We start from the raw sequence: 72,089 nt of genomic DNA on the forward strand, positions 1-72,089 counted from the left end.
AGCTAAGGAAATACTTTACATTGTATCGGTTCCCTTTTACTTAAGGTCTTTACTAGCTTGTGAATTAATTGATTCTAGAAACTAGTAAATCCTTCATAGCCATAAATTTCCAGCCCTGAATTTTTCGTCAAAAGTAAATTGTCAAGGGAAATAGAAGCCAAGGTTGATAGTGTTAGAAATTCCATAGTAGCTTAGATATGTTGAAATTGTCGATTACTTATTAAAAGAGAAACAAATTTCGTTGATTTTGTCCCAATTGTGATGTTAGAATTCGACATAATCCTTTGGATGGACTAGATGCTCTCCTAACACACTCTACTAGAAGATTGTGAAAAAAAAATTGTTATCCAATTGAAAGAGGATTTGCAGTTATAGAGTGAGGAAGAACCAAATCATTTGTTGCTCATTGGCAAAGGCAAGAATCCGTATTCCAGTGGTGAGAGACTTCTTCGATTTGTTCTCTATCAATATCCTAGGCATTCAAACGAGAGAGAGAGAGAGGGGGGGAGGGAGGGGGGATATAGTTTAAGATCAACTTAATTCTTAGAGCTTATCCGATGGCTAAGACTCCATATTATTTGACACTAATGGATATGAAGGAATTAATATCATAACTTCAAGAGTTGTTAGGTAAGGGATTTTTATGCCCAGGTGTGTCCATGAAAGCCGCACACGTCCTATTTATTAAGAAGAAAGACAATAGTATGCAACTTTGTACAACTACCGAGAGTTCAACAAGATGACCATCAAGAATAAGTATTCTTCAACTAGAACTGATGATCTATTCGACTAATTTCAAGGATCTGGTTGACTTTTGAAAATCGACTTGAGATTATGGCACCATCAATTAAAGGTGCAAGAATAGAATTTTCCTAAGACGCCTTTTCGAACTCGCTAGAGACATTACGAGTTTGTGATAGTGCGTTTTGACATGACCAATGCCCTAGTTTTCTTCGTGGACCTCATGAATCGAGTGTGTCGACCAACATTGTATAGATTTTTCATTGTCTCTATCAATGAATTCTGATCTATTTACCAACACGAAGGAGCATGTTTAACGTCTTAAGTAAATTATTATTATTGCATTGAAAAAAATATATATATATACGTTATTTTTTATTATTTTTTCCAAATGTGCAATTGTATTTAGGAAACATAAATTTTAGGCCATGTTGTGAAAGTAAAAGGCATTTCAAACATTGAATGGAAGATTGACAAAGACTAGTTCTAGCATCACCTGAAGGAGCATAAGAATTTGTGGTTTATTTTGATGCTTCAAGACTTGGGTTAGGAAGTCTCTTAAACAAAAGAGAATGGCAGCAACCTATACCGTGTGTCATCTAAAAAGATATAAAATGAACTGTTAAACCATGACCTAAAGTTAATCTCGACATCTTCACACTAAAGAATCTAAACACAAGATGATAATAAAACAAGTTCTATTATTGAACTAGAATGACTAAGGAATTAAGAATTACGCTCGATAGACATGGATTTTAAGGACTCGTGAAGTCAAGAAAATGGTTCTTGACGAGACACCCAAGTCAAAGTATTTAGTGTACGTGGGAGATGAAAATGCGTGTCATGACCTATAGAATAATTAATTGTGGTATTTCATGAAGAGAGAGACCACAAAGTATGTGAAAAATGTCATACATGCCTAGAAGTAAAAGCAAAACTTCAAGGACCCTGTACTAAGTTACAACCATTTTAGGTGATCGTATGAAAATAGGAAAACGTAACCATGTACTTAGTAGCAAAAGTAACAAGGACCAAAAAAAAAAGAAATAATACCAGATGGGTCATAGCTAATAGGCTGGAAAAAAAATAGTGTCATTTTTAGCCGTTAAGGAAAAGTGTACCTTAAAGGAAAGGGATGAGCTATTTATGAACGAGTTTGTCTCAAAACACATAATGCATGCGTCTATTAAATCAAACTAATAAAGTCACCTCAAGATTCTACAGGAAGTTTCAAGAAAAATTAGACATTAAGTTGTTAGACGGTATAACTTATCATCCACAGCCTGGTGATCAAAATAATAGAGCGACTCAAACTCTCGCACATACTAAGGTCATGTATTATTGACTCAGGAAGTAGCATTCTTATTTGCCCCGGTAGAATTTTCATATAACAATGCCAGCATTAGAATGCCACCAAATGAAATTTTGTATAGACAGAAATATAAAACACCCATATGTTGTGATGGGATTGGTTCGAAAGAACTTGATAGTAACAAGATTGATAAAGTTACTATAGAAAATATCAAGCAAACAAGGGCTCCAATAGAACAAATCGGATGAATAAAAAGTACTGCACTAATAAAAGAAGAAAACCGGTCAAATTTCAAGTATCACCATAAAAAGACATAATTAGATTCCGGAAGCAAGAACTCATGATTCACTGACCCGTTCTAAGAACATTGCACGAGTAGTAAATGTAGCATATTGTTAGACCTACTAGATGAATTAAAGTTTCATAAGCCAAAAAAAAATGGTATGGAAGGACTAGATAGGAGAATTACAACTTGACGTGTCTAACATTTTAGTAAATAAGAAATTTCGAGGACAAAATTTTTATAAGGTGGAGAAATTTGTAACATCCTGTTTTATGGTAAAAATGAAAATATAAGAAACTAATATTTCATATATATTGGATGAGTATCTGTTGAGTAAAACGACTATTTTAAACATGAGGTATCTAGATGAGTATTTACCGTTATGAAAGAACCTATTAATAACGCTACTAAATATATTATATTAGGCCTTACTCCATTTCTAATGAAGCTTGGGTTGAAATGAAGAAAAAAAATAAACTTGTCCTAACGATATATCTGTAATTTCATAAGACATTATATTTTAAAAGAAGTTAAAAGAAAATAAGATTCAAGCTAAATTAGTCATAATAATAATAATAATAATAATAATATAAGACTTTAAATGTGAAAATAAACTAACAGTGCACGTGTGAGTGTGTAGGGATAGAATTTGAGAGTATAACATGACATTATTTTAAAAGATTACGCGTGTAATTTTAGACAAGATAAGTATATAATATAATCTTTATTTTAAAATTCTCTTGGACAACAAGTTTAACCGACCAATTCAAGTCGGTCAATTTTGCGTATTTATTAGAAAGTTTCATTTGTTTTGAATCCACTATAATTCTCTCTTAAAAGCAGTGACGCATTTATGGTATTTCTTTCCCTTCACTTTACTATCTTAATAATTAATTTAATATTTTAATTAATGACTTATTTAGTTATAAAATTAATATTTAAACATTATTTAATTAGATGTAATTTAGGAACCCCAGGCACGGCCATAGGTAAAAGTGGTAACCGTTTAATAATAAATAAACATAAATATTTAATGGCATCAATAATTAGGGTAAGGTGTATGATGTAAGCATAACCTGTCTAGTACGTGCACAACTAGCTTTGTGATGCGATATGAGCACTTTGGTCATGAATGGTTAAGATAAACCATGAATTATAAATTAGTGGGTATGGTTGTTAAAACCGTAACGATGTTTGGACTTGAATAGTTGTGCACAGTAATGACAGTTGTTGTGCGAAGAGCCTGTGATTATTATGATATTACTTTCCGGACATGGATAAGTAAACTAGTATATTAAATTCTAGATTTCAGTTGAAGTGGAAAGAGACACTAATTAAAAAGACACACTAATTGAAGAAAGCTTGTCCAGTGAGTGACTTAAACTATTTTCAAAACTCTGATACACGCTCATAAAATTATTTGGACTGTGATTGATCTTGTATTTGAATGGCACATATGGTGTAGCACCCAAGGTGTTATATATATTACAATGATCATTATATTTTCCCGAGGGGACATGCACTTTATACAGCAGCAGACGTGCGTAAAGTCTGTATGTGCGAATATATAATGCTGACCCGGCTTTAACGTGAAGCGGGCGGGTTATAATTATGGCATAACATGCAATGAGCTCATACTTGATCTATGAAATTGTTTTAGTATCAGTTTATTAAATATGTCGGTTTATGTGACTCACCAGCTTTGTGCTGGCGTATTTTTACCCGAGCATGTATTACAGGTTAATAAACAAGGACATGGAGATTAGCTACTATGAGTTGGAAGAGTTTAGATGTTTTATCCTGTTACAATTAAATTTTCTAGTAAGTGTAATAGTTAGACATGTAACTATATTTTAGTTTTTATATAAGATTACCGTTTCGCTGTAAGTCTGTACTGACCGGTCACTATAAGTACATCATCCTGGGAGGGGTGTGACACTAGTTCTAACAGTGAATTCACTTTTGACGGGATTCGGGATCTTATTTTAGGCGAAGACGTCAAGCGAAGAAATTCAGGTGAATCATCAAGTGATATAATGTATGTTGGTAGAGGAAAAATAACTGAGGTAGTGGGAGCGGGAACAGGAAAAGGTGTCAGTCTAGGACTCGGAAGGATGTGGTATGTTGGAACTGCAATGAAGCGAGACACTTTAGGAATCAGTGTCCGAATGATAAGAATGAAAAAAAATAAATCAACACTGCAGAAGAACGCTCAGAGGATGAGTTTTTAGTTCTTAATGTTTAGGATAATGTTGATTCATGGGTCATGGATTCTGATGCTTCATTTCATGCTACCAACAGCAGTGAAGCATTGCAGAATTTGAAGGAAGGTGATTTTGGTAATGTTAGACTGGCGAACAATGATGTTCTTGATGTTACGGGCATGCGTGACATGAAGTTAGTTACTTCAGTTGGTTCATGGACCTTGAAGCCTAAAGAAAAAGTTAATTTCTGTCGGGCAGTTGGATGAACAGGGACACAGGGTTAAATTTGGGAACGGGCAGTGGAAAGTTGTGAAGGGAAATCTTGTCATCGCTCGAGGAAGAAAGAGGGGTTCATTGTATATGGTTAGTTTATCGTCTGAGGGAGTGACCGACCTAGTTCAGAAGAAGACCAAAGTTCGGTTTACAGAGTTTAGTGGGTAGAAGAAGGTTTGTTTTGCAGGAGATAAATCCGGAGCCACGGGTTAGATTCTGGTTGAACGTGCTAGAAGAGATTCAGAAAAATCAGTCAGGGTTTTTCGTGGCAGTGGGAGCACTGGTAGTCAGTCAGTCAGTCAAAGCTTTAGCCAAAGTTACCAGATAGTGGGTTAAGAGAACCAATATTTCAGCGGTTAAAGTCTCTCCAGAAGATTACCTGCTTAATATGGAGAGTGTTGTTTGTTCTCAAGGTATTCCAGGATTCGGCGGTTCGTGCAAGTGGGAGCCAGTAGGGACAGAGAATGAGTCGGTGGCAGTTGTAGCCATCACAGATGCGTTGAAGCTTGATGAGAAGGCAGATGCAACCAGGAAGACGAGAAAGATTACAAGAGGTGCAAGCGATCATCGGCAAGCAGTTTGAAGATTATCAAGCCTCCAAGTGGGAGATTGTTGGGTTTATGGATGCTTAATTGGGCCCGGGTTAGAAGACATCTTTAGTGGCAGGTTAATTAAATTGAAGACCGATGGCAGCCTGACCCGTTTATTTAATTAAAGTTCATTATTAGTTTTCTTGGGTGGTAAGTTGTAAACCCTAGTATGATCTCTATTAATATTCATTGTACATGTACTCCCTCATCACGAGTGAGGCAGAAAACAATAATAAAGTATCCTGGTTGCAGCCCGTGGACGTAGATCAGCCGACCGAACCACGTAAATCTCGCGTGTTGATCTTCGTTTATTTTTCTCTTACAGATTATTTGTGTTTGTGTATGTGTTGCAATACCCCGAATCCCTAACACAAACAAACCGCTTAGGCGGTCAATCAAACTGATTAGAAAACCAACTGCGTTGAAACCAATTATGTAGAAACCGATTTAGAACCGACTGAAAACGCAAGTTTAAAACCAGTTTGTACTTTTCACTATTGAAACCGGACAAAACCAATTGTAATCCAAACCGAAGCTGATCATAAACCGATTTTGACTTTTGTTGACAAAACCGAACCAGTTTAGGGTTTGAAACCCGTTTGTGCACCTTTACTTGATGGTATCCATATGTCCAAATATACACCATAGCACCTTACCTTAGACTAAGCCGGGCAGACTCCACGGGCTTGGGTTACAGGTCAAAACAGGTATGATTAGAACGAGTGACAATTGAAAAGTCAATAGCATTCCATGTAAAATAAGTTAGGACAAAATCATGTTTTAAAACGTAACAATTTGGTTCGGTTCAAAACGACTTTTGGCCGAAATGAAGTTAGGTTGAAATTAGGGATGCGAAGGAGCCGAGATGCTCGATAGCTAAGCTACTCAAGATTGGATTGATAAAAAGCTTAAAATGATCCAAGCTTTATCGAGCTCGAGCCTAGTTTAATTTTAAGGTTGAACTCTTTTCAATTTCTATGTACTAATTTTACACTGCACAACCAAGCTCGAGCCAAGCTTTGGCTCATTTAAGGTACTGCATAAGCTCGAGCCGAGCCGAGCCGAGTCTAGTCTAGTCTCATTCACGTTTTTCTCAAAATATATTAAAAAATGTAAATAAAACACTAATAGAGTTAAATATTTTTTGCATCTTTGTGGTGAACCCGCGGATGGACTTTGCAACCCCGCTTCCAGAAACAACACACCATCAACATTCAATTCAACTTTACTGTCACAAGTCACAACTATACAATCTTTAATTCTTTATATCAGTTTTAATAACTTGGGCCTACAAAAACAATGAACAGCTTCATGTTTTACACATGGGTTTTGTTGAGTTAATCATCACAAGTTTCTGCTAAGCAACAATGGCAGAAGAAGGTGGTTTCAACTTTCAAGTGTTGATAGTGATGAACGAACACAAATTTTTGACTTGATATCGATGGAAATTCTAGGTTCTAATGGGTAAGATAATAATGCTGGTTTCAGGTGGCACGGTGGTTCTTACGGTGGTGTTTAGGGGTGTTCATCAGATCGGATAACGGATTATTCGGATTTGAAAATTTTTGGACCCTATCCAAAATCCGATCCGATCCGAATTAGGAATATTCCTATCCGATCCGAATCTATCCGAATTCAATTTGGATCGGATTCGGATAATATCCGAATAATCCGAAATTATCCGAATAATCCGAAATTATCCGAATAATCCGAAATAAACCTAAAATTTTCCTATTTTTTTGTTCCTAATAGTTTAATAGTTTAGAATCACAATATACATATAAACCGGAAAATACGAATTACTCTTAACACAAATTTAAAGTTTAAACTTCAAATAATAGTCTTATAAATATACCAAACCGGAAAATACCACTAAAAACATGTTTTTTATTCAGATTAAACGATATCCGAATAATCCGAACAACCGAATTTTTTAAAAGTCCATATCCGAATCCGAATTACTTATTCGGATATTCGGATTGATCCGAATAAGAATTCGGATCGGTTTATTTGGGTTTCGGTTTCGGTTCGGATTTGTTGAACGCCCCTAATGGTGTTTCAAATGATGGAGGTGGCTGTGGTTTTAATATAAATGAATTAATATAGATAATTAAAAGATAGCAAATTTATCGAAACACCCTTACATTTAACGTGTCTAGATATAACGGAGGACTCAAAGTGGACGGAAATGCCCAAGTCAAGGGTGTAGGTGAGTTATTTTTTAAAGCGGGATTGCAAGGTTGCATCCGACTGTTCACCACAAAGGTGCAAAAAGTACTTGACTAATAAATAATAAATGAGACGGTCCTGAGCTCAAGCTTGAATATTTGGCTCACGAGCCAAGCTCGGGCCTGGCGCGTTGGTGTTGGAGGCGCCGATGCCAGTAGTGGTGGTGGCATTGCAGGCGACAGGTAGGTAGTGAAGGCAAATAATAGTCATGAGTGAAGCTAACATACGTGGATGTTTTTTTAAGTTTTATAATAGCCGTAGTTTTGACACGGTGGCTAATTTGAGTAGTCCTAAATCGACGTGTTGACTAATTAGAGACGACCGAAATGCACCATACCCAATCAGCTTTGTCTATATGCCACCTCTATAAAATCAAATAAAGAAAAGACCAATTCCACACACATAATACAAATGGACATGTTTTTACAATAATCTACTTACAAGTATTTAGATAACTGATAATAAATACGCGTGGCACTCAAACATTGTATATATACAATTCTAACAGATTATATCGATCGAGTCAAACCTGGTCTACTTTTGAGTTTTGAGCATTCCATCCTTTCCACTTCATATTGCTGAGCCATCCGAACCCAAGATACAGTTGACCCGACTTCAGTTTGACCAAATGTTGTCGGTATGGTATCAGTATACTTCTCAAACCTGTATAAGATTTAGCTACTCAGTTAACCATTATTATTGCCACAAATAAACAAACGGTACTAACTTAAACTTGGGTGTAGAGGTATAAACGAGCCGAGCCAAGCCGCTCGTAAGCTACTTGACATTGGCTCACTAAAAGCTTGAAATGAGCCAGGCTTAAATGAGCCCGAGCTTCAACTAAATTGGAGCTCATTTATAAACGAGCACGGGCATCACATACCCAGCTTGACTATGCTCGTGAGAATAAACAAGCCTATTATCTATATAAATATAATAGTTGTATTACATTTAAAAATATATATAAGATTATAACAAAATTAAAACAATGTAATTGTTACATATACCAAATCATACAAAATAATCAAAATATTTAATATATAATACCCACGATTGGGCTTAGCTCTAGGGTTGTAACCAAAGCGAAACAGCACGTCAGCTACTCAAGTCGACTAGCTTAAAGCTTGAATCGAGCCGAGTTTAAACAAGATCGAGCCTCAAAATATAGCTTGTTTGATTAAAGAGCTCGACCCCGAGCTTCTAGTGTAAATATACAAATATATAAAACAAAATTTATATAAATATAAGTCTCTTTTAGGCTCGTGAGCTAGCTCAAGTTCTACCTTTAAAAATGAAGCTCGAAATGGACCGAGTTCAAGCTCTTGTAAGTTATCGAGCCAAGCCCAAGCTCGCCTAAGCTTGAGCTCAGCTCATTTAACACCTGTACTTGGGCATTTGGATGGCATTTCTCAGACCTGTTAACCCCCTCGAGCCGCCCAATTTCCATCTCTAATAAATCCTATATTAACCTCAAGTCAAATATTAATGATTACTTAAGGGAATATTAACTAATAATGTAGGGCCCGCTAAGTTTGACCGATAAGGAAAGTCAACATGTTACTACGCCTGTAAACGACCCAAACGTTCAGTAAACAATTTGGCGGGGAGTTTGTTTGTTTGATAAAAAAAAAATGAACACAACCAACATTTTTCGTTTATTTAGTTAAACAAACGAGCATAAAAACATGTCTCATTTGCTCATTTTGTTCGTGAACTTTCATTTATGTTCGGTTGTTCAAGTTCGTTCATTTGTATATTAATTAAAAAACTTAGGTCTATCACAATTAAGTCAAATTTTATGAAATACCAATTACAATTTAGTCCAGTTTTATTAACTTTCTAGGCCCAATAAATTGATGTTCACATTCACTTCTAATCGGCGTTTGCTCAATTATGTTCGTGCATTAGTATCTAGTTACGTTCATGACCCATCCGTTATACAGTTAACGAATGAACATAAACAAACACGCTCATTTTCTTAAAAAACAAAGTCCGTTTAATCGTTTGTGTTCGATCGTCCGTTTGGTTATTGTTTGTTCAGAGTGGACAAACAAACAAACTATTATACGTACTATATATCATATGTCGTTCTTTATTCGTATATTTAGTTTAGCTACACCACTCACACCATCAAACGGTCGTCCATAAAACACTCCGACGGTTGTTTTGACCAAAAGAGTCATAACTTTGAAAATTATTGGTCGTAACAGTCACTTGAACAAACTATAAGGGGTCAAACTCGGAAAAATATTGGTCAAGATCTCCATGAAGCCAATATCCAGATAGTCGTTTGACCATAGAGAGTATGGAATTTTTGGTCAAAACGATCGCTCAACCTTTATCTATGTCAGACGGGATGGTTTGCATAGCTGCCCCAAGTTTAAAACAACTATTATTTGTATAAAGTACTCTTATATTAATTATGTTTGATGAAGGAAGGCATCGATGGCTGACATGTGGTGTTTGTGGCAAATCAACCAAAGGTTTTACAATATATTAGTTACAAACAGTAAATTATAATTGTAAATATATATATATATACAAAATAATTAAAATATTTAATATACAATAACCATGCTCTGGCTTGGCTTTAGGGGTGTAACCAAGCCAAACAGCTTGTCAGCTACTTGAGATCGACTCTCTTAAAGCTTGAAACGAGCTGAGTTTAAACAAGCCCGGGCCTCAAAATAAGCTTGTTTAATAAATGATCTCAAGCCCGAGCTTCTTGTACAAATATACACAATATATACATAACAAAATTATTATAAACAAAACTATATTTTAGGCTCGTGAGCCAGCTCGAGCTCTACCTTTAAATATAAAGCTGGAAACAAGTTGAGCTCGAGCTCTTGTAAGTTATCATCCCAAGCCCAAGCTCGCCTAAGCTTGAGCTCAGCTCGTTTACACCCCTACCCGGCTTGTTTAACAACACCTCTACTTGGGTAATTGAATGACATTTCTCAGACCCGTCTTGACCCGTTAACCCCCTTGACCCGCCGAATTTCAATCTATCGTATAATAGCCTCAAGCCCTCAAGTCAAGTATTTGTGAATTGTGATTAATAAAGGAAATATTAACTAATAATGTAGGGTGAAGTCAGACCAATAAGGAAAGTCAACCTGTGACTACGCCTGTAAACGAACTGAATGTTCAGTGAACAGTTTGGCGGGATGTTTGTTACAAACAAACACGAACAACATTTTTCGTTCATTTTGTTCGTGAACTTTCATTATTGTTCGTTCGTTTAAGTTTCGTTCATTTGTATATTAATTAAAAAATTTAGGACTATCACAATTAAGTCCAATAAACTGATGATCACATTCACTTCTAATCAGTGTTTGCTCAATTATGTTTGTTCGTTTGTTATCCATTTACGTTCATGAACCATCCGTTTATACTTTTAACGAACTAACATAAACAAACACGCTCATTTTCTTAACAAACAAAGTTCGTTCAACTGTTCATGTTCAATCATTTGTTCGGTTATTGTTTGTTTAGAGTGGATAAACAAACAAACCTGATATGCACATCGTCTTGTAAAGTTGAGCAACCCTAGCATCTCCTTTAGTAGCCATGTGGGGCCTCTCCAAACACTCGAGAAATGCCAGGTCAGCCTTCAAAAGCTCAGCTTGATCATGAGTATCATAACCCATATCATGACAATAACAACAATAATCCAACCAATCAATCGGTCGTTTATCCCAAAGTAGGGACCCGCCATCTTTCCCGCTCGACCAGTTCGGTCCACAGTAATGCCCGTATCGTGGAAAAAACTGAGATAAAATCGCGCGTGGGCCGGTGTGCCACGGAACCTTACACACATATGGCCTGAACCGAACAGCAGAATAAGTCAAACCCGGTTCAGAAAGATTGTACCGGCGTCGTTGTGCGTGTTTCTTTAGCTTTTTGTTTAAAAAAGTTGGCATTTGGATTTTATTGGCAAAAGGGATAATTGAAGTAACTGACATTCCCAAAATCTTGACATCAAAAGGCTGCAGTTTTTGTAATTCTTCTAGAGTTGATGATGTATTCACTTTATCTGAAATCATTTCTGACATGGAGGTTGTGACAGTCTAAATAGTATTAAATCGTTGAGCGAGAATTTCGTTATTCACATATTTGAGGCGCTACCGGGCATTATCAGGACCTGCATGTAGCATGAATAGAATCGATGAGAACATGTAACACTAGCCTTTTGGTTTTGTAATATTTTACAAATGCCAAGAATTAACAAAGATACACGAAAATGATTCCCACTACCAATTTATACTGTTGATCTTTTAGAATATCATGCCAACTTTTATATTGCAGAACTGATTTAACAAATGATTTATATCTTAACCTTCATGTGTATCTTTCTTAAATTGTTAGATCCAAATTACAAGATAAATGTCATGAAATAAATCAAGGCTGGACATTTATTTAACAAACAAGACTTCATGCGATCAAAATTGCATATCAACAGAGTTTCCTTACACACAAAGGTCGAAGGTGCAAGTTCTTAATGAAAGGTGCTAAAAGCAATTCATCTGAAATAAAAAAGTGGGCCGCGTGTTCTGAAATCCATGACGGATGTTCAAATGAGATGTGTGAGAATCCCATAAAATAGAGGTATCCATTTTTCATAAAGATATCAAAATAAAAAGTGAAGCATATTAAGTTATTAACCAGCTCTGATCAACAGGCATATAGCTGAACCTGGAACCCATTGCTTTGTTTGTTTGTTTTTTGTTTCCAGCTATCAAATTAACCGATAAGTTGCAGCAGAAAACGTATTTATTCTATAGATCATTGGTATTGCAGTGATAATCTTATCTAAAGAATATGCAAATTCAAACATACCAAATTGTCAATACTAGGTCAAGTTCTGAGTCATAAATTTGCCTATTCCTTTATCTAGACATATAACCAACTGTTGGAATTCATTTCAAATCACATATAGAACTACCTAAAACCGAACTGAAGAAAACCGGTCAAAAAATCTGATAGTTATTATCATACAAGCATCCGCATTTCCTATCCGGTTCTCGTATACCATAGGCAAGAAAGAAACCTTCTAGAAGTCATTATATAAACGAGCCTGTTCATTTTCTTAACGACGCAAACAAGAAAACCTCGTTCGTTTAATGTTCCTGAATAAGCGAACACGAACATGCTTTGTCTGAGTTCGTTTGGTTCGCTTACAAGCCTAGATAAGTTGGGAGAGGTTCATTCTAGATGACTAAATTATTGTGAGAACAAAAAGAACAAACCTAAATCGTTCAATTTTTTCTATCAATGGTTCATATTACGTCCTAGTTCATGTCAAAAAAATAGCTTATTCTTTCTTCTAGACGTATAATCAACTTCTGAAATTCATTTTAAATCACATACCAAAAACAGAACTGAAGAAACCGGTATGAGAATCAGATAAAACTACCATACAAGTAGTCATATTTCCTATTTGTTCTGCTCTTTTATACCATACGTAAAAAACTTCTGGTTCTATACTAAAATGAAGAAATTGCATAACAAAGATGCTTAATACTTCATTTGTAAAAACCAAAAAGCCTAACACTGTTGATATTGACTAACTTTTGTATTCACACATCCAATAATTCGATCTAGGGATGAGATCGATACCGTACGGGTAATCAACCGTACCGACAAATACCAAAAACAAGTGCAGCCATATACCGAATATCGTAACGATTTTTCTAGTGTACAGATCAAGTTCTGAATCATAAATTTGCCTATTCCTTCATCCACATATAACCAACTGTTGAAATTAATTTCAAAACACATAATAATTATTATCATACAAGCATCCATATTTCCTATTCCGTTCTCATATTCCATAGGCAAGAAAGAAGCCTTCTAGAAGCTATGCAGTTAATGCTTTAAAATATCGGATATCGGTCAAGGACTGATGAAATCGGTCGCGGTGGGATATCGGTAATTTTAATATCATGCAGAGTTTATACATCATCATCATCATCATCGTACTCAGTATATCCCACCAATAGCAAAGCTATGGTAGGGTCTGAGGAGGGTAAGATGTAGGCAGCCTTACCTCTACCCCATAGGGATAGAGAGGCTGCTTCCGGTGAGACCCCCGGCTCGATAGTAGTTTTGCATCAAGCCTTGGACATAAGGCACATAGCACTCAATCATCGGGACACCGGCTGATCGGTGCATGTACATTAATAAATTAACCTTTTGCAATTTACGAAACACGAACAATTGTAGCAAGTAGGAACTGATTAGACTTAAAACACTAACATTAAACACTAAAAAGTGACAATTAAGTTAAAAAACTGATAACGGGAAAATCGGTGATATATCGGTCAATATCGCCGACATTATCAGTACCGATAATATGACCAATATGTGATCGGCATTTTGCTAGAGTTCCAATAACCGTTATAGCACCGATATCGACTACATATTCTAGAAGTCATTACATACTTCCATTGTAAGAGCCAAAGCCCTAACAATATTTAGGTCGGCTCGCTTACCATAACTGACTAAATAATTTTTGTCTATATTCACACATCCAATGAAATACCAACACCGAAAACGAGTGAAAGCTGAGTAGCGGTACCGATTGTGTTTGTTTGGTGAATGATAACCCTAAGTAAGTGTGATAAGTAGCTTGTAGATGTTCGTAATTCAGTAACATAATCAGTTATCAACTACATATTGTCGATGTCCAATCTACCAAATCCTTTAGAAACTAATAATAATAATTTTCATAACAACACAAAATTCAAGCATAATAATGAATAATTTCGAAAGTTGAAATTCAAACCCAACGCTGAAATTATACTAACCAGATTCACCGTAATTTGTAGTGTAACAGCTGATTGATGATCACACAATTTTGGGTTTTTATTATTATTATTATTTAATGGAGAAAGAAAAGAAAGAACATATATATAATTATCTATTTAAAGGGACCGACTCCACTATTTAATTTAATATAAGATATTGACCGAATATTCGTTACATCATATCATGCGTCTATCTTAGGCTATGCTTAGTGGAGGGGCTACCATTTCGGGTATTCTGCGTCGTATGGTGTCCAGTCAGCAAAGGGTGAGAATTTGTTTTTCAGGTGTAATGGTGTAAGGGCTACAACTAGTAATATAATGTTCCCTCCGTCCCATTAAAAGTGTCCTGGTTTGATCTTTTAAGTCTTTCTTGTTTAACTTTGACTGGCAATATTTTTATAAATGGATTGGGTTTTAAATGTATTTTACATTGATATAATTTCATCAAGTATTATATGGCACGAACAAAAATATTCATTGTCAAAGTTGCAATTCAAAATATGACACTCGGCGCGAGTAATATATATATATATAATAGTATATATATATATGTATATATAACACACACACATCCATACATGCCGGCCCCACCACACCCCTTCTTCCAGGCGACGAGAAGACCTCGCCCCCGCCCCTTTTCGCCCAAAAATTGCCTAGAGGGGCGGTGTTCGCGCCCCTTCGCGCCCAAAATTCGCCTAAATCGGCGCCCACTACACGTAGCCTTATAATAAAAGACTACCACTTTTGCCATTTGTCAATCTCATAGCCCTTCTCACATTCTTTTCAAACAATTTCAATATATGGTCGTTTATTTTTTTAAGTCATTTCAATATATGAATGCAATATTTTAATTAAATACAAAGCCTAACCGATTCATTCATTAACATTAGTGGTGAGATATGAAAATATCAAAATTTAAGTTGCAAGTGTGTTAGAATAAAATTTTAAAGTCACGGTTAAAAAAATAAAGTTGCATCATTGTTAAAGAATTGGAATTTGTATGGTAAACTACAAATTGTTTTTAAACTGGGATTCGACAACAGTGCATAATTTTTTTTATGTTCATTAGCTTAGCTAAATGAAAAGCGACACTTATATCTACATCATAATATAACTGAAACAAAAAATACAATAGGCCAAAAAGTTAAATCACTCAATATATTAAGTCTACAAAATAAGTTTGTTTCTACAAATAAAAAAAAATTTACAACTCTAGAACAAAAACTAAAAAAATACCCTCATTTTTTTTTCTTATTTCTAATCCAGATTTGTCATCTTAATCTTGAATAATATCTTGAATAATATCTGATGAATTACCAGTCCAATGTTTACAAAGATAGTTATGTTTGACATGTACAGAATCATTCCTACCTATAAATCACCTGCTGCTGGCTGCTGCAACACAGCTCTCGACCGCCAGTACTTTATGCGTTAAATGTGGTATCCGTCGGTCAAATATCATCTCCATTACTGTCATTTGGCTGCCAAACACAAAGTGTCAGTTTAGATAGAAAATCAAACTGCACTTCTAAAGCAGGTTTTAACCCTTCGTTTAGGGTGTAAACGAGCTAAGCCGTGTAAGAGCTACTTGAGATCGGCTCGCTAGAAGTTAAAATCGAGCTAGGGCTCAAGCATAAAATAAGCTTGTTTAATAAGCAAGCCTATTAAAAATACAGTTATTATATATACAATTATTATATATACAATTATGATAAAACTAACAATATATATCTTATATATAAACATTATAACTAAACATAAAGATAAAAATATTTAAAAACATAAAAAATTAACTAATAATTAAAATGACCCGAGCCCGAACGTCACTTATTGAGCTAGCTTGCGAGCCTAAATGAGCATGTTATTTGATTAATTTGTATGTAATATATTACACATAATTATTTATAATAAATTATGAATAAAAATAACTAAATAATATATATCATGCTAACATAAAATAATTAAGAATATCGAATATGTAAAAAGAAATTAGAACAAGAAAATTAATTAAAAAATAATAAACAAGCCAATCCTTGGCTTCACTTATTGAGCACGAGCTAGCTCGCGAGCCTAATTGAGCCTATCATTTATATACCTTTAATTTATTTTATTAATTATACAATTACCATACGTAAAACTATGATAAAATAATTAAATAATATAGATGTTATATACAAAGTTACAAACAATATAATTACAATTTATATAAAAATAATTAAAAATACATATGAAAACTAACTGACAAATAATAAATGAGCAAAGCTTGAGCTTGAAAACCTATTCAGAAGCCAAGCGATTTAACGCTAGACACAAGCCGAGCTCAAGCTCTTGATAAATTAAACGAGCCAAGCTCGAGTTTGGCTCATCGTTTACACTCCTATTGCGTTTAACACTTAACTCGAGTTGAAACGCAACCTTAAACAGGCTAGATCTAGAGATTGATGACGGTACCTGCTGCCAAGAAGTCGGTTTACTGGGCCCCACACCCGCTTCATCTACTCGCTTGTGTTCTGCTCCCGTACTACCCGTGAAACCGCTAATGAACCCGTTTCTAACATGGTTAGACGACGAGCTGGTTTTAATTCCAGAATCAGGCTCGGTCATCTCAACCTTCGGGTGGTTATCTATGGAGGGATTTTGTCCTGAAGTAGATTGGATTTGAGGTCTGTTTGGGAAACTGTCGGGCACCAAACCGGATATGGGTCTCAGATTTCCAGGTAGGGTAAACGATGAGGGCAGAGGCGGGTCTTCGCCCACTACTCCAGGACCGAATTTTGTGCCAGGTGGCAAAACCTTTTCTATTTTCTGTGAAGCAATTTTCCAGGCAACGGGCCCAAGGTTTGCAGCAAAGCGAGCTAAGCTTCTAGCGTATCCGTGCTCCGCATGTAAACCCACCTGAATTAAAAGCGAAAATAAGTAATCATGTATTATTTCATGTAGCCATGTAGGCCCCACAGTGTACATCTAGCTTCCAATTATAATACATAAACCATACAAATATTAATAATAAAAAAGCCACACTTGCTTCTAACTACAATGATGTATGTAGTGGAACTATAATTTTAACAAATTGTATAGAACTTTGGTACATAGTCACCAAGAAAATTGTCATCGTATAAACCAGAAAACTTAAAGAGCAAGATGCATCACTATATTATATTATATATAAATAATATAGTTTTTTAATATTATCTATATGTATAATAAAAATATAATATCATATACATTGCTCTTTAAGTTATGATTTACAAGGTAACAATTTTCTTGATGACCTTGTAACGAAGGTCTATACAATCCATTAAACCAAAGTAGCACTTCATACGTAATTGCAATATTTAGCAAGTGTACGATATTAGCGGATTTTATGGTTTGTATATGTATGGTTAATGTATAGAACTGTAAGCTAGATGTGCATCCACCTTATTATCCTATGCATCATCTAAATCTAAACAATATGAAAACTATTTCTTAATGGTATAAATATGTACGCACTTGAGTTTTTTTGTATTTGAGTTTAAATCAAAGCGGCGACCCTTTGATACCGGTGTAGAGCCTAGACAGTTTGATCAGGCCCGACCCATTATCACTTTTTTGTCCATCTTCTAAAAAGTTAATAACTTGAAATAATAATTTAATTTGTTTCTGAGAAACGTACCGCCATTAATTGCTTCCTTTCGCCACCAAAGTTGGACAAAAGAGGAGACTCGTAAGCATAAGCTGAAGGATGAAATTGTTTGTATGTGTCACGCCTCGTCTCGTCAATAATAAGATTTTTATTCCCGTACTTCATGTCGGCTCTCCGAATACGTTCTGAAGATTAAGAATAGATAATATAAAACATGAGCCAACATACGTTTTGTTGTTAATAATTCAACTTGCTTTGAAATATTTGAAGTTACACAAGGAAAATTTCCTATGTTTTTCATGATCTGGTTTGTATCAATATCATTTACTAACGGACATTTTATGGATTTGACTTATACTAAAAAACTAAAAAATCAGTTTGCCTATAAATGAACCGAACAATCACGAACGAAGCATTTTCGTGTTCGTTCGTTTATTTTCACCGAACAATTAGACAAACAGGGTTTTTTTTGTTATTAAAAAAATGAATATGTTCAAGTTCGCTTATGCTTGTGTGTTGACAGTACAAACGGTTCATGAATATAAACGAATGAACATATTTTAGCTCAAGCCATTTAAAAATAAATGTGAATAGCATCATGTTGGGCCTAAAAAGTTAAAATAACTATATTAGCGAATATAAACGAGCGAACTTTAACAAACGTAAACTAATGAACATAAATGAACGAACGAGAGATGTAGTCTTGTTAGGTTGAGCAGAAAACCGAAAAAACCGAACCGAAACCGAATTAACCGAAAAAACCGAACCGAAACATTAACCGACGTTTTTTTTTTTGTTTTTTTGAAAAACCGAAATTTCGGTTTCGGTTCGGTTACTCATTTCTAAAAAACCGAAAAAAACCGAACCGAACCGAATAACCAAACCGACATATTCACCGAACCGAACCGTATAACCGAACCGAACCGAACCGTATTGATTCAGGATCCACTAGAATATATAATTTGTTTAGCCCAACTTTGTAGTCCACAAGTCTTTGTTTAACATATACTAACTGTGGCCCATTAGGTTTAACAAAGTTCGTTTAGCCCAACCGAACCGAACTTATGTTTAAATAAATGGGTCCAAGGGTCAATCTAAAGCCCAAAGTATAACAAAAAAAAACGGAAATAACCGAACCGAAACCGAAAAACCGAAACCGATCGGTTTGTATATTTGAAAAAACCGATATTTCGGTTTCGGTTTCACCTAAAAACCGAACCGAACCAAACCGTGCACAGCCCTTGTCTTGTACGTTCATTAAATTAAATGAACAAAATTGTTTATTCTTGTTTGTTCGTTTAACTAAATGAACTAAGTTGTTTGTTCATGTTCTGTTCATGTTCGTTTTAATAAATAAACATTAAAATGGATACCTGGAAACTCTTCATTCCAATCTGTCAACAACTCTGATAAATGTTCACCGTTGCAAGAGCGGTGGTGTGAACCGAGTGAACCGTCAGCTTGATATCTATAAAGCATGGGTGGTGCTTTTCTTAAATTGTAAGGTGTGGACTCGTTTGTATTGTCTTCGATGGTTGCCAGGGTGGCACCTGAGGTAGACTCAGGACCAACACGGTCCAATGGAGGTCTGCCAGGTGTCTTCTTTACCTGTTTGCCAGGTGGCCTCCCTCTTCTCACTACTTTCGGTTGTAATTCACCGTCTTCACCTTCTTGCCTCAGATTTTCAAAATCCCTTTTTGCCAACTCTTGTATAGCCCGAGCCTAATAAAATAAATATAAGAAACTAAGTTTAAAAGAAATATATATATTTGTTTAAGCTCGTGTATTTAATAAATGAACAATAAGTTTTGTTCATTAGTTAAATGAGCCAACATGAAAACATGCTCGTTCGTTCATTTATGTTCGTTAGTTTACATTTGTTTAAAAAACTATATTTGTTTATGTTCTTAAATATTTGTTTAAATTAGACACATTACGATTTAGTTCACTTAAAATAAATTTTGAGCCCAACACATTCTTATTCACATTTACTTCTAACTGGATTTAGCTCAGTTATGACTGTTCGTTCGTTTACGCACATGAACTTACTAGTTTAAATAGTTAACGAATACTCAGACAAACGTAAACATGTTCATTCTCTTGACGAACAAACATTAACAAGAAAACCTTGTTCGTTTAATTGTTTGTGTTTGATCATTTGTCTGGTTAAACTTAAACGAACAAACATGAGCATGCTTTGTTTGTCTTCGTTCGGTTAGTTTACAAGCCTACATGTATGAATTATTATAAAGTATTAGCATGTAAGCAAAGTAAGCCCTACCTGCCGGAAGTAGACAGTGTCAGATGAATTATACTGCATCGCGTTGGAGCAAATCAAATACACATCCGACTGCAAATCAAAATCTCTGATTATAGGCAAGAAAAAAAATCATAAAATGTAGACACTTAGGGTGTGCATGAATCGGTTTGAGTCGGTTTTGGGCTCAAACTGAAGCAAAAACCAAAATTTTGGTTTTTGAGCTTTTGAAAACCGTTTGGTTTTGGTTTATGATCTGGGTTCGGTTTGGTTTTTCCAATTGGGCTTGAAACTTTTGGGCCAAAATAAAGTTGGTCAAAAACAATGAATTTGGGCCTAAATCTTTTTGTTAGTTAATAGAAAATTGATTATTATACAATTGGGTTAATAAATTTGAGTTACAAGATTTATTAAACTGTTAAAAAATACTTAAAACTCAAAATTAAAAATGAAAATCCATAAATACCATTTGATTTTTGGTTTTGACTACATACAAAACTGAAACCGAACCGAAAGTGTGGTATTTACAAAAACATAGAACCAAACCATCGGTTTTTGTTTGGGTTCCGTTATTCGGTTTCGTTTTTTCCGTTTTCATGCAACTTTAAATTATTAGACCAACACAAACCTCTAATTCTTCCAAATTTGCATAACGTCCCCCATCAAGTTTGCTCCTAACAGTACCAAAATCCATAGGATGCTTAATAACTTCATGGTAATCAGGAAGCTGCATACAAACAAATAAACCTCTTCACATCAGTAAAAAATCTAAAACAAAATCAATGAATAACACTTGCAAAGTTAAATATCAAAGCACCTCATCCGGGTCAACGGGTTCAGAGAAAACCGCATGAGTGTCTTTCCTGTAAAACAGTTCAAATAATCAAGTAACAGTACAAGAAATAACATGTGTTTTATTCAATATATATATATATATATACTCACTTTTGAAGTCTATCAAGAATAAACACCAACAACTTTTTGTCTGGTAAGGGTGTTGTGGGTCCCGACAATGGTGACCCTGCACATAAATTGACATCAAACATTTATAAACAAAACATAAAATTGTACTCTATTCGAGAATATAAGAAAAGGGTTTATGATTAATACCATGCAGAGCGTCCATTGCTTTCAAGATCTTTTCACCCTACAAACATAAAACCATAAGTTACAATAAAAGTATACACATAAAAAGATTCATTAAACGCAGATACTAATAAAAAATCACATACAAAACAATTATAATTATTATTATTACAAAAATCAGAAGAGACACACTTGAACTTTTCCATAGAGAGATAATGGTGGTGGGGGAATGTTCCTTTAAGACAGAGTATACCACTCATACATGATATACATATACATACATATATATATATATATATAATAACAGATCAACAAAGATTAACAAAAGTAAAGCTTTCAGAGTTTTCAAAATAAGCTAGAATAAAATGCACAAATTACATAACAGAATACACATACAAGATTCATTAAGCAGAGTTAGTAATACAAATACACTAATATTAATCAAATCAACGCAGATGGCAAGTACAGGTAAATTGAAAGAATAACAATTATTATTATTATTATAGAAACTAGAAAAGACAAAACTGAACTTTTCCACATAGACATAATGGTGGGAGAATGTTCTAAGTCAGAGTATGCACTCTCATATAAGTAAAGCATATAGATTAATAAAAGTAAAGCCTTCCAGAGTTTTAAAAACATGTAAATATATGCATAACAATACATGTATGTTATATATTTAATAATACATACAGACACTTCTATCTATTTACAGGTTTTGTAGTTATGGTTGCATCCACTAAAAACAAAACTTGACCAGGTCAAACACACGTACCTCCACTCCCAATCCAATCTGGAACAACAAACTAAAAAAGCAGTTGTATTTCCCGCGAAAATCCAAATAATATTTCAGTTATAAAGACACTTCCTTTCCCATAAATTTTGCTATTTTTAATATCTCCAATAATATATATTTTTATACACTTTTTCCCTTAAATTCCACTATTTTAAACTACCAACAATTAATTCCACAACAATCCCCAAAATAAAAATAAGAAATAAAACACACATATTCAAAACCCTAATGTTAAAATTAAAGATACTTCCTTTTCTCTAAATTTTCTATTTTTAAACTCTCCAATAATATTTTTATAGACACTTTTTTCCCTCTAATTTCACTATTTAAAACTACCAACAATTAATTTCACAACAAACTATTATTTCAAATATACATATATTTTCCTTTTGTTTTTTTTAAACCAATAATTTTTACATACTTTTTCCCTCTAATTCAAACCACCAACAATTAATTTAATAGTCTCCACAACAAATCCCCAAATTCAATAAAAAAACCCTAAAATTACCTGATTATCAACGGCAACATTCCCAGATCCGGATTTGGCATTCGAATCGGACGCCGAATTACCCGACCCGGATCTAATTAAAGCCGACGAATGATTGAATTGCTGTTGATCCGATTGAGGCAAACGGACAACCAGCTTCACTTTCTTCTGTTTCCGTTCATCTTCATCATCGTCATAATACTCATCGGTGGATGTTGAATTAGGGTTATTAGGGTTTCGTCGATTGGATCTTCGTTGTTGTAAGGAGCGTTTTTGGAGGTCAAGAAGAGATGGCCGGCCTTTCTTCTTCTTCGCCGCCGTGGCACCGGTGGTGGTGGTGGTGGTTGTTACCTTACCCATGGTGTTGGTGGTGTATATTAATTTGATGTGTTTTGTATGTATAGCTTTTGTATTTATCAAGTTGCTATAATACTCCTAATTAATAATATAATATAACTATTTTTGTTTTGTTTTGTTTTTGTTATGTTTGAATTGTAAGGTAGACACTTTTGGTCCTTTGAGTATCACTTTGTGTTTAGGTTTTTAAAAATATCGATTCGGATGTGTAAAATGTATTGTAAATAATTGTGTATGATTGGTTTGGGTTTTGAGGCTCTTAGTCGGTTTATGTAAGGAGAGGGTTAGACCTGTCCCGGACCCGGGCCAATTTAATGGTATTCTTAGGACCCGAGAACCAACCCTATTGTAAATAAACGGGTATAATTTGTATTGGGTCTTGCAGGTCTTACCCGGATTATGCTCATCCCAAGAAATCGACAATTCATGTTCGGGTTGAACTGGTCATGTTCATGAAAACTCGTGAGAAAATTGGTTTCTGATCGTCATGTGTCTAACATGACTTTTAGTTTGTGTTGGTTAGATTTTGGCATGTCAACAAGATAGCGTATTTGAGACCTTTGTTTTGTGGTCTGCTAAAAGAAAAATCATTAAAGATGTGTTTTCTCTTAGTTGTGTGTTTATTAAGAAATATAATTTAAGACTATACCAAGAGTCTCTAATATGTGGTATGCGTTAAAAGTTAACGTATCATATAATTTTGTTAAGAAGTTAAAATCATCTAAAGACATAATTAGGGGAATTTGGAACTAAAATTAATGAAGATAAATGAAATTAGAAAGATTTAGCACTTAACTTAATTAAAATTTATTTGAGAAGCTAGAATGTGGTCATGGTGGAGGTCGTTGTGGTAATAGAGGTGACTTTGGTGGTGGTGACAAAGTGAATGACTACTTGGTACCGGGTGGTGCGGTAGTCGTCGGGGTCACATTTAATGGGATTGTGTCACACCCGGCCCTGAACGGCGGAAACAGCCGGGCGCGCGCGAGTGGGGATTGATACTTAAGCACGGGCCATTGCAAACATTCAAGATAAGATTTTCATTGCGCATGAAATGTTTAATACAAATACATTACATTGTTTAAAAATTACATAAAATCATCCAAGTATAAAAACTGTTGAAGATTTCCACGCCATATCCCCTTGCGCGGCGAGAACAACCACGCGCATCGAAGGGATAGAACTAAAATCTTCCAAAAAGCTAGTTTTAGATGTTCAGCGTGAGGTGCTCTAAGTGTGACTCCATGCGCTACTTAGTTATCTCCTGAAAGACACGTAAAACATTTGAATCAGTATAAACTGAGTGAGTTCACAAGTTTTAGTAACTTGATAAATCGTATTGCATCATAATCTTGATAAAAATCATTCTGAAACATAATTCTGATAGCATCATTAAAACACATGCTTGGTAAAACATAGTTCTATCAACATATTCTGATAAAATCGTTCCGCGGGTTACGCGCGAACATTTCTGGGAACTGTGCTCGTCTGTGTAAGTGGCGCTGCCACTACGAGCGAAACAAGTAATACCGTCCCGCGGGTTACGCGCGGACACTTCTGAAAAATCGTGCTCGTCTGTGTAAGTGGCGCTGCCACTACGAGCGAATAATACCGTCCCGCGGGTTACGCGCAGACGCTGTGCCGGAAAACAAGGCGCTCGTCTGCGTAAGAGGAGCGACCTCTACGAGCGGGCTCAAACCCATAGTACTGCCCCATGACCATACTAGGCACTCGTCTGTGTAAGAGGTGCGACCCCTACGAGTGGGCGGATCAAACCAGCAGTCCCTACCCTTAGAGTTCCAATGGTAAATTGATCACTTACTCGAATTCTGGCGCACATACACTGTAAACCAAAGATAACCGTTTGCATTGCTCATCATGAAACATAATTTAAACATAATCGTTTACATAACTTGTAAGTATACCATGATAAATCGTAATTTAAGTACGTGTCCCTCGCCCCGAAAACAGTTTAAAAATAGTGAAAACAGTGAAAATAGGGGCTGTGAGACTCACCTGTGGTTCTTGTTAAGGGATTAATCGAGATTCGGGTTTTCTTGGTGTTGGCCTTTGAATTGAAGGTCTAGAATACGATTAAGAAGTATATATATTAAGATCAAGAAATAGGAGAATATAAGGGTTGGAAGGTAGATCTCAAGGTTATATTCTCGGCTTACCTAGTAACAGGATCGGATGCTTGGGAGATGATTAGTGCAAGTTTGCAGTTCTTAAGAGAGAAGTTTGAAGTGTGTTTGGGTGATAACTTAGGTTACATATTTATAGTCAAACTCAAGGGAACACAATCCCTTGCTTTAGGGGATTGTAATCTTTTCATATCTAGGTGTAATGATGATAAAGTATGGAAATTATTATTATTTATTTAAAAGTGGAGTAGTGGATAAAAGATTTGATTTGATTTGGTCAGGACATGCAGGTCTGGGGTTGGTGAGAATAGGGTGGCTGACAGTTGACTTTTCATGTTACAGTGTGCTTTTTCAGGTACTTTTGTCAGTGTACAGTAAAAAGTGGAAAATCTCTGAAACACGCTACTGTTTCCTTTTGGGCGGGAGTAATCTCCTTACATCTGGAGAATAGACTAAGTGTTCTGCGCGTATTACTTTGTGCGCATAGCTTTCTGCGTGAAGGACATTTCTTTGCTGCGGGTAGGCACGTAACCTTCTCGCAGTTAGGGACATTGAGTTTCATTTGTAGATTCTCCAGGTGGTCTTGGTATTTCAACATAGTGATCAGTTATGTTGAAGTCAATTCCATCTTGGAGCTTCAGACAAACTAGCTCTCAATGTTCCCGCCATGCGGGGAGGTTAGTTCCCTTCCGCACGCGCATAAACGATTTAGGATGCACCCGCCTTAGCATCATGCGGGATGGTCAACCCATTAGACAACATAACGTTAAGGTACATGAAAACATAAAGCCAAAACATTCGCGCATGGCGCATATAACATATGCCCACGCTGGTTCTTAACATGGCGCGCTCGCGCAGGTCGCACATAACAAATGCACGCGCTGACTCTAACATAGCGCGCTCGCGCAGGGCGCACATAACAAATGCACGCGCTGACTAACATGGCGCGCTCGCGCAGGGCGCACATAACAAATGCACGCGCTGACTAACATGGCGCGCTCGCGCAGGGCGCACATAACAAATGCACGCGCTGATTCTAACATAGCGCGCTCGCGCAAGGCGCACATATAACATAATTACCTAATATTTAGGTTGATTACTTGGTTTAAGGGATTGGGAATTTACCGGGTGTCACATTCTCCCCCTGTTAAACGAATTTCGTCCCGAAATTTAGGAGACGTTGCTGGCAGAAGCCATGCTCTGAAAGAGGTGTGGGTATTTCATGCGCATCTGGTCTTCTCTTTCCCAAGTGAATTCAAGCCCACGGCTCGAGTTCCATTGAACCTTTACTAACTTGATTTTGCTTCTGCGTAACTTTTGTTCTTTCCAATCGGTTACTGCTATAGGTTCTTCTACGAAGTGCAGCTGTTTGTCGATGTGAATCTCTTCCAACGGCAAAATCAACGTTTCGTCAGATAAGCACTTTTTGAGGTTGGACACATGAAACGTATCATGAACTCCACTGAGTTCGGCGGGTAAACGGAGTTTATAAGCAACCGGACCGATCCTTTCCAGGATCTCAAATGGTCCAATGTAGCGCGGATTCAACTTCCCTCGCTTGCCGAAACGGGGGACTCCTTTCCATGGAGAGACTTTCAAAAGTACTCTATCCCCTACTTGAAACTCCAACGGTTTCCTTCGCACATCTGCGTAGCTCTTCTGTCTGTCGCGCGCTGTCTTAAGGCGATCCCGTATCTGAAAAATCTTGTCTGTTGTTTCTTGGATCAATTCTGGACCAGTCATTTGCTTGTCACCCACTTCAGCCCAGCACAGTGGGGATCTACACTTGCGCCCATACAAAGCTTCAAACGGCGCAGCCTTGAGGCTTGTGTGATAACTGTTGTTGTAAGAAAATTCAACCAATGGGAGATGAGTATCCCAGCTACCTCCGAAATCGATTGCGCACGCGCGTAGCATATCTTCCAATGTCTGGATTGTTCGCTCGCTTTGCCCATCCGTTTGAGGATGATATGCCGTACTCATGTCAAGACGAGTACCTAAAGCCCCTTGTAACGATCTCCAAAATCTTGAGGTGAACCGACTATCTCTATCAGAAATGATGGACACTGGGACTCCATGTTTTGAAACTACTTCTCGAATATACAATCGGGCTAACTTTTCCATCTTATCGGTTTCCTTGATCGGCAGGAAGTGCGCTGACTTAGTTAGCCGATCCACAATAACCCAGATCGTGTCGTAACCCCCAGGTGTCCTTGGCAGTTTGGTGATGAAGTCCATAGAGATTTGTTCCCACTTCCACATGGGAATTTCTGGCTGTTGAAGCAACCCTGACGGCTTCTGGTATTCAGCCTTTACCTTCGAACACGTCAGGCATTTACTGACATACGTCGCGATGGCGCCTTTAAGATTGGGCCACCAATACAGCGTTTTAACATCATGGTACATCTTGTCTGCGCCAGGATGTACGGAATACCGTGTCTTGTGAGCTTCGTTTAATACTTGCTCGCGCAATCCTCCTTTGAGAGGGACCCATATGCGGTTAGCAAAATATCGAGTGTCGTTCTCTTTGATCTCCAAATTCTTAATCATACCTCCAAGGGATTTGTTTTTAACAAACTCTGGTTTCAAGGCTTCTTGCTGAGCGTCTCGGATGCGGGTAGAGAGATCTGTGTGAATGGTCAACCTTAGAGCCTTGACTCGTAGCGTTTTTATTCGCTCCTTCCTACTTAGCGCGTCTGCTACTACATTCGCCTTTCCAGGGTGGTACTTAATTTCACAATCATAATCATTCAACAACTCCACCCATCTTCGTTGCCTCATGTTTAAATCCTTTTGATCAAATATATGTTGAAGGCTCTTGTGATCCGTAAAGATTATACACTTTGTACCATAGAGGTAATGGCGCCAAATCTTTAGCGCGAAGACAACCGCTCCAAGTTCCAGATCATGCGTTGTGTAGTTCTTTTCATTGGTCTTGAGTTGGCGCGAGGCATACGCTATGACTTTGTCTCGCTGCATAAGGACACATCCGAGTCCCTGATGTGAAGCGTCGCAGTAAACGACAATGTCATCCGTCCCCTCGGGCAGAGACAGAATTGGCGCACTACATAACTTCTGTTTTAACATTTGAAATGCTGTTTCCTGATTTTCGCCCCAAACAAACTTCTTGTCTTTCTGAGTTAGCGCGGTCAGAGGTAGAGCTATCTTGGAGAAGTTCTCAATGAAGCGTCGATAGTAGCCAGCTAGTCCTAGGAATTGCCTCACCTCAGTTGGGGTTTTTGGCGCTTCCCAGTTTTCGATGGCCTTGAATTTGGAAGGATCAACGTGTATTCCTTTCTCGTTTACAACGTGACCGAGAAAGTGAACTTCTCTAAGCCAAAACTCGCACTTGGAAAACTTCGCATACAACTTTTCTTTCCTCAACAATTCCAAAATCAATCTCAGGTGTTGCTCATGCTCGGCCTTGGTCCGAGAGTAAATCAGAATATCATCTATAAACACAATCACAAACTTGTCCAAGTATGGTTTGCACACGCGGTTCATCAGATCCATGAATACAGCCGGCGCATTAGTTAGCCCGAAGGGCATCACTAAGAACTCATAATGGCCGTATCTAGTTCGGAAGGCTGTTTTCGGCACATCTTCCTTATGGACCCTAAGTTGGTGGTATCCTGACCGTAGATCTATCTTTGAATAATAACTGGATCCCTGCAACTGGTCAAATAAGTCGTCAATCCTCGGTAAAGGGTACCGATTCTTGACTGTCAGCTTGTTCAGCTCCCTGTAGTCAATACACATCCGGAAGGAACCATCCTTCTTCTTAACAAACAGTACTGGAGCTCCCCAAGGTGAAAAGCTTGGGCGTATGAAACCCTTATCCAATAGTTCCTGTAACTGATTGGATAGCTCTTGCATCTCAGATGGAGCTAATCGATAAGGCGCTCGAGCTACTGGCGCAGCTCCTGGGACTAAATCAATACGAAATTCGACTTGTCGCGGCGGCGGTAATCCTGGCAAATCTTCAGGAAAAACTTCTGGAAATTCGCGCACCACTGGTAAGTCTTCAATTCTTCGCTCATCTCCTTTCTTCTCTACTACATGCGCCAGGAAGGCGTAGCACCCTTTCCTTAGGCACTTGCGCGCCTTTAGGCACGAAATCAGTTTTGTCGCAACTCCCCTTCTTTCCCCTTGAATTACCAAGGTTTCTTCGTTCAACAGTGGGATCCGAACCTGCTTCTCATGGCAAATAACTTCCGCGCGGTTCTCGACTAACCAATCCATACCTACCACGATGTCAAAACTTCCCAAGTCTATTGGCAACAAGTTAATATTGAACCCGTGACCTCCCATGACTATAACACATTGTTCAGTTCTTTCGTTCGCGCATAACTGCCTTCCATTGGCTAGTTCTATAGTATAAGGCGTGTCTAGCCTACTGGTTGCTAAGCCTAGGGAGTTTTTAAACTCAGCGGATATAAAACTTAGGTCAGCGCCAGTATCAAATAAGACAGATGCAAAATGGCCGTTAAGCAAAAACGTACCGGTTACCACATTCGGCTCTTCTTTAGCTTCACCCGCGCCGATCACAAAAGCTCTCCCGCGAGCTTGGTTTCCCCTTTGCGGGCAATCCCGACTGAAATGCCCTGGCTTTCTGCATGCGTAGCAGTTGTCATTGGCTCCAGCTTCTTTAGCACGGCAATTCACCGTCTTGTGCCCTGGCCTGTTACATTTGGCGCACGTGACGCTCGCGCATTCACCCTTGTGGTGAAACTTGCATTTGTTGCACCATGGGTAAGGCCCGCTGTATCCTTTCCTTGATGGCTCCGCGGCTTGGATCGCGTAAACCCTTGCGCTTTCCTGCTTCTTGAACGGTGGCTGCTTGGAGTCGGACCCTCGGTAGTGAGAGTTCCATTTCCTCTTGGAGTCAGAGGTTCGCTGCTCGTTTCCGCGCGTAGTCAACATACCCGCACGGACCGTATCCCTTGTAAGGGTGATGGCCCGCGCTACCGCCTCATCAAAGGTTGGAGGCGCTGCGGCGTTGAGCGGAACCCTAACAACAGGAGGTAACCCAAAAATATACCTCTCGATCTTCTTTTCCTCCGTGTTTGCCATGTTTGGTACCAACTGGCAAAGCTCGTTGAACCGGTTGTTGTAGGCGTCGATATCCGTTCCTACCATGGTGTGGTTCCAGAATTCCTGCTGCAGACTCTGGATTTCTGCGCGAGAGCAGAACTTTCTCATCATCATTTCCTTCAGTTCTTCCCAGGTCTTGTGAAGAGCAACTTCTCGCCCCAAAGTCTTCACTTGAAGTTTCCACCAAGACGAAGCTGCTTCTTGGAACATGCATGTCGCGTAAAGAACCTTCTGGTTCTCACTACATCTGCTAATGGAGAGAACTGTCTCCATCTTGTCAATCCAGTTGTAGAGCCCAATGGCCCCTTCGGTACCCTTGAATGGCCAAGGCCTACAGGCCATAAATGTCTTATAGGAGCACCCTTTGTCCAAGGCTCCTGAATCGGGTTCTGGGGTCTCGTTCTGACGACCCTGACTTGATTCGGCCTTGCTGGCCTCATGTGTCGCAATCGCCTGCGCGATTATTTCCGCGAGTTCCTCGGGTGTCATGGTAATTCCCTTGGCTCTGGTTGGAGGCATTCTCGCTTTAAAAGAGTGAAAATATATTAAACTTAGCGCATGTACTCTGAGCACATAATGTTCTTTATCTTTATTCACTAGACACTGTGTGACCCGTGTTCCTAAGTGTGTGTATAGTTTCTTTTGAAAATATTTTCTTTGAAAAATATTTCATGCGATTCCCCAACGGTTATAGTCTAGGTTAAAACTTCTTTTCCTAGTTCGCTATAACCAGTGCTCTGATACCAATCTGTCACACCCGGCCCTGAACGGCGGAAACAGCCGGGCGCGCGCGAGTGGGGATTGATACTTAAGCACGGGCCATTGCAAACATTCAAGATAAGATTTTCATTGCGCATGAAATGTTTAATACAAATACATTACATTGTTTAAAAATTACATAAAATCATCCAAGTATAAAAACTGTTGAAGATTTCCACGCCATATCCCCTTGCGCGGCGAGAACAACCACGCGCATCGAAGGGATAGAACTAAAATCTTCCAAAAAGCTAGTTTTAGATGTTCAGCGTGAGGTGCTCTAAGTGTGACTCCATGCGCTACTTAGTTATCTCCTGAAAGACACGTAAAACATTTGAATCAGTATAAACTGAGTGAGTTCACAAGTTTTAGTAACTTGATAAATCGTATTGCATCATAATCTTGATAAAAATCATTCTGAAACATAATTCTGATAGCATCATTAAAACACATGCTTGGTAAAACATAGTTCTATCAACATATTCTGATAAAATCGTTCCGCGGGTTACGCTATGAACATTTCTGGGAACTGTGCTCGTCTGTGTAAGTGGCGCTGCCACTACGAGCGAAACAAGTAATACCGTCCAGCGGGTTACGCGCGGACACTTCTGAAAAATCGTGCTCGTCTGTGTAAGTGGCGCTGCCACTACGAGCGAATAATACCGTCCCGCGGGTTACGCGCAGACGTTGTGCCGGAAAACAAGGCGCTCGTCTGCGTAAGAGGAGCGACCTCTACGAGCGGGCTCAAACCCATAGTACTGCCCCATGACCATACTAGGCACTCGTCTGTGTAAGAGGTGCGACCCCTACGAGTGGGCGGATCAAACCAGCAGTCCCTACCCTTAGAGTTCCAATGGTAAAGTGATCACTTACTCGAATTCTGGCGCACATACATTGTAAACCAAAGATAACCATTTGCATTGCTCATCATGAAACATAATTTAAACATAATCGTTTACATAACTTGTAAGTATACCATGATAAATCGTAATTTAAGTACGTGTCCCTCGCCCCGAAAACAGTTTAAAAATAGTGAAAACAGTGAAAATAGGGGCTGTGAGACTCACCTGTGGTTCTTGTTAAGGGATTAATCGAGATTCGGGTTTTCTTGGTGTTGGCCTTTGAATTGAAGGTCTAGAATACGATTAAGAAGTATATATATTAAGATCAAGAAATAGGAGAATATAAGGGTTGGAAGGTAGATCTCAAGGTTATATTCTCGGCTTACCTAGTAACAGGATCGGATGCTTGGGAGATGATTAGTGCAAGTTTGCAGTTCTTAAGAGAGAAGTTTGAAGTGTGTTTGGGTGATAACTTAGGTTACATATTTATAGTCAAACTCAAGGGAACACAATCCCTTGCTTTAGGGGATTGTAATCTTTTCATATCTAGGTGTAATGATGATAAAGTATGGAAATTATTATTATTTATTTAAAAGTGGAGTAGTGGATAAAAGATTTTGATTTGATTTGGTCAGGACATGCAGGTCTGGGGTTGGTGAGAATAGGGTGGCTGACAGCTGACTTTTCATGTTACAGTGTGCTTTTTCAGGTACTTTTGTCAGTGTACAGTAAAAAGTGGAAAATCTCTGAAACACGCTACTGTTTCCTTTTGGGCGGGAGTAATCTCCTTACATCTGGAGAATAGACTAAGTGTTCTGCGCGTATTACTTTGTGCGCATAGCTTTCTGCGTGAAGGACATTTCTTTGCTGTGGGTAGGCACGTAACCTTCTCGCAGTTAGGGACATTGAGTTTCATTTGTAGATTCTCCAGGTGGTCTTGGTATTTCAACATAGTGATCAGTTATGTTGAAGTCAATTCCATCTTGGAGCTTCAGACAAACTAGCTCTCAATGTTCCCGCCATGCGGGGAGGTTAGTTCCCTTCCGCACGCGCATAAACGATTTAGGATGCACCCGCCTTAGCATCATGCGGGATGGTCAACCCATTAGACAACATAACGTTAAGGTACATGAAAACATAAAGCCAAAACATTCGCGCATGGCGCATATAACATATGCCCACGCTGGTTCTTAACATGGCGCGCTCGCGCAGGTCGCACATAACAAATGCACGCGCTGACTCTAACATAGCGCGCTCGCGCAGGGCGCACATAACAAATGCACGCGCTGACTAACATGGCGCGCTCGCGCAGGGCGCACATAACAAATGCACGCGCTGACTAACATGGCGCGCTCGCGCAGGGCGCACATAACAAATGCACGCGCTGATTCTAACATAGCGCGCTCGCGCAAGGCGCACATATAACATAATTACCTAATATTTAGGTTGATTACTTGGTTTAAGGGATTGGGAATTTACCGGGTGTCACAGATTGGCTTGATTTTTTTAAATAAACTTATTGTTAGAAATCGAGTGTGATTTTAGTCGAATAACTGAAGTGAATTGTACATTAATGGGACTGGCCCGAACCATTGATTTGATAACTAGTGGGCTAGATTTGGTGATTATGTAGACCTCGATAGAGATACAAATAAGTCTAGTAACAATACCTTAATCTATCTATATCTATACTATATATAATACATGAGACATGAGCAAATTAAGACACTAAGTTTTTAAGTAATTTACAACTTGTAATGCATATGATACATCCCTTAATACATGTAAGATAAGAGCGAACTTGTCTATTACAAAATATGCTTAAGAATAATTATAATATTTTCCCCTTTACTTAACTCAAGTTTTGTAAATTTATAAATAAGTTTCAACTTTGGCTCATCGTCTTTACTCATGTATTCCTTTTAACTTCAATTTTAAACTAACTTCCCATCAACGATTTTAAACGGCTATAACTTTTCCGTACATTAACAGTATTTTTTTAAAAATTACACCATAAAAATGAGCATTCTATTGTCTTTAATTTGAGTATGGTATTGTTATATTTTTTAATTAAAAAAATTTAACATGTAATCTATAAAGTCGATGTTCCAGGGGATCCAGTTAGAGTTGGAGTATACTGGTCGTATTAAATCCCCTCAAGCCCGAGGGAGGGGATTTAAATCTTTCATTCCTTCGTGTTCAGCTATAATAATACTAGACATTATACTTGTGAGAACTATTAATTAGTGAGTTGCAGGGAGAGATTTATGTCACCACAAACAGAGACTAAAGCAAGTGTTGGATTCAAAGCCAGTGTTAAAGATTATAAATTGACTTATTATACTCCTGAATATGAAAACAAGGATACTGATATCTTGGCAGCATTTCGAGTAACTCCTCAACCTGGAGTTCAACCTGAAGAAGCAGGGGCCGCAGTAGCCGCCGAATCTTCTACCGGTACATGGACAATTGTATGGACCGATGGACTTACGAGCCTTGATCGTTACAAAGGCCGATGCTATGGAATCGAGCTTGTTCCTGGAGAAGAAAGTCAATTCATTGCTTATGTAGCTTACCCATTAGACCTTTTTGAAGAAGGTTCTGTTACTAACATGTTTACTATTAGGGCATAGAATTTATGCTGATGATCCTCTATCCTTAAGTGACTTGTGGATCAATTATCCTTGAGATATGTTCCAGGTTGCGAAGGATCAAGGATCCTCGGTATTATTTGTTTACTAACGATTATATTTGAGTGGTGTTGTGATCAATAGGTATAACAGTTGGACGACTTGGTCACCTTATTTAATCGCTATTGGACTCATAATGCATGTGGTCAAAGAGATGAGAACGGCTAGTGGGAAGAGTGGCGTAATAATTGGGATGTTAGTTATGTGAAATTTTCTTTATAACGAGATACTGGATCAGCTAGGTTACACACTTGTTTACTTCGCACAACTCATTATTATTCAGAGCTTCCTCTTAAGCAACACACACACTTAGATACTCTTGTATTACTGATCCATATTTCCACAATTGTAACCCGATTTCTTAATTAATATAGTGGTGATAGACAATTGTCGTTACCCGAGGTTTTTATGTCGGCGATCCTTTAAAGATCAAGGGCCTTTCCTCGTATAAATCTTTGTGTTCATCAACATATTACATATACAATCACAAACATCAAGTCCCACAATTACGAATTTGGTTACATTATCCTTAGTTGATTTTTTACCAAAACAATTTGGCGCCCACCGTGGGGCAGTTGGTGCTATAATCCAGATTATTTCCTATTAATTTTCAATCTGTTCTACCCATATCACTTACAATGGCATCTCAACAAACCTCTGCTTCATCAACCATGCCTTCATCAGTTTCACTCCCACCAAGATCTTTACTACCAATGCCTCCTCCACTTGCAGGAGCACCGAAGACTACTGCTGCTGGAAATAGGACTCAAACTCCAGCCTTCCAGAGCTCGAAAACCACTGCTGCCACTTCGGTGATTAAATCTAACAATGATGTTTCTGCTATGTTCTCGCAGGTTAAAGCATATATGGAACAGCAAAGCAAGACTAACCAGAGGATCCTTCGTGAGATAGAAGATCTCAGGAGGACTAAGAGTCCAGCAGAGGATTAGACTCCTCTGATGCCTAGGATGCTGGATTTTACCACTCCACGATCCTTGGCTCAACTTTCTCAAGGATCATCTATCCTTCAACTGGGATCCATGAGTCAGCAAACTCAGGGATCCTCGATTTTCCAGCATGGATCATCTATCCTTCATCTGGGATCCATGGGTCAACCAACTCAAGGATCCTCTTCCCTCCAGCAAGGATCATCCATCCATCAGTCAGGATCCTCTAGGTTGTACCATCAAGGATCCTTCATCTTCCAGCCTCAATGATCCTTCTTCCAGAATTAAGGATCCTCGGGACTTCAGCATCAAAGATCCTCAAAGATCCATGAAGGAGACATTAATCTCATGCGGACTATTGCCTCCAGTGGACCAACTGTCGTGGCGGACGCTTCATATCTTGGCTACTCTTATGGGATGCCGACGTTCAGTCAACAAAGAGGTAACACATATAATCTTATATCCTTAGATGCTAATCTTGGTTCCATGCATGATACATGTATCAACTAGGCTATGGCTAAGGAACTTCAGAAGCTTAAGGATATGATATCCAGCGTGCCAGGAGTGGTCCGACCAATCTCTGAAATACCAGAAGGGATCCACAAGTTATCCAGATTTTCTCCACTAATTTGTGATTCTGAAATCCCAAAACGGTTTCAGACCCCCAATATGAAGGTGTATGATGGAACAACTGATCCGGAAGAGCATGTGGCTCAGTATAGGGAGAGGATGAAGATCAATCCAAATCCTGAAAGACTCAAGGAAGCTTGTCTATTCAAGGGTTTCGGATCCACACTAACTGGATCTGCATTTAAATGGATGCTAAGTCTTCAACCCTACTCTGTTACTTCTTTTTCGCACTTAGTTAATTTATTCAATAGCCAATTTTCTTGTAATAGAAAATTCCAAAAATTGACTAGTGATTATATAGAGTTATCCAACTTCGTGATGAATCCCTAAGGGATTTTGTAACATCCTAAAATTTATAATGTTGAATAAAGAAAGTTACGTTTAGTGATTTCGCGTTATTAATTAATTAATATCGAGTAAAGAACGGATCATGGATTTAGATTAATTGAGATGGGTTAAATAAGAATGGGCTCTAGGTCCATGGGCTTTAAGGGATATAAATATCCCCTAAACCAACCTAAAACCCTAAACCCTCATTTCATTTCCATCATAATCTCTACACACTCCAAAACACACACACACCACACACCGCCATATACGGCCGGCGGCCGAGGGAGAGAAACGAGCAAGATCCGAGAGAGAGTAAACGATTAGTTGTGATTAAACAAGTTAAACTAGATCCAAACGAGCACAAAAGGTATGTTCTTGACCTTTAAAGTTTATGTTTTATTGAATGTCCTTAAGCTTAAAGATCCAAGCTTTATAGTATATACGGGATATATATAAGAACGAAATGGTTAGGGAACGTTAGGGGGTGATGCCGAACCATAACAAGGGTATTAAAATCGCCAAAATGCGTGATAAAAACCAAACACGTAGCGAACTGGGCAACTTCGCTAGCGAACTGGGCAACTTCGCCTGCGAACTGGGTAACTTCGCCTGCAAAAGCTTAACTTCGCCTTCAAAGCATAACTTCGCCTACGGCCAAGATCGCCAAACTGATAACTTCGCCTAAAGCTAAGTTCGCTTAAGGTTTAACTTCGCCTAAAGCTAAGTTCGCTTAAGGTTTAACTTCGCCTAAAGCTAAGTTCGCCTAAGGTTTAACTTCGCCTAAAGTCAAGTTCGATTAGAAAATAAATTAAAAACCTAATGGAAAATGTGTCAAGCTCGACCCCAGCCAGGGGCTCTGCCCCTTGGACCCTGCTAGGGGCTGCCGCCCCTAGACCCCGCTGCCAGGGGCGCTGTCCCCGGACCCCCGTTCGTTGTGGGTCATATAAAGATAGAAATACAACATGAGTAGTAGTAGTTAATTGATACGTGTAAATATTATACAGTTAGCCGTGCACAGCTCAATAAGGGAATAACTATTAACGGAGGGCGTAACAGGATTCAGGTGAGTTTCTAGCCCCATTCCTTGTTATGTTTTCGGGGCTGTGTGCATACTCGATGTGTTTGTTAATACATTTATCCTAAGTGATAAGTGTATGCCATATGTGATATATGTGATGGATATGAATGATTGCTTGTCGGTACGCGAACGATCTTCGGATATTGCGCGTACTGTCAGGTTAAAAATAAAGGTACGAATATTATATATCGAAGATGTATGAACATTACAAATGAATACTTGTCGGGGCGTGAACGATCTTCGGATATTGCACGTATCGACAAGGGGTATGGTTGTTAAATGAATGATGTAAAGAACGCCTAGAGTGTTCTTATGCTATAATGTAATTATTGTATATGTGAAGTATGTGTATACAGGTACACGAATGGTATGTGAGTTCTACGTTCGACATAGTAAGTTAGGATGGCAAATCCCTCTAGCTTCTGTCGGACATAGACTCGGCTGGTGATGGCGTAGTTAAGGACTGCGGGCCTTATACGTAATGTAGATGATAGATGTAAACGTAGTTAAGGACTGTGGACCTTATACGTACTTCAGATAGGCATCAGCATAGGAAAGGACTGTGGACCTTATACGTGCTGTATTTGTGTTGTGGTAGCATAGGGGAGGACTGCGGACCTCGTACGTGCTATGAATTAGGTTGCAACATAGGGAAGGACTGTGGACCTTGTACGTGTTGTGGATGTAGGATGGTATAGGGAAGGACTGCGGACCTTGCACGTACCCTAAACGGTGAACATAGGTAAGGACTGCGGACGTTTTACGTGTTCACGACCTTGAGTACAGGTATAGACGGCGGACTATGAACGTACTCTCGGTAGACTGAGGTTAGTGATTGTAGATATGTATGTATGTATGGTAGTAAGTATGTATGTAGAACAGAAGGGTAACTTGTTAAGTATGGATATGTATCTTCGGATATGTATGTATGTGTATGTATTGTATGGCGTCCGATTAACTAGAACTCACTCAGCGTAGCTGACTTTTAGTATGCACGCAGGTGAGTAGAATGAGACAGCTAGCTTGAGCGGGCACATGGTGGGCGAATAGGAGACTGGCATCTGAAGACTCAAGATGTTTTAATGTAATTGACGTTTATTTTGAAAGACAAGAATGTTTAATTAAGGCAAGTTTTGGATTGCTGTAACGTTTCATGAAAGTTTTTATATTCCGCGAAAGTTTTAATGAACTCTGATTTGTAAGAACTGTGTTTATGAGTAAATCCGACGCTAAAGTAAGGCTACCGGGTTCGGGGCCATACAGATTTTGTTACAAATTTTGGAAGGGAAGCTCTAGAGATCCCTAATCTTGATATTGCTACGGCTTTTGAGGCATTCAAGATGGGGTTACATAAGGGCTCCCCATTTTATGACGATCTTGTTATGACCCCGTGCCAAGACATTAGATGAAGTCAGAAACAGGGCATTCAGGTTTATAAGGCTAGAGGATGATAAGAAGATCCAAGAACGGTTGGGAACTCTAACAAAACAGGAATCACCTGATAAGAAACAAGGATCCTCATTCAGAAACAACTCCAAGCCTTTATAAAAGTTCAACAATCAATCAGTCCATGCAATCGAAGAAGAAGACGATGATGATGAGGATTATCCAAGTATTTCCGAGTATTGCTTCTCTGTTGATACTCATGGCTTAATTTGTGCTATGAAGGATCTTGGAGAAATAGCAAGGTGGTCTCGGAAAAATGAGAAGTCAATGTCCTTCAAGGATAAATCCAAGTGGTGTGTATTCCATGAAGATTTTGGCCATTTTAACCGATAACTGCATTGGTCTAAGAAGAGAAATTGGGTATCTTCTAAGCAAGGGCCACTTCAAAGAGCTTTTAGGAAGAAAAAAATTCTAGGATCCAGGATCCTGAAGACGTACCACAGAAAGCAACTCCACCCCCACCAGATGCACAAGTTATCAATTTCATCTCTGGTGGCTCGAATATATTTGGAACTTCCTTCTCCTCGGCCAATAGACATGCTAAAGAGACTAAGTTGGAGAACGGAGAGCGACCTGTCATATCCACTACCTTGGCGACTGATAAAAGAATCTTCTTTGATGAAGCGGATAAAACAAGCATCCAGGATCCTTATCACGATGGTTTGATTGTAACTTTATTTATTGCTAAAAAGGCATGGCAATATAGCAATATATTCCAGTAGGAGTCATGAATGTTGTGTCTTCCTGATCAGATGGTTCCATCTGAATTTGTTGAAATCTAGAGGAAGCATCCATGAAGGTAAGCATCTCATGTCCTGCTGTTGCTCCACAAGTTTCACAGGTGAGTCTGGTTTTTGATAGCTCGGTTTGAAGTTATTCGAATTTTTTGAAAAGAGCTTCGAGCTGTGCTGTGACAAGAGTGTTGGAATCCACGTGGTGTATTCCTTTATAGGTAGGTGTAGATCTTGGTGGTTTGTGTGACAACTGCCCAATCCGACCCGACCCAGGTACCCGTTTTCGAATCCGATTCTTTTTATGATTTAAAATTTGATTATTAATCTTTGTAAATTTAACATTAAATAAATCATATATATATATATATATTTTTATAATACTTACTAATAATAAAAAATTCCTTTCCGCCGTCCCGCCTTTTCTCTCTTGTCGCCGTCCCGCCTTTTCCAATCTTGTCGCCGTCCCGCCCCTCTGCTTAATCCTTAAGCCTTGAACCCTTTTTTTTTCTCTTAACTCTTTGCTTGTCCTTTGGTTCTTCCCGCCTAAGGATGTCTGCGCAGCTCCACGCGCCAGACTCCTTACAAGGAAGCCTGCGCGAAGACCAACTGTTCCTGCGATACGCGAGGCGAACTGTTCCCGCAGCGCGCTAAGGATTATAGTTCTTCCCGCGGCGCGCTAAGAATGGTAGTTCTTCCCGCGACGCGCTAAGAATGGTAGTTCTTCCCGCGGCGCGCTAAGGATTGTAGTTCTTCCCGCGACGCGCTAAGGATTGTAGTTCTTCCCGCGGCGCGCTAAGGATTGTTCTCTGTCTGCCTTCGCCCTCGCGCGCGCTCGAGCCTTCTCGCGCTAGACCTTAAGTCTTTTCTTCAGTTAGCCTGTGTGCTTTTGAAATATCTTATCTTTTGTATGAGCACTATAGGTCAGTTCCGACATCTGTCCGAAAAGCCACTTTCGGCGCAGCATGCGCACCAATCCTATTGGTTGACAGAAAAAGTGACTGACATAATCTTTTGAAATCTTCTTTTGCATGTCTTGAACAGTGTTTTATCTGACACCTCCCATGCTTTGATCTGTAACCTGTCAGCTTTTCCCCATCCCCTGCAGCTGCCGGCATATCTTTGGATATCTTTTGCTTTTGTTTTTTTGTGCTTTTTAATATCTTTTGCTTGATTTGATAAGATCTTTTCCTCTTTTCAAGGGATTGTGTTCCCTTGGGTTTTCCTATAAATTAAGCTATTTTCTTGTTTATTAACACTTCACACACTACACTTAAACACTCCCCAAATCTCTCTCCTTTGCTCTCTGCCGTAGTTCCTCAGCGACGCCACCCCTCTCTTTGCCTCCGTCTTCTCTTCTGTTCTGCCCAGAATCTCGGTAAATATAAATATATATATTTTGTTTTAATTTGTTTAACTAGCAAAAATCGATACTTACTGCATATATTCAAGACATAAAAACCAATCGTTAAACCAGTAACCTCTTATTTATAGGTTAACTTGTGCTTGTTTAAAATTTGGATTCTTGCTTATCTTTCAACGCACCGTTTACAAGTGAGTAATCTCGTACTTAATCCCCTTTTATTTTTAACGTTTTTGGAATGTTCATGTGTTCGTACAACTTGAGTCTTAAACTTGTTTATGAAATTTATGTGCGCAAAACCCCATGTGTTATGGACGTTTACTTGGCTGTTTATTTGTATGTGTGAATCATTAACCGCTTTGTTCGGCCTATTCCGAAGTTTTCATGGATCCATTAGATGAACACGGGAGACCTATCGTTTATGGTTTTCTTGTTTTGTTTACACATGCACGTATGATTACTTGTTTTTGTGCTCGATTGGGAGCACGGATTGAACTATGAGCTATGATCTATTTAGGCTTGTTCACAATCTGATTACACCCTATGTTAAACCCCAGTTAAGCACGTGTTGCGCGCAGTGTTTGTTATTATCTATTTATATCTATTAAACCTGATTTCTCACCGACACGCAAGTGTTGACGTTTTATTTTAACACATGTTCAGGTTTGCTGTAGCTGCTTTTGGAATCTCAAGGACACGTAGGATGTTTTCTTTTTCTTTAGACCTAGATTAAAATGTAACAAGACAAATTATGTTATTTGGATATTTTGAGTTATGATATGATTTATGTTACTTTATGAGATTTGTGTTCTGCGCGTGCGCAATGAAAATGTATTTATTAAATATGGACACCCAAATAGTGTCGCGAGTAATGAAACAATACGTGGCGCCCCGATGTATAATCCGCCATCGGTCGGGGTGTTACGGATTGGTATCAGAGCTCCGTGACTTTAGGATAGGTGGTTAGACGTAACGACCTAGAATACATAAGAGTCCCTTCTCGCGCATGAGAAATATCTCATGTTTGCGCGCTAATTGTTAATTACTCGATATTTATAAAATATGCTTGCGTATACGCAGCACATAATTTCATGTTTTATTCACAATCTTTCGATTTTTATTATTAATTTTCAATTTATTTCTTTACTTACATATTCGTTTGTTGTTGGGATTTAGCATTGAAAATCCGAAAAGTCATGGTGATACATGAATAGTTGATTTTCAATCCCCATTAACTTTATGTTTTAAATTGAAGATTTGAAAAGTCATGGTGATACATGAATTGTCAATCTCCAATATTCATTTACTCGATATTTTAAATTGAAGATTTGAAAAGTCATGGTGATACATGAATTGTCAATCTCCAACATTCATTTACTCGATATTTTTAAATTGAGAATTCGGAAAGTCATGGTGATGCATGAATTGTCGATTTTCAATTCGAATTCATTACCTGTATTAAGTTTGCATTTAAATTTATATTTTACTTCAAAATTTGATAGCATTTTACTCCGCGAAACAAGCTTTACGACGATATACTATGCGCTAAAACGATTTCCCATACCAAGATATTAACGAAAACTAAAACTTTTATAGAATGCCTCCGCTATCAGCTCGTTATCAGAGGAGAGAGGCCGCGCGTAGACGTAGGCAGCAACGTTCCCAGGAAATGGCCGCCGCAATAGCCCAAGCCTTAAACCAAAATAATACCAACCCCTCCGGATACAATATTAAATCCTTCAATGCGGGTAACCCTCCGAAATTCACAGGGCTTGAAGGAGCCACCGTAATGCTCCAATGGCTCGAGAAAATTGAGAACACCTTCCTCCATACCCATTGCCCTCCAGACCGACGAACCTTATACGCCTCAAGTGTCCTGGAATCAAGGGCGCTTACATGGTGGAACGGAGTAGCTCATGCGCGTGGCGCAGAGGCTGCTTCTAGCATGCTCTGGGAAGAATTCAAGGAACTTTTGACTAGAGAATTCTGCCCTCCCAACGAAATAAAGCGCCTTGAGGAGGAATTTTGGAACTTGAAGCAGTACAGTGGCGAAGCGCGCGAGTACGCTACGCGCTTCCACAAACTAAGTTTGCTTGTCCCGCACCTAGTTACCCCTTCCCGCCGAGCCATCGAGAAGTTTCTTGGGGGTCTCCCCATGGAAATTCAAGATTCTGTATGGGCCAGGAACCCAGTAACCCTCTCTGACGCCATCGAGTTGGCCGCTGTGCTCAGCAACAACCATGTCAGGGCAGGAACCCTGTTCCTGCGGGGAGCCGAGAAGACCAAACTCACCAAGACTGTCCCAGAACCAACAGAAACCAAACCAGAACCCTCAAACCGTAACAACCTTAAGCGCAGGCGCAAAACCAATCATCAAGCCTACGCGCTTACCAACCCGCTCGTTGTCCAGCAACCCGCCTACCAACCTCCAGTATACGCTCCTAACCCACTGTCAACCTACCCAACACCCCCTATAGTCCATAACTACGCCATAACCAATCCCGCACTCCCTGCCCCGTCAACTAAGAAACCTTACACAGGAAACCAACCCTTTTGCCCAACCTGTAGACTTCACCATCCAACTCAAGTCCCGTGTCGACAATGTAACCGATGTGGCCGTACTTGTCACACTGTTGAGAACTGTAGAGTCCTTCCCGCCAACCCAATCGCGCAAACACCACCAACTTACCCGCTAAACCCACAACCAACATACCCTAATCCACGACCCAGGTCGTGCTATAACTGCGGTGACCCCAGTCATTTCCGGAACGCGTGCCCAAGACTGCAAGTACAAATTACGCAAGCTAATCCGGTTAACCAAATTTCAAACCAAGTGACGCGCGGACGAGCTTTTAATATAACCGCGCACCAAGCGCAAGCGAATAATGACGTGGTTAATGGTACATTTTTACTTAACGGACTATATGCATCTATACTTTTTGATACTGGCGCCGATAGAAGTTTTATTTCTCGCGCTTTTGAACAAAAACTTGCGCGATCGCGAGTAAACTTAAACGAAAACTTTTCAGTTGAATTGGCTAATGGTGAAACTATTTTAATAAACTCCGTGATCAAAGATTGCACGCTTAACCTTAATGAGCATGATTTTCTAATCGACCTCATTCCCATGCCTCTTGGAAGTTTTGATGTTATTATTGGTATGGACTGGCTCTCGCAAAATCGCGCCGAAGTAATCTGCGCCAAGAAGTTGATTCGCATACCTCGGGAAAATGGTCAAGATCTTCATATCTACGGCGAGAAACCATCTAACGGTCTTAAACTTATGTCATGCACTGAAGCCCGAAGACTTTTACGAAAGAAATGTGTCGCGTTCTTAGCTCATGTGGTCAAACCCGATGAAGGAAAGAAGAAACTTTCTGAAATCCCCATCGTGCGTGACTTTCCTGAAGTCTTTCCCGATGATCTTTCTGGTTTACCTCCCGCTCGGGAAGTCGAGTTTCGTGTTGATCTTGTCCCTGGTGCATCCCCCGTAGCCAAATCTCCTTATCGACTTGCACCCGCTGAAATGCAAGAATTAGCAAGTCAACTTCAAGAGTTGACCGATAAAGGATTCATTCGCCCTAGCTCTTCGCCGTGGGGTGCTCCGGTTTTGTTCGTTAAAAAGAAAGATGGTTTGTTTCGCATGTGTATCGATTACCGCGAGCTGAACAAGCTCACCATTAAGAACCGGTACCCCTTACCTCGTATTGACGACCTCTTTGACAAACTCCAAGGTGCCTCTTGTTTCTCCAAAATCGATCTCCGTTCTGGCTATCACCAGTTGCGTATCCGTGAAGAAGATATTCCCAAGACTGCCTTTCGAACCCGCTACGGTCATTTTGAATTCTTGGTCATGCCCTTCGGTTTAACCAACGCACCCGCTGTCTTCATGGATCTAATGAACCGGGTGTGTAGGCCTTTCTTGGACCAATTTGTGATTGTGTTTATCGATGACGTTCTGGTTTATTCCAAAACCAAGGCCGAGCATGAACAACATCTTCTGTTGGTGTTGCAAAAGCTTCGAACCGAACAACTCTATGCCAAACTCTCCAAGTGTGAGTTTTGGTCTGACGAAGTACAGTTTCTTGGTCATGTTGTAAACAAGATGGGTATTCATGTCGACCCATCCAAAATTGAAGCAATCAAGAACTGGATTGCACCGACCACTCCTACCGAAATCCGTTCCTTTTTGGGCTTAGCTGGTTACTACCGGTGATTCATTTCGAACTTCTCAAAGATCGCCTTGCCTTTAACAGCTTTAACGCACAAAGGAAAACCGTATATTTGGGGCTCGAAGCAAGAAGAAGCCTTTCAAACGCTCAAGCAATTGTTGTGCGAAGCTCCTGTTCTAGCGTTACCTGAGGGTACTGACGACTTTGTCGTTTATTGTGATGCCTCCAACCAAGGTCTCGGTTGTGTACTTATGCAGCGAGGCAAGGTTATCGCTTACGCGTCTAGGCAACTCAAAATTCATGAAAAGAATTATACGACTCACGACCTCGAACTTGGTGCAGTTGTATTTGCCTTAAAAATCTGGAGACACTACCTCTATGGGACTAAGTGTATCATTTACACAGACCATAAAAGCCTTCAGCACATTTTTGATCAAAAGGAACTTAACATGAGACAACGCCGATGGAACGAACTCATCAGCGATTACGATTGTGAGATCCGATATCACCCTGGAAAGGCTAATGTGGTAGCCGATGCGCTCAGCCGCAAACCCAGTCAACTCAACTGTATCTTGCCGCGCACGCAGCTTCATTTCGCGCCGATCCAAAACGATCTTGAATCGCGCATTCGCGACGCGCAGCGCGCATCGATCAGCAAGGGCAACCTACGCGCCGAGTTAGCGTGTGGTGCAGAAGCGCATCTAGTCCCTAACCTGAATGGAATTCTCTGTTATCTCAATCGCATCTGGATCCCCAATGATGAGAATCTTCGCTCTGTCATACTGAGTGAAGTGCACAAAACTCGGTATTCCGTTCATCCTGGTGCTGACAAAATGTACAAAGATTTGCGCCTTACCTTTTGGTGGCCCGGTATGAAAAAGGATATTGCTGTGTTCGTAGCTAAATGCCTAACTTGTTCTAAGGTAAAAGCTGAACATCAACGCCCATCTGGTTTGCTCGAACAACCTGAAATTCCTACGTGGAAATGGGAAAGTATAGCAATGGACTTTATCACCAAGTTACCCTTGACCGCAAGCAAACATGATAGCATTTGGGTAATAGTGGATCGATTGACCAAGTCTGCCCACTTTCTGCCCATTCGTGAAACCTACCGTGTTGAACAACTTGCGCATCTTTATGTCAAGGAAATTGTCTGCCGTCATGGTACTCCTTTGAGCATCATATCCGATTGCGATGGCCGTTTTATATCTCGCTTTTGGAAATCTCTCCAATCTGCGCTAGGAACTCGTTTGGACATAAGTACTGCATATCATCCTTAAACTGACGGACAGTCTGAGCGAACCATCCAAACCCTTGAGGATATGCTTCGATCTTGTGTTCTTGATTTTGGAGGTAATTGGGATTCACACCTACCTCTGGTCGAGTTCTCTTATAATAACAGCTATCATTCCAGCATCGGTATGGCCCCATTTGAAGCACTTTACGGTCGAAAGTGCCGCTCACCGATTTATTGGAACGAGGTGGGTGAAGTTCAAATCACAGGACCCGAACTAGTTCAAGAGACAACCGATAAAATCGCCAAGATCCGTGATCATCTGCTGACTGCCAGAAGCCGACAGAAGAGTTACGCAGATCGCAGGCGGAAGCCTCTCGAATTTCTAGTTGGTGATCTTGTTCTCCTCAAAGTGTCGCCCTGGAAGGGTGTTGTCCGCTTTGGGAAGAAAGGTAAGCTTGCGCCTCGTTATGTTGGTCCGTTCAAGATTCTTGCGAGGGTGGGAAAAGTTGCCTACAAACTGGACCTGCCGCCCGCGCTCAGCAATGTGCATCCAACTTTCCATGTATCCAATCTCAAGAAATGTTTAGCTGACGAGAACCTCCACATACCACTTGATGAAGTTCAAGTTGATGAGTCTATGCATTTCGTTGAGAAGCCTGTTGAGATTATGGATCGCGAGGTGAAGCAAACCAAGCGCAGTCGCATCCCTATTGTCAAAGATCGTTGGCAGTCCAAGCGCGGAGCCGAGTTCACTTGGGAAAGGGAAGATCAGATGAAGATCAAGTACCCGCACCTTTTCTCTGCGCATCCTACTTCGAGATAAATTTCGGGACGAAATTTCTTAAAGTAGGGGAGACTGTGACAACTGCCCAATCCGACCCGACCCAGGTACCCGTTTTCGAATCCGATTCTTTTTATGATTTAAAATTTGATTATTAATCTTTGTAAATTTAACATTAAATAAATCATATATATATATATATATTTTTATAATACTTACTAATAATAAAAAATTCCTTTCCGCCGTCCCGCCTTTTCTCTCTTGTCGCCGTCCCGCCTTTTCCTCTCTTGTCGCCGTCCCGCCCCTCTGCTTAATCCTTAAGCCTTGAACCCTTTTTTTTTCTCTTAACTCTTTGCTTGTCCTTTGGTTCTTCCCGCCTAAGGATGTCTGCGCAGCTCCACGCGCCAGACTCCTTACAAGGAAGCCTGCGCGAAGACCAACTGTTCCTGCGATACGCGAGGCGAACTGTTCCCGCAGCGCGCTAAGGATTATAGTTCTTCCCGCGGCGCGCTAAGAATGGTAGTTCTTCCCGCGACGCGCTAAGAATGGTAGTTCTTCCCGCGGCGCGCTAAGAATTGTAGTTCTTCCCGCGACGCGCTAAGGATAGTAGTTCTTCCCGCGGCGCGCTAAGGATTGTTCTCTGTCTGCCTTCGCCCTCGCGCGCGCTCGAGCCTTCTCGCGCTAGACCTTAAGTCTTTTCTTCAGTTAGCCTGTATGCTTTTGAAATATCTTATCTTTTGTATGAGCACTATAGGTCAGTTCCGACATCTGTCCGAAAAGCCACTTTCGGCGCAGCATGCGCATCAATCCTATTGGTTGACAGAAAAAGTGACTGACATAATCTTTTGAAATCTTCTTTTGCATGTCTTGAACAGTGTTTTATCTGACACCTCCCATGCTTTGATCTGTAACCTGTCAGCTTTTCCCCATCCCCTGCAGCTGCCGGCATATCTTTGGATATCTTTTGCTTTTGTTTTCTTGTGCTTTTTAATATCTTTTGCTTGATTTGATAAGATCTTTTCCTCTTTTCAAGGGATTGTGTTCCCTTGGGTTTTCCTATAAATTAAGCTATTTTCTTGTTTATTAACACTTCACACACTACACTTAAACACTCCCCAAATCTCTCTCCTTTGCTCTCTGCCGTAGTTCCTCAGCGACGCCACCCCTCTCTTTGCCTCCGTCTTCTCTTCTGTTCTGCCCAGAATCTCGGTAAATATAAATATATATATTTTGTTTTAATTTGTTTAACTAGCAAAAATCGATACTTACTGCATATATTCAAGACATAAAAACCAATCGTTAAACCAATAACCTCTTATTTATAGGTTAACTTGTGCTTGTTTAAAATTTGGATTCTTGCTTATCTTTCAACGCACCGTTTACAAGTGAGTAATCTCGTACTTAATCCCCTTTTATTTTTAACGTTTTGGGATGTTCATGTGTTCGTACAACTTGAGTCTTAAACTTGTTTATGAAATTTATGTGCGCAAAACCCCATGTGTTATGGACGTTTACTTGGCTGTTTATTTGTATGTGTGAATCATTAACCGCTTTGTTCGGCCTATTCCGAAGTTTTCATGGATCCATTAGATGAACACGGGAGACCTATCGTTTACGGTTTTCTTGTTTTGTTTACACATGCACGTATGATTACTTGTTTTTGTGCTCGATTGGGAGCACGGATTGAACTATGAGCTATGATCTATTTAGGCTTGATCACAATCTGATTACACCCTATGTTAAACCCCAGTTAAGCACATGTTGCGCGCAGTGTTTGTTATTATCTATTTATATCTATTAAACTTGATTTCTCACCGACACGCAAGTGTTGACGTTTTATTTTAACACATGTTCAGGTTTGCTGTAGCTGCTTTTGGAATCTCAAGGACACGTAGGATGTTTTCTTTTTCTTTGGACCTAGATTAAAATGTAACAAGACAAATTATGTTATTTGGATATTTTGAGTTATGATATGATTTATGTTACTTTATGAGATTTGTGTTCTGCGCGTGCGCAATGAAAATGTATTTATTAAATATGGACACCCAAATAGTGTCGCGAGTAATGAAACAATACGTGGCGCCCCGATGTATAATCCGCCATCGGTCGGGGTGTTACAGTTTGTAAGCGAAACTCTTCTTTGCCGCCTTCTCCAGGACTTCAAATGCTTCGTTAGGTGATTTGGATCCCAGGTCTCCACCAGCGATCTGGTCGATGGCCTGTTTGTTTTGAGTGGATTGTGCGTCAAAAAAAGTTTGAACTTGTAACCATACGCTCAGTCCATGATGTGGGCATCTTCTTAGAAAGGCTTTTGTATCTTTCCCATGCTGCGTGTAACGACTCGTCATCATCGGTCCGAAATCCGGTAATGCTAGCTCGGTATTTGGCAGTTTTATCGGGCGGAAAATATTTGAAGAGAAACTGTTCAACCATCTGGTCCCAAGTGGTGATGGAACCAGAAGAAAGAGATTCTATCCATTCTAGGGCTTGGCCCCTTAGAGAGAAAGGAAAGAGCTTGAGTTTGATTTGATCTTCTGAACAGTTTTGGATTTTAAAGGTTCCGCAGATTCATAGGAATCGAGATATGTGAGAAAGAGGGTCTTCGTCGAGGAGGCCATGAAATTGAACTGAATTTTCCACCATATGAATGGTGCTAGATTTGATTTCTAAATTTTCGGTAATTTAGGGTGGAGCCACTCCACTGCCATAGCCTTCGAGAGATGGCTTGGCATACTGGCTCATGTTCGGATCATTGTTCTGGGCCGCCATCATTTCTTCGTTTACGAGTCCGTTTACAAAATTTAAGGTTTAAATTAATTAAGTTAAAGTAAAGTAAGGTAAATAAAGGTAAAAATAAGCTAGCCGTAAAATTATATATCTTAGTATTTAGTAAAAAAAATAAAGATAAAATAAAATAGAAGTTGAAAATTTTGTACAATTATAGACAATGATTAAATTAAAACTTGGATAGTTCTTAGAAACGTACCGTGTCCCCGGCAACGGCGCCAAAAACTTAATGCGATGCGTGCGTATGGTATAAAAATATGATAGGATGGAATGAGTTGCTTTTGCACAAGATCGTGTTTTAAATTTATAAAAGTGATTTCCACAAAGACTAAACACACACAAAATAGGCAAGTGTACCTATCGTATATGCAGAATAGTATTGGTAAGGACCAAGTATCGATCCGTGGACACAAAGGTTTCTAATAATAAATCGTTGTTTAACTTTAATCGGAGGTTTTAATCATTTTGGGGTTAATTTTTTAACTTTTTATAAAATGTAGATACTTATATATAATATATAGGTGACCAAGATAAGAAATTCTAAACGAGTTGTTCAATTATGCGAAGGTTACCATCTAAGATCAAGAATCCACTCCATTTTAACATTGATAATTAATATTTGGACATGTGATAAACTTGCTATAGCAATATATGATAGATAGCTCCTTAAACCTTAAGTGAGCATCTTTGGCACTAAGGAGATAGCATGCGCATTTTAAAGTCCACCCTTTCCTAATGTCATACCATCTCAATGATGTCAATTTAAGTTGGCAAGTAGTTTCGTAAAGTAGAAAGATTAGGATTGACTTCGATTTCTCAAATACCAATTCTAACAACTTTGGGTGGTTGTAGTTCGTCACACAACCTCCCCTTGGTTGATTTATGTAGGTTATAATTACACATTCCGTTGACATATGATTTCTTTAACTAATTTGATATCCTAAGCAAAGCAATTTTAGGATTACCAAGGTTTAGAAAAATACATCATAACTTATATCTCATCATTTTTCTAAGTACAATATAAGGGTCCATGTTTTGATAATGTATCAAAGTATTTCTATCTTTCAAGAACATGAATCGATCATGAACGATTGCCAATGGAATTGGCAACCACCAACTTTGAATTAGTGATTTAAAATGGTGAAACATTTCTCATCGAAAGATAATTGTAATATAACCATGTACTTTACTAGACTACATCACATGTCTTGATTAATTATTAACTAAAACAAAGCTTCTTCATAGATTTTAGATGGTAAAAGGAGTTTAGCTCATAATGAGCATGATGATAAACATTAAGATGAATGATGATAACAAATATATGATTAAACTTGGAACAATCTAAGCAATTGTAGATGAATATTCCTTCTTAATGATGGTAATGATGGTTGATGATGATGGTTGATGGTGATGACCTCCAAGCCTTTAAACTCTTCACTAGATCTTCAATGTGAGTGTTAGTGTGTGTTTTTATAAGAGAGAATCAGATAGAAATCTTTTCAAGGCATACCAAATGAGTGCAACATGAGCCACTATTTATAGGCAATCTGGATAGTGAGGCACGACCCCGTGCTTTGATGAGCACGCCACTGTGCATTTTTATGACATGTGCCAGATTTGTTTGTCTTTTCTGTGAGGTGGCAACGGCCCCGTGGTTGGTAGGTACGGCCCCATGGTTTTTAGTGACATGTGCTCAATTCTTATTTGTCTTTTCTGTGTTCTCGTCCACGGCCCCGTGCATCATGAGCACGAGCCCGTTCTTTTGCTTCCAGATTTTGTCTTTTCTTGTGTTGGAAGCATGGGGGCGTGTTTCTTGAGGCATGGGGGCGTGTTTCTTTGTTTTCTTGTGTTTTCTTCTGTTTTTCTTAGTCTTTTTGCTTGTTTCTTCGTTTGGGGCTTGGTTTTACCTGAAATTATGTTTTATTATGATAAGTAGTCTTTTATGCTATGTTATCTTATAGAAATTGCAGTTTTTAGAGATTATTTGATGCCGAAAATATGTATATTTCTATGTACATCTGGTTTGATGTCCCCCATTGTTTTCTTTGTTTCGCCACTGAAGCCAACTAGCACGGATGTTCTCGGGATGATTTCCGAGTCATGATCTGTACAAGAGACAGTTGCTTCTTAATCATAAAATACTTGCACAAATAGCTATATCAAATAGGAATTGTCTTTATATGATTTCCAATGAGATCATAAAAGAAGTAAGTTGGGAGGAATCCTCCAGCTAAACGGAGTTGCCCGGAGAATGAACTCCGGGAAGGTCGAATAAAAAAGAAAATCAAAATGAATGGAATATGATAAAATTGAGAAAAGAAAGTAGTCAAAATAAAAATGAATCAGCACGTTCAATAAAAAATTTATTCTTCCCATATTCTTCTTTTTTTTTCTTATGACACGAGAATTCAATCCGGATTCTTGGATTTTGACCACAAAATAGAAATCCGCGTTTGAATTCAGATGGGGGATTGAATCCAAGTTAATAAAGAGTAAACCTATCTTTTTTTGGCTCTAAGACTAGGAGTTCTAGTAGTCGGCTCAGTTCTTTCAAATTGTTTCTCATTATTAACAAAATGTAACAAAGATAAAATACGAGCTTGTTTTATAGCAATAGTAATTAATCGTTGTTGTTTCAAGGTCAATCTATTTACTCGTCTAGATAATATTTTTCCCTGTTCACTAATAAATCGACTAATTAAACTCATGTTTTTATAATCAAGTCGATCCCCCGATTGGATCGGGGGAAAACGCTTACGAAAAGATCGCTTGGATTTAAGAAAAGTTTGCTTGGATTTATCCATGGTTTGTTAGTTTATTTCTTATCCCTAAAATTTTATTTCAGCCGGATATATAGTTAGAATAAATAAATAGGATTTGGTTTGTTTATAATTGTTTTTAACTAAGTTAAATATGTTATATAAATATAATGTCATTTTCCCTTTCATTGCCTTGTAAGATTAAGATAAGGGAAAAAGTACTCGCTTCAATCTATTTCTTTATATCCCCGTGAATCGTATGTTTGTAACAATATGGACATAATTTTCGTAACTCCAATCGATTAGGCGTATTGTGCCGGTTCTTTTGAGTAATATATCTGGAAATGCCCGTTGATTCCTTATTAACACCGTTTCGAACACAAGCGGTACATTCCAAAAGAACCGGTATTCGCACATCTTTACCCTTGGCCATGAACATCCTTTGGATTTTTCATTTACTCAACTCTTCCTCTTTCAATCCGAAACGAAAAAGAAGAAAGGAAGGAAAAAAACAAAATAGAATTTGTAACTTGCTATCCTCTTATGCAAAGATTTCACTACACTCAATATCGGAAATAAGATAGAAAGATTTCTAAACTTTCAAATTACAGTACATAATTTTATATTTTATAAATAAGTATCCTGTATAATACTCTTTCCCTAGAACCACTGTTAGTATTCGTCTTCCATAGAAATTGAATATTAATTAAATTACAAACTGAACCTGAGTCTCACAGCTGTTGAATGCACTTTTATTCTTTCTCTTTCCTCCCTTCTTCTAAAAAAGGGAAAAAAAGAAAAGAGGGGGCTGATATTTGATTGTATCTCTAATATTCTTTATTACGTCCCGCGCCGATAACTAGAATGGGAACGTCAACGCATCTGGGGAAAAAACGATTAATCTCTATCAATAAACCTGCCAAAGAACCGAACCATAGAGTACTTAGTACCGGTGCCACGGAAAGATATGTTTTTAGATCTCGCATTGAAAAACCTCCTTCATTTTTTCATTTATTGTAATCAATAAGATAATACATATTTAAATGTACAATGATTTAATAAAAAAATTTACTTTTTGTTAAGTACAGAAAAAACATCATTTTCTTCTCCAATATTCCCCAAAAAGACTCAGTTATTTTTTTTTTGGGTTCCGTTCCATATTTCATATAGATAGAAGTCTTTTGCTATTATTATATGTTAAATGAGACCAAAAGGACGAAATGAAAAGAAAAAATCTAGATTTTACTAGAGGAGATAACGATGTGAAAAACAAGACATGAATTCTCTACAATGACACTGTAGACCAACGGAAGGGATGTAGCGCAGCTTAGTAGCGCGTTTGTTTTGGGTACAAAATGTCATGGATTCAAATCCTGTCAGTAATAAGGTTTTTTTTAGGATCAACTCACAATGGACATATACACTATATACAGTAATGAGCTACATAAATCCCTTCGTGTTTGGCTATAATAATACCGGTCGACCGAAGTATATAGTAATGAGCTACATAAATCTTTCATATTTGTGACACTATACATGAATGAAAGTTGATGAAGTATGCCAGTCGGCCTAATAATATAATAAAATAACACTGATACATTTATTATCCAAACATGAGTTTTTTTTTTTCGAAACGTATCCAAACATGAGTTAGCCACAAAGCAAACACATAGGGCAAATGATATAACACCCCACTTTTAAAGCAAATTCAACAAATATGCACACAAATAGGTAATAAATTTAATTGAGGGTTCTCAAACTCTAAAACGCTTAAACTTTGAATCACGTCAATAATTGACGACCCTTAGAAATGTTTAAGTAATAAATGAGTTTATTTAATGTTAGTATTACTATTATATTATAAATATGTCTTATAAGCAAGCTAAAAAGGTCAAATAAATGTAAGAAAGATACATTCGTATTGTCAAAACTAAACTAAACTAAACTAAACTCTCAAATAATGTATAGCAACTTTTATATTTAGACAAATCAAATAACAGTTAATTTATATCTCTAATATTAGGCTTATATGAAGGAAAAGAAGAATACATAAAAAATAATAAAATAACTAAAATATATGTCTTAATATATAGGAATCTGACAATAAATAAATAAAAAAAGACACCACGTAATAAATAGATTGTTTAACATAATAAATATTAAATATTATTAGTAGTAATCGGCCTATTTCTCAACATTAAGAGAAAAATTATATATAGAACACTCTTTAAATACTATTAAAGCAATACAATGTGGATATATGGCCTTTTTCTAGGCTGTTCACATGTGCAATCCAGTCACCATATTTCCATTCTCATGTGTTCTAATATTCTGTCATGTGTCATGTTGACCAAACACAAAAAAACTTATTTAAACCTTAATATTTTCCACCAAAATCATTTTAATCTCTCCCTCCCTCTCTCTCTCTCTCTCGGCTTACTAACTCCACCATCCACCATCTTCTATATTCTGGTAATGTAGATCGGGATTAATCGTTTTCCGGTAAGGTTATATATTATACTCTAATGGTCAACAATGTTATTTGATTTTCCGGCAAGGTAATATCTTTTTCCGGTAACGTTTTCTAATATGGTTTTATATTTATTTTAATTGTTATATGATTTTGTAATAATCTCTTTAGGTTGTATATCAAAATCCAATATTGAATTGATATTTTGAAGTTATTACGGTTTTCCGGTAAGGTTTTCCGTTTTTGTTTATATTTAATCTCTATCTCTCTCTCTCCCTATCTCTCTCGGCTTACTAACTCCACCATCCACCATCTTATATATTCCGGTAATGTAGATCGAGATTAATCGTTTTCCGGTAAGGTTATATATTATACTCTAATGGCTAACAGCGTTATATGATTTTCCGGCAATGTTATATCTTTTTCCGGCAACATCATATTTTCTTCCGGTTACTGTAGATCTAACTTTTTTATCTTTGTTTTCATTGTTAACTGACTTTTTTAAAATCAGTTTAGGTTTTAAATCAAAAACGGCGATTAAGCTAATATTTCTACGTTTTTACGTTTTTCCGGTAAGATTTTCCGTTCATGTGTTATACCTATAACAATGGTTGTTTTATATTTATTTGAAGTTTTATATTTTTCCTATTTTTTCTTTCACATGTTGTTCTTCTAGGTTCTAAATAAAAAGTTTCATCTATGGACATTATCATTATTCTTTTTTTGGTAAGGCAAATAATAAATTGTAAATCAGTGATTTAACATTCCATAACATGTAGCATTACCGTGACTATTTTTTTTTATTTCAAAAGCGATTACAATTTCGAATTTTAAATTCCAAATTTAAGTTAAAGTTGAAATTTGTAAATGGTTGGTCAATATTCCATAACGTCTAAACTTACCATCATTACAATTTATTATTTTCTAAAACTATTTGATTTAAAAAGTTTAAATTTCCAAATTTAAATTAAAGTTGATTTTTTTATTTAATTGCTGGTCAAACGTTTAAGTTGGTCAAACATTTTTAAATTGTCTGGTCAAACATTAATGTTGATAGTAACTTTAATTTGAACTTTTTAAATGGCTGATTAAACAAACATTCATAATTTATAAAATTACCATCACTAAAATATTATTTCTAAAACGACATAATTTAAAATTTATAAATTTTCAAATTTAAATTAAAGTTGAATTTTATGAGTTACTGGGTAAATATTTCATAACATGTAACATTATCACGATTAAAATTTATAATTTGTAAAACGAATATTAATATTTAATTTTCTCATTTCAGGTTATGTTCCCAACTTGATATAGCTAATTTCATGGGTTGAAGATTTGTTGATAAGATATCTTATTTTTTGTTTAATATTGATGTATATTTTTGTTATTATTCATGCATTTATGTATTTTTCACAATTCATGTAATTTATTTGATTTTTATATAATCAATCATATATAGTTGTTGGTTTGTCCATTTAATATATAATTTAATCAGAACCGATGTATTAAAGAAAAAATTTATTTTTGTATCTTATATATATCTATTTATTAATGATAATCTCTATAATTTATAATAATTATTATAATTTTAGTAATTTTGTTATTATTAATTCATTACCTAATCTAATTAGTTGTTACATCTTATTTTGATAGAAATAATAACATTTACACCTTACCATTTTTATATTTCAATATATTTGACTTAAAACATTATTATGTTATTATATTGTAAGATACATTATATTTTCTATATATAACCAATTACGTTATATAAGGAAAACCCAATAAATAAGTTATAAAGTTTTCATGATTTTAATTACAAGATATTTAAACTTCTTTTAAATTCGAAAATTAACCAATCTTTTAACAAAATTTTAAAGGTTTTAATACTCTCCATAATTTTAAACTCATTTCAAAATCTTTCCATAATTTTTTTAGGTTTTCAAAGTAACCGATTTGATTTTCATATTTGTAGTTATTTCTAAATTAATTAGTCATATTAGTAAAATTAGAACATATTTGATTTTAATTTTTGTGATTTGTCATTAACTAGAATAAGTTATCATTTTAATATTCAAAAAACTGATTTTCAAACTAAAAATACTTGCCATAATTGTAATGTAATCTTACTTTAATTTACGTGAATATTAATTATTAATTAATACTAAAATAATAACCGTGTTATTTTAGAACACAATATTCAAATTGATATAATTTCTAATAATTAATACTTAATATATCATAAATTAAATAACCGTTTTATCATCATTTATAAATATTATTCATCACATATGATTTAGTGAATATTATTAAACATGACAACTTTTCATAATTTATTAATATCATTATTCACATGAATCAAGATATTTCAAATTATTTCTATCTTTACATAGAAGACCAAATTTAAACTTAAAACTTCAAAATTTAAACTCCTTTTTAATTAACATATTTAAACTCTTTTTAAATTCGGAAACTGACCAATCTTTCAACAAATTTTTAAAGGTTTAATACTCTCCATAATTTTAAACTCATTTCAAAATCTTTCCATAACTTTTTGAAGTTTTCAAATTAACCGATTTAATTTTCATTTTTGTAATTATTTCTAAATTAATTAGTCATATTAGTAAAATTAAAACCGATTTGATTTTAATTTTTGTGATTTGGTATTAACTAGAATAAGTTATCATTTTAATATTCAAAAAACTGATTGTCAAACTTAAAATACTTATCATAATTGTAATGTAATCTTACTTTAATTTACGTGAATATTAATTATTAACTAATACTAAAATAATAAGCGCGTTATTTTAGAACACAATATTCAAATTGATATAATTTCTAATAATCAATACTTAATATATCATAAATTAAATAACTGTTTTATTATCATTTATAAATATTATTTGGCACATATGATTTAGTGACTATTATTAAAAATGACAACTTTTCATAAAATATTAATGTCACTTTCTATTCAAAAATTAAATTAATCACATATTAATTTCTTAGTGTTATTATTTATAGTAGATTCAATTGATTATGATATTCCACACCCAAAACATAAGTTTCTTTTTATATTCACCGTTTTAAATTTGGTTATGTATGTTCAATTTTTTTTTTTGAATTTGTGTTCACAAAATATTAATGTCACTAAATTTCTCAATAATATATAATAAACATATATTATATTTTTATCCATTTTAACTAAAAAGTTTTTCAAACATAATATAAATCTTCTAATTATAACATCCAAACAGTTTAATAGTCTAAGTCTTCATAATGTTTTCAAAGAATATTAAAAATATTTGATAATTTATTTCCTATACGTTTATATATGTTTTCATTGATTTTGCATCATATTTTTTCACCTTTAATTATTTTCAAATTCAACATAAAATTTTTTAATCTTTTCAAAGTTATTTGAAAATTCATTTATTTTAAAATGTTTTCAAGTTTTTCAAGTTTAACAAAATATTAATGTCAGTGATTTAAAAGTTTGTTGCAAGATTGGTCAAAAATCTAAAAAACATTCATAATTTTTTCAAGTTGACTAATTCCAATTTTTTTATATTTTGTAACTATTTTGAAAATATTTCAAAACATGTTGTTTTAGAAGAGTATCAAATTTGTTAGGTATAAAATGACGGTCAAAAAAGATTTTTATTGATATATCTTTTTGGTTTAATGGTTTATGTTAAAGATATTTTATGTTTTCATTTTAATTTTTTTGTTGTTGTATGTTATTTTGTATTAATAAATACAAAAATTTAATAAAAACAATTTTATTAATGTTCAAATGTTACTCATTATTAAATATGTTATTATGGTATATTTAATTTGGATGCTATTTTTTTATTATATTTTTAGGTGGTGAAACAAAATGAGTTTCTTTTGGTAGAATGTTTGAAAAAGTTGATGGTGGTTTAATATGAAAGTACATGTTTATGTGTTTTGTTGATATTTTTTGGTTGTTCGATGTACATTAACTTATTGTAACTTTTAACTTTTAAGATCTAGACAATGTAAATGGTTAACGTCTTGGTCCGAAAGTTTGAAGAAGTATTGCGTTGTTTGAATTTGTTGTTTAAATTTATTATGTTTGTTATGTTCAAATTAACTTCCTGTAATTTGGAAGTTTTTATATTAAGACAACGTAAATCTATTACTTTTTGGTTGGTATGGTGATGTGTTAAGTGACAATTTAAATCTATCAAGTTTTAATAGTTAAAGAAATATTATGTTTGTTTATATTGATGTTTAAGTTAATTATGTTTAGTGACAATTTATTACACCAGCGTGTCACGCGGGCCTATACCCTAGTAAAGTATAAATAGACTGATCAAAGTACACACGAGTGAGGTCTAGAGATGTTTTAATAGGGGTCAAACTAACCGTATCCTCTTTTTGTATTTACATAAACAATTTTTGTTATTTAAAAAACAAAACAAATTATAATATGCTAAATAATAAAAGGGAAAGAAAATGACAAAGAATAAACATAAAGGTTTAAATAGTTAGCAGCATTATTTAATAACAACCGCACATCCATTTCCGGTATTCTAATATAACGTCATAAGAAATGGAATTTAAAGAACGGAAGCTAACACTTTGGTTATGCAATCCATTAATTTATACTTTGTTAAATGGTTGTTGATATAACAAGTTGGTTCGATCTTGTTTTAATTATGACTACTTGCTTGAATTAATTTCATTTTGTTACCTTAATTTTATTTTTGTTTCAATTGCTTTAACTAATTTTGTCGGTTAGTAATAACAATAAAATAACAAAAAGTTGTTGTAATAACAATAAAATAACAAACTTATTGTAGTAATGCAAGAGGAGCTAGGGTTTTATACTGTGACACGGATGCCTATATAATATATATGGCCTATTCAAGCATAATTCATACATATATACGCCTGCAACAACTTGCTTTTCTCTGTGCAAACACCACCTCACTATGAATGCTGCTAATCAACCTTTAAAATATCATGTCGCTTGCTGGCCAAATATCGTTCTTAGTAACCATTATAGTCCAAGTGATATTGTGCTTAGAAAGTATGGAATTGGGAGACCGTGGTTCTTTTTAATAACTCAATTTATGATGATTTGCGGGCTGTCATCGTTCTTGGTAGTTACGGGGGGATGGGCTGCTTGATGACCATTGTAAATGTATGATCTAAAACAGTCATGGGTTATATGCCCGATGATAAATGCGGTTTCGGCCGTCTACACCAACTACGGGATTTGGTTCTTCAACATAACACCAAGGGATCGTTCATCGTTTACATGATTATGTGTGGCCTGTCAATCGTGTGCTCTTTAATTCTTGGCCTTCGCACCAAAGGAAAATATTATAAAATGAAGGCAGCCATGGGTGGGAATGTAGGAGCCAATTCTAATGTTGCCTAGAGAGGAATGGTCCTTTACTTCTCATGATACCTAGTATCTCTATCTTTTATGGTTCAAATTAGTTTGTTGTTTTAAGTGTTTTATTAAACTTTGGTACATCTACGTTGTTATAATAAAGATGTAACCTTTGTTGTTTTCGTCATGGTAACTTGGTTTTTTATTTTGATGATTGTAGTGTAGTTGCTTTGAAATTTCAATTAGTGTCATTCAATCGAACAGCCACTTATATATTGTGTGGCGATCAAAGTGTGGGATTCAGGACATACATCAAGTATCATTATGAGTCAAATTATACAAAGATATTGTTGGCTTAATGATTTCCAAATTAAAGTTAAACTTACTATTGAAGGTAATTCGGTTTTTGATTTAAGTTTTGCATTGCGATGTTTAATAACATGGCCGGGTTAATGCTTCTAGCAAACAAACTTCACGGCGCATTACTAACGCTCAAGGGCAAATGATACAAGACATCAATCTAACTTATGAAAATACAACAAAAATATGAACATATATATAGTCTTTCTAGGAGCATGCATTATAAGAAAGATAAAGGTTTTAATTGAAAGGCAGTCGTGTAATAAATTTAATGTGTAGGCAACATTATAATGGTTAAACTTTAAATCATGTCAAAAAATATTGATGGGTGGGTCCAAGAAAAGTTTTGTATGTAATAAATCAATATATATGATTTATTTAATTAGTGTTAGTATATTTATCTTATAGGCTATATAGGGCAAATAAATGTAAGGAGCATGCATGCATACACTCCTGTCCTCAATAATATCAGTAATTTTATATTTTCTTTATAGAATCAAATTTCAAAAATAACTCTAATATTATGCTTACACGAGAATAGAAAAAAACACAAGAAACAATAAAATAAATACAAAACATAAGTCTTAAAATATAGGAAGTTAACAAAAAAAAAAAGTTAAACACCTTTTCAAAACAATGGGAGGGTCATTAACAGGTACTATCAGAATTTTAACCTAAAAAGCAAAAAAGCAAATGAGAGAGTGACGATGAAGCACTACCATGGACAAAAAACTTACCTTATCCTCCATCATGGCAGCCTCAACCCTACATATATATACACATAACAATGTTGATTAATTATTGACAGCTCATGTACATATGATCATTGAGACACCAATTGATCACTTTATTACAGTTGAACCCATTAGTTAACATATTGAATAGGATTAAATGATACGACCACTTCAAGTATTAGTGCTGAACCATCATGATCACCCCGATGATGCTGACCTTTCCAAACAACCGGGCAAGCTTCCCATGGCCAGCGTGCGCAGTCGAGGCTACAAGCTTCCCGGGGAAAACCGTCTTTGTTGATGAACCTCATATATATTTGTATGCTAGCTTGAGTCGGCCTCCTCAAGTATTGTGTACCATAAAGTTTAGTGATATCTAATAATAATACTATATATATGTGTGTGTGCAATGTAAAAAATAAAAAACCGTTTCTACATGTTGTAAGACTGTTCTTCTCTTTAAACTCAAATGGTTCACATTTATTGGTGAGCTTGCATACGAAAGAAGAAGATCTTCTCTTATTCTTTTATTCTCTTTTAAAAAATGAATAACTAAAGAGGAAGGCATCTCACAAATCCAATGAAACAACATCAAAAATCTCATGTTGGGTCTGTGTTTCTTGATTACATCCTTTTGTTTCTAATCTAATTATATTTGTTTATTATTATTTATTTTTTATATGGTTTTGTGCATGTTGTTATATTGTATTTCAGCTGTATGTTTAAGGGTCTGTTTTATTTTAATTTATAGTTGTGTTTTGTGTTATTGCATAACCCCTCTGTTTTATTTTAATTTATAGTTGTGTTTTGTGTTATTGCATATTGTTTGTGTGAAAGTGTGTAAAAATGTTTGAATGAGGTCAATTAAGATAGTGTTCGGTTAGAATGGACATGATATAATTAGAACTATATCATAATTGCAACAAAACAAGTCAATTAAGATAGTGTCCGGTTAGATGCCCAAAGCTCGTTTATTGCTAGATTGCATATATAGCTCCTTCTGAATCTAATATTGAAATACAATGCACAACATTTGGGTGTAATTTAGCTACATGAATATGATGGCATTTAAATTACCTATCCATGAGCACACTCTATGAGAACCATTTTTATTTTCAGTGACCTGCTTAACCCTTTTGTGTAAAAAAACAAAGCTTGGTAAGTTTGACTTTTTGACTGACCTACTGACACGTACTCAAACACGTACTCAAATACAGTAGCTATTTTTCCAAAATAACAATTTAAAGGATAAGATTTTAATAGTTTTCCGTTTAATAAACAATTTAAATATTTTTATAATAAAAACAATTTTTTTAGTAGTACGTTTTAAAAGTTTTCTATTTAAAGAAATATTTCATGAATAAAAGGTTTATGTTAAATTTTTTCTCTATTGGAAAACCGGTTTTCCCTTAAAAACATTCAATTGTTTTCTTTTTTGTATTTAAAAGACCTTTATCTGTATAAATAACAGTTCCAAAATGTGTGAATATAAGAAAATGTTTTTTTTTAAAGAAAAACGTTTTTCTTTTTCTATTTTTCTATTTTTTTTTGAAGAAAATCCTTGTTTTGATGTTTAAATAAAAATCATTTTTATTATAAAAACATTTTTAATAACATATTTTCAATCAAAAAAAATTCTAAGAAAATTGTTTCTTCAAAATAAAATTTGGTTTTAACTTATATTTATAAGAAACGTTGTTTAGAAAAAATAAAAAAGCTCTATAAAACAGTGTTTTTAAAAACATGCTATTACTTTAGGTTGAAGAATATAAAAGAATTAAAAACACTAAATACATTCTTAAATATTATATATTAAACTATAATACATTTTTAAATTTCAATTTGTTTTTATAAAAGCATGCAAATTCAAGCTTTTGTATGAGCTTATAAATAACATTAAAACATATGTGCCATGTTGAGTTGTCGTGTTCAATGTTGAATATTGAATTTTAATTTATAAGACTCTAAGATATCATTGTTTTTCATAATTATTTGTTGTCAAAAACATTCAAATAATATATTCATCACACCTTTTAAATAATGTATTGTTAAAAAAATAAAAGAAAATATAGAACTGTCTAACACAATTAGTTATTTTAGTGTTTAATTAGCGTTATTGTTTTAAAATAAAAGATAAGAGAGAATTGACATGGTCCATCTTGGTTTATTTAATAAAATTAGTAATGAGAAACAAAAAACTTGTCAAAACACTATATTGGTAAATACTTTCTAAAGAACACATATTTGGTAAATATTATTTTCCACCAACACTAGTTTGGGAAAAAAAACTCCTGGAATTTTTCCTATATTATTTCTACGAAATTTTCAGAAATCAATAGGTGTCTGTGCACCCAATGATTTTTATCTAGGTCCGCCGCTGGATGTCCGCAAATTAAAAACCATTTAGAATTATTGACTTTTTAAACTTTATGACAAAAGGGAAGGTTTACGCCCAAATTTTAAATGTTTCTGTATATGATTTTGCTTGTGGGTTTACAATTTACACATACACGATCAATTTAACACACACAATTTTTTATTATTTGCAAAATACTTTAAAATTACTTTTACAACAAAAAAAGAAAAACAAATGTATATAAAGGAGTTACATTTTCATTATAAAGCAGTTTAATGGAATTCATTTTTACAAGCACTTTGTTTATTTACTTCAATTTTATTATTTGAATATGATGATTGAATATATCAAGTCAAGGCCATCTTCTTGAAATATAAACCCTATTATTTCTTCAACCACAGAAAGCCAGGAGAAATCAAAGCAACTAGGTATGTGTAATGGCTTTGTATTTTCTCATTTTATTGATCTCTATCTAGATGATAAAGATATGTTGTTTGTGTTTGTAATTAGTTATTTCAATGACATTTGTGTATGGAAGTCAACAATGAGCTAGCAAGCTATATATGTGCCGTTTGTATTATGGGATTTAGTATATTTATTTTGATTTGTTGCATTGTGATAAAAGTTTTTAATTCTTAATGCCCTTATGTTCTGTACATCTTTAATCACTACAAGAAGTTAACCCTATAACAACCAAGGCTATATCGAGGACAAAAGTCGTCTCTATTACCAGCCTTTTCTCGAGGACATTCGTTGATATAGGTTGGTCAAACTTTTTTCACTTTTGGATTCTATCTCGACGACATGTCGCTAAGATATGTTGCAGCAAACATTTGGAGGGATTTCCAAAATATATGCGGCAAGTTAAAATCCTGTTTCGAAAACATATCATCGCAATAGCATAAATTAACTTTTATTTTTATTACCGGTAGATAAATAAATAAAAAGAAATAAACAAATAAAATAAACACACTATTGCGAGGACATCTCCTTGCTATAGGTTAAATTAAATTTATATATTTATTTTTTTGTTAATGATGGAAACACAACAAAAAGTATAAAATAAGTGTTTTTTTTAAAAAAGTTATTAATCCTATCTCGAAGACAAGTAGTCGATATAAGGTTAAGCCATTTTTTTAATTAATCTATCTCGATAACATGTCCTCGAGATAGAGTAATTAAAAAAAACCTAATCATTTTTACTTTTTACTTTTCTTATATCATCATCATCGTACTCAGTATATCCCACCAATAGCAAAGCTATGGTAGGGTCTGAGGAGGGTAAGATGTAGACAGCCTTACCTCTACCCCATAAGGATAGAGAGGCTGCTTCCGGTGAGACCCCCGGCTCGATAGTAGTTTTGCATCAAGCCTTGGACATAAAGCACATAGCACTCAATCATCGGGATACCGGCTGATTGGTGCATGTACACTCGTCTTTCGGCTAGCAACGCCACCACATGATGCCTGATTAACCTTCCGCCACTTTTAACGTTATTTTCACGAGATTAGTAAAATAACGTCAAAATTAGTGCAATTTCACTTTTGCCCACCCGAGGGTTTACTTTTATTATATGTGTTTGTATTAATTTTTATTGGTCTTGAATACATCTCGTACTTGTGTTTATGTAAGTAGGTATGTACGCACATATGTATGTATATGTATATGTCTATGTGTGTGTGTATGTATGTATGTATGTATGTGTCACAAATGTATGTACGCACGCACGTATGTTTGTATGTATATGTGTGTCTGTGCGTCTATGTTATGCTTGTATGTATATATGTGTCTATGCATCTATGTATGTATGTTTGTATGTATATATGTGTCTATACGTCTATGTATGTATGTATGTATGTTTGTTTTTAGGTATTTGTAAGTGTACTTATATGTGTATGTATATGTATATGTATATTTATACATATAATTTATATTTTATTATTATTAGTATAAGAACAACTATTATTAATAATTTAATATAATTGTCATTATTATTAATATAGTTAATGTATATTTAAAAACGAATTATTGAAAAATAGCCTATAGTGATGACATGTCCTCGCTAAAGGTAAAACAAACCTCTTTTCATATATTTTATAATACTGATTTATAAATAAATAATTAAATAAAATGACCTACAGAAATAGCATGTCCTAAGTACTAAGTTTGACGGTGTGAAGGGAAATTTAGTCGCGTCAATGGAAATTTCAATCTTTTAATATCGCTATAGGGTGTCCCTTTTTATAATCTAATTTCTTTCCCAGTTTGGTTCTCACAGTTTCACCTCCACTCCTCATGTGCCATTGCCAAATCCGCGTCCGCAGCGAAAGATAACTTTCACCATCGCTCGTCCCACTTTCACCATTGTTGATAACATTCCCCACCACTCGTTTCACCTCCGTCGACGCAACTACTCGCTGATGTGCCCCGCCTTTGTTACCGCCGTCAGTCCCGATTCACAAATTTGGTACTACACAGTTGTTCTATTTGTGTATCTTTGTTTGAATTATAGACACATTAAAGTTTTAATTATATGTTTGACTAGTATGTTTGAAAAGAGAGATTTAGGATGTAATTTGTTTGAAAAATAGGTTTGATTAGTATCTTTGAAAAAATTGATATTTGGAGGTGATTTTGCCCTAACTTTGTTTGAAAACTATAAATGAGTTTATTAATTAGTATGTATCTATCTTTGAGTTGGGTTGCATAACCAGAAATGGAAGAAAGGAAACTGGTACACATTCTTTAAAATCTACAATTTTAGTGTAGAGAATTTGAAGATGCCAAATTTGATTTTGAGTCAAATCGATTGTTCGTTACACAACAACCGGTTGTTAACAAGTTTTAGTGTCACTTTACTTGGCGTAGGCTATAAGGTTGTTTTCTATGGCGAGGGGGCTTTAAAGCACCTCTACATTATTACGTCAGCATCACGTGGGCACTTTGAAGCCCCAAACTATAATGCCCCTTTATGGTGACAAACTTTAAATCTTTGTTTCAATAAAACAAAAAAAACCAACACAATAATAATAAAAAAAAACTAAATTAAATTTAAAAACATATAAATAAAAACTAAAAAAATTACAATTATTTTTAGTCGCCGCCATCGTTTTGATTGTTCAAGACGTTCAACCAAATCAGATCGTAACTGTAATTCATTTCCCATCTTCATGTTCTTAATAAATTAGCAAGTTGCTCATCTTCGTTTAGTGTTGAGATCGGCTTATGCTCATCATTGTACCCACGTTGACAAATTGTGTTAGTACACGTTTTGTCGCCTCGGTCTTCTTTATTATGGATTTGGTCTTTATAGAAAGAGGAGTAGATGCAGGCCTAAATTGACTTGGGATGAGAGAATTAGACATGACTTGACAGAGTTGCACTTCTCTGAGGACATGGTCTAGGATAGAGATTCGTGGAGACGTAGGATTAAGGTTAGCGACTTCTAGAGGAAGGTACCTAGTTAGCTTAGCTTTGTATTTAGGGTCTTGTTGGCTAGCCTGGCTCCTTGTTGTTTATGTATATATTTTGTTTGGTGCTTCTTTTTGATTCTTATGCCGTATTCTTAGTAGGTTACAGATTCCTTGCTATTTTGGTAGTTTACTATATATATATTGCTAAGTGTCTTTGCTTGTAGGATGTATGTTTACTCTGTTTACCTGTATGTAGCTTTATGAGCCGGGGGTCTCTCTGGAAGCAGCCTCTCTATTCTCACGAATAGAGGAAAGACTTGCCTACATCCCACCCTCCCCTGACCCCACCGATAGCGTGCTATGCAGTGGAATATACAGGGCTTGATTGATTGATTGATTGTACTAAGGTACATTCGTTACGTACACGAGCCATTCGTTAGAGTAGATAATAGCGAATGAGATCATGCGTGTTTATTTTAGTCCATTCGTTAAACATGTATAACGAATGAGGACAACGATTGGTACATTCGTCTGTCTTAAAGTATAGGCTAAGCGTATGATGATGAATGAAGTCCATTCGTTATGGTCTGTATAACGAATGGATTCATCGTCTATATATATTCTGTAACTTATTGTTAAGCAAGTTGTTGTTGTTATTATTATTATCAAAATCATCTCGTTATGCTGCCCAAATCTCCTCTCACACTCTAGCTTACACGTAGTAAGCAATCCTAATCAGTTAATCATATCAGGTGACTATTAATCTTATGATTCGTAATCGTAATCGCACAGACATAGTTTCTCAAGTGGTATCAGAGCCACTGTCCTATTGATTGAGTGATTAGGTGTTGTTTAACATCAATTGAATCATTATTTAATAGTTAATTGTATTGATTTTGATTCCGAAGCTGTAAGAGCGTGTTTTGTTCAATTAATCACTGATTTGTTGATAATTGATATGAAAATGAATCTAGAACTGTTCGTAATCAATTCCTAAAGGTGTATACGAGTTTAATTTTATTAATTCTGTTCAATTCAAGTGAATTGAAGAATTGTAAGTTTTGGCGTGAACATAGGTTGATACGGACTGTTTTTAGTGAAATTGGTTAAGTTTGGATTGATAATTGGTGTCTGGAATAGTTGGATGAGGTTTGAAATATTTGGACGAGTAATTTGAGTATTTGTTTGTGATATTTGATTAAGATTTGAAGGTGTATTACAAGTTTGTTTGAAGTCTAGATTTGAGTTTGAATCTGAAATGTGTATGAAGGTTTGAAGATTTGAATACACATTCGTTAGAAGATGAATGCATATTCGTTAACTGTAATTGTTCATTCGTATGAACGATAATAACCGTTTTTGCCATGTGTCTTTCAGTTGTAACAACTTATTCGTCTACAGTGACACATTTGTTATCATTTAAAGCCTATTCGTGATCATACTTCATTCGTTTGGTCATTCGTGTGATCATTCGTTAAAGTATCATTCGTGTACACAATATACATTCATTCCTCATCATTTGTTAACCATTCGTGATTCATATAAGCCCATTCATTACCAAAACAGAAGTCCACTCGTTAACAAAACAATTTTTTCATTGATTAAAGTACTTGCTTCATTCATTAACCCAAAATTTCATTATTTGACAGTTTTAACCCAAAACTTTCATCGTTTGACAGTTTTAACCCAAAACTTTACAACTTTGACTGTTTGAACCCTACACTTTGAGAAATGGCAAATTCCTATGCATTAGCGTCTCATAACATGAGAATGCAACAAATGTTACATTTGGATTCTGAGATCAGGTCTCATTCAAAGTGTCTAAGGCTGATGAAAATGAGTGATTTCACTAATGGGAACCGAGGTTTAGAGCTCATTTGGGATCCGTACATCCTGACTGTGCTCGTAGTCTCGATAATGTATATAATCCTCCAATTATTGGTGATCCTAGTACAAACTATGAAGAAAAACCTTTTGATACAAACTATGAAGAAAAACCAAGTTGCTAGTATCAAGATTTGTGCTTCTCTATTTTAGCACTTGAGATTGAGAAGTAAGGGTAATACTTTGGGAATCAAGAAAGTTATGTTGAAGTTTCAATACATAAACTTTTGTTTACTAAATAATGAAGTCGTCGAGGAGATGCTGACGAGATTTTGTCATCTTATTGCTGAAATGACCAAGTAGAAAATGGAACCTACTCAATTGGATCAAATTTACACGGTTAAGAATTCATTGCCAAGTTCATATTCTACTTTCTAGAGAATAACTTCTTCAAGAATAATCTTACTACATTGGAATTTATGCAAAATATTGAACATAAAGAGTATGGCTTGAAGTGTCAGAATTCATCCAAAGATAATCAAGATCATACTCTTTATGGTGGTTTTCTTCCCTTGAGTAGCAACACAGTTCCTATTTCTTCTTTCTACTCACAGAGTAATCTAGAAGTTCCACATGCTAGTTATTGAATGCCTAATGTTTGTTTTATGGCGTCTAGTGCAAACAATTCATCTGGAGTCAAGTATTCCATTTGATGGTGCAAGTAATTCTTCTACTTCTAAACCATCACAATTCAATATGAAAGAAGCAAAACAACATTTTGCTTTCTTAAGTGCGTTCATGATATCCCATGAACAATTAGTGGGGGGGAAGATTACTACTACTGAATTGACCGATGAAGATTATGACCAAATTGAATGATTTGGAACTGATGGATCTAAAATGGTATATGGCAATTATAGTGAGGAAAGTGAATAAATTCATGTAAAAACAGGGAAATATTTACCTACTTTGAACAAGAGGGTAGGGTTTGATGAATTAAACGTTTGGTCTTACAATTGTCAAGTTTATGGCCATTGTTTGTTAAAAAGTGTGACAAGCTGAAGAAAGAATATTCGGGACCTCGTAATCATGATAGAAGTTCTGGTAAGATGTATTCTGAATCGAAGGAAAAGACTTTTGGGGTAAACTAGTGAAAACTGGTGGGTCACAAGCTTTAGTTGCTGCTGAGGGTATCAACTAGAATCAAAGCTATTAGGAAACTCTCCTAATGGTAATTAGGCGGACCTTGCCATGTTTGAGACAATTGTATAGTTTCAAGATGCAAGTGGATATGGATTATGTAACACCTCGACCAAAGGCGGCGGAACATGCCGGAGTGCAACGGATTGCTCAAGAACACTATGACACTATTAAGTGACGATATTTAATCAACTCATTAATTTTATAAATCAATAAACAACACATCTTGTTCGTACAAAACAAATTGAATACAAGTAAACAAATATATATTGTTTCTTCGACTAATTACTTAGTGGTATCAAAACAAGATATCTTCGTTCAAGCAATTATCAAACCTCTAACATTGCATAAAATAAACTTTGTCAACACGAATGTAGGTGAGCAATTTTCATAGATTTTGAGTATACTAAATATAGAATGAAATCCACAAACTCGTATATGGAACAATAAATAATAGCAACAATTTAGATATGCAAATAGTAAATAGTTTGAGAAACCTTTCTATATGGTCACAACCAAATATACTCGGATAATAGTTTCCCTATGCTACTAGCAATTAAACTAAAGTAGTTAGGGGAGAGTATGATCATACTTAATAGTTTAATAGAGGCCAACCTGCCTAAAGCAATAAACATATAACATGTAATCATGTAAAGCATATAACACCAAATCAAGCATTTATTTAATTAACATATACTAAAGTGTTTGTGGTTTGAGACACAAGTACAAATCATTTGAATTTGAATAAGTATGCAACTCCACCCCCAAAACGTAAGATGGAAAACGGGGGATGAAAAAATACTCACATGAAATAAATAACTTGAAGGGTTGTTTGTGATAACCCGGGATAATAAGTTCAACGAGTGAGGTCTAGGTTAAAAGGGTTTCGATTTAGAAGATGGTCTTAAAAGACTTTAAAGTAAAATAAAATGGCAAGTTTAATAATTAATCAAAGTTTGAGGTTTAAAACATAAATATTTAAGAACTTGAAGTAACGGTTTTTGAACAGTAAGTTTGCTCGAAATCGGGTCTCGGTATTCTACTCATTAGTTTTACTTAACCTTTGTTAAGTAAATATGTTGGGATTGGTTTAATGCAATAGTGCACGGCCCCTTGTTAGATATACCAAAACGGGATTTTAACGAGTGTTCGGTTAGTCGGTACGGGTCTTGATAAATAATCAAGTCCGAACCCGACATTCCAAAGTGATAAATATCATGTGATAAATTATTTAAAACAAAGACTTAGCTAATGTTAGAAGTTCTATAAAGGAGTAACTCTAAACATCATCGTTAAGCGAGTGTTCGGTTTTATCGGTCCAAGATTCTTATAAGATCAAGTTGGATCCGACATATCAAATACTTTAAGAAAATATTTATAATTAGTTTGTAAAAGATCTCAAAGAAAATATGAGGTTCGGTGGCCCGAAACACAACTAGTGTTTTCAAGCGAGTGAACCCGGTTTGGTTTGGTTCGGTTTGTTTGGTTTAGTTGGTCCAAGACTTGATATATGACCAAGTG

At 36.3% G+C, this 72,089-nt stretch overlaps 2 protein-coding genes across 2 annotated transcripts; both read right to left on the reverse strand.

Annotated features, from left to right (window-relative positions):
- Positions 1-7,918: 7,918 nt before the first annotated feature.
- LOC143624530 (uncharacterized) lies at positions 7,919-11,719 on the reverse strand. The gene is made up of 2 exons (XM_077095148.1): positions 11,150-11,719; positions 7,919-8,295 (listed from the first exon to the last, which is right to left on the reverse strand). Exons 1-2 carry the CDS (start codon positions 11,688-11,690, stop codon positions 8,156-8,158), a joined length of 681 nt encoding a protein of 226 aa, XP_076951263.1. The 5' UTR covers positions 11,691-11,719; the 3' UTR covers positions 7,919-8,155.
- A 4,167-nt stretch (positions 11,720-15,886) lies between these two features.
- On the reverse strand, positions 15,887-23,058 carry LOC143624531 (uncharacterized). Its single transcript, XM_077095149.1, has 10 exons — positions 22,717-23,058; positions 21,437-21,473; positions 21,272-21,347; positions 21,144-21,189; positions 20,955-21,053; positions 20,351-20,419; positions 19,443-19,791; positions 18,100-18,254; positions 16,896-17,339; positions 15,887-15,925 (listed from the first exon to the last, which is right to left on the reverse strand). Exons 1-10 carry the CDS (start codon positions 23,053-23,055, stop codon positions 15,896-15,898), a joined length of 1,644 nt encoding a protein of 547 aa, XP_076951264.1. The 5' UTR covers positions 23,056-23,058; the 3' UTR covers positions 15,887-15,895.
- Positions 23,059-72,089: the final 49,031 nt, after the last annotated feature.

The sequence above is a fragment of the Bidens hawaiensis genome, unplaced genomic scaffold (assembly GCF_021521415.1).
Source record: "Bidens hawaiensis isolate Kalapana, Puna unplaced genomic scaffold, B.hawaiensis_p1.1 tig00003857_1, whole genome shotgun sequence".
Classification (NCBI taxonomy): domain Eukaryota; kingdom Viridiplantae; phylum Streptophyta; class Magnoliopsida; order Asterales; family Asteraceae; genus Bidens; species Bidens hawaiensis.

Coding starts and splice junctions, on each gene's coding strand:
- LOC143624530 (XM_077095148.1), bottom strand. CDS start 11,690: ATGTCAGAAATGATTTCAGATAAAGTGAATACATCATCAACTCTAGAA. Junction 8,296..11,149: donor CAAGACGATGTGCATATCAG/GTTTGTTTGTTT, acceptor AATCTTATACAG/GTTTGAGAAGTATACTGATA.
- LOC143624531 (XM_077095149.1), bottom strand. CDS start 23,055: ATGGGTAAGGTAACAACCACCACCACCACCACCGGTGCCACGGCGGCG. Junction 21,190..21,271: donor ATTCTTGATAGACTTCAAAA/GTGAGTATATAT, acceptor ACTGTTTTACAG/GAAAGACACTCATGCGGTTT. Junction 20,420..20,954: donor CAAATTTGGAAGAATTAGAG/GTTTGTGTTGGT, acceptor TTTGATTTGCAG/TCGGATGTGTATTTGATTTG.